We start from the raw sequence: 72,089 nt of genomic DNA on the forward strand, positions 1-72,089 counted from the left end.
TCTCCCCAATAATTCTCTCCAGTATACCTTCTACTCCCCTCTCTCTTTCTTCTTCTTCTGGAATCCCAATTATTCTAATGTTGTTTCGTCTTATGGTGTCACTTATCTCTCGTATTCTCCCCTCGTGGTCCAGTAGCTGTTTGTCCCTCTTTTGCTCGGCTTCTTTATTCTCTGTGTCATTTGGTCTTCTATATCGCTAATTCTTTCTTCTGCCTCATTTATCGTAGCAGTGAGAGCCTCCATTTTTGATTGCACCTCATTAATAGCTTTTTTGATTTCAACTTGGTTAGATTTTAGTTTGTTTATTTCTCCAGAAAGGCCTTTTATATCTCCCGAGAGGGTTTCTCTAATATCTTCCATGCCTTTTTCGAGCCCAGCTAGAACCTTGAGAATTGTCATTCTGAACTCTAGATCTGACATATTACCAATGTCTGTATTGATTAGGTCCCTAGCCTTTGGTACTGCCTCTTGTTCTTTTTTTTTTTTTGTGGTGAATTCTTCCACCTTGTCATTTTGTCCAGATAAGAGTATATGAAGGAGCAAGTAAAATACTAAAAGGGTGGCAACAACCCCAGGAAAATATGCTTTAACCAAATCAGAGGAGATCCCAAATCGTGAGGGGGGAGAAAGGGAATAAAAAGAGGTTCAAAAATAAATAAAGAAAAAAAAAGAAAAGAACTTAAAAGAGAAAATGAATAAAGAAAAGTATAAAAATAAAAATATATATATTAGATAAACTAGTTAAAAAACGTTAAAAAAGAAAAGGGTAAAAGTTAAAAAAATTTCAGCAGCAGAAGAAAAAAAAATGAAAAAGAAAAAAATTAAATTAACTGCAAGACTAAAAAATCACATGGAGAAAGCCATGAGTTCCGTGCTTTGCTTTCTCCTCCTCTGGAATTCTGCTGCTCTCCTTGGTATTGAAACGGCACTCCTTGGTAGATGAACTTGGTCTTGGCTGGATTTCTTTTTGATCTTCTGGGGGAGGGGCCTGGTGTAGTGATTCTTCAAGTGTCTTTGCCCCAGGCGGAATTGCACCGCCCTTACCAGGGGCCGGGCTGAGTAATCTGCTCGGGTTTGCTTTCAGGAGCTTTTGTTCCCTGAGTGCTTTCCGTAGAGTTAGAGTTCCGGAGGACTTGAATACAAATGGCGGCCTCCTGGTCTCCGGCCCGGAGGAGCTGAGAACCCAGGGCCCCACTCCTCAGTGCGCCCTCAGAGAACAGTGCCCAGTAACTCCCGTCTGCCTGACCTCTGGCTGCACTCCGAGCTCACCAAGCCTGCGGCTGGTTCAAGGTAACCCCGAGCTGTGATCTTACTATTAGCTCTGTCTCTGTAGCCGGCTTTCCCTTTCTAATTCCCGCAAGCTCTGCGACACTCAGACACCCCTGATCCTTCTGTGACCCTGCAGGACCTAAGGCCACGCTGCCCCCGTGTGGGCTTTGCCCCGCTTTAGCCTCTGGAGTGATGTCCCTCAGCGGAACAGACTTTTAAAAGTCCTGATTTTGTGCTCCGTTGCTCCGACACTTGCCGGGAGCTGGCCCCTCCCCCCGGGGTCTATCTTCCCGTCGCTTTGGATTCACTTCTCTGCCAGTCCTACCTTTCAGAAAGTGGTTGTTTTTCTGTTTCTAGAATTGCTGTTCTTCTTCTTTTTGATCTGCCGATGGATTTGCAGGTGTTTGCAATGTTTAGATAATCTATCTAGCTGATCTCCTGCTAGCTGAAGTAGTCTCAGTCTGCTACTTCTCCGCCATCTTGACTCCTCCTCAACCAAACATTTAAAGAAGAGTTAATACCCATTCTTCTCAAAGTATTCCAAAAAATAGAAAAGGAAGAAAAACTTCCATATTCATTCTATGAGGCTTGTATACCAAAGCCAGATAAAGACACCAGAAAAAAAGAAAACTACAGGCTCGTATCTCTGATGAATATAGATGTAAAAATCCCCAACAAAATAGTAACAAATTGAATCCAACGATACATTTTAAAAAAATCATTTACCACAATCAAGTGGAATTTATTCCTAGGATGCATGGGTGGTTCAGTATTCATACATCAATCAACATGATACATCATATCAATAAGAGAAAGGATAAAAACCATATGATAATTTCAATCAATTTGGAAAAAAACAATTTTTAAAACGATTTTATTTATTTATTTGACAGACAGAGATCACAAGTAGGCAGAGGCAGGCAGAGAGAGAGAGAGGGAAGTAGGCTTCCTGCCGAGCAGAGACCCCAATGTGGGGTTTGAACCCAGGACCCTGGGATCATGACCTGAACTGAAGGCAGAGGCTCTAACCCACTGAGCCACCCAGGTGCCCCTGAAAAAATCATTTGACAAAGTACAATATTCTTTCATGATAAAAACCCCAACAAATAGGTTTAGAGGGAATATACTTTGATATAATAAAGGCCTTTATATGAAAAATCACAGCTAACATTATACTCGATGGGAAAAAAACCTGAGAGCTTTTCTTTGAGGTCAGGAACAAGACAAAGATGTCCACTTTCACCACTGTTATTCAACATAGTACTGGAAATCCTAGCCATGGCAATCAGACAAGAAAAAGGAATAAAAAGCATCCAAATTGGTAAGGTAGAATTGAAACTTTCACTATTTGCAGATGACATGATACAACATGTAGAAAACCTTAATGACTCCACCAAAAACCTATTAGAACTAATAAATAAATTAGTGTTGGTGAGGACATGGAGAAAAAGGAACTCTTTTGCACTTTTAGTAAGAATGCAAACTCGTACAGAAGGGAGATTTCTTAAAAAATTAAAAAATAGAAATACTCTGTCATCCAGTAATCATGGTACAGGGTATTTCCCCAAAGAACACAGATACACTAATTTGAAAGGATTGATGAACCCCTATGTTTATTGCAGCATTATTTACCATGGAAGCAGCCTAAGTGTCCATCAATAGATGAATGGATAAAGAAGAAGTGGCATATTATTCAGCCATAAAAAGAATGAAATCTTGCCATTTGCAACAACATAAAAGGAGGTAGAGAGTATAATGCTAAGAGAAATCAGTCAGAGAAAGACAAATACCATACGACTTCACTCGTATGTGGAATTCAAGAAAAAACAAAGGGAAAAAAGGAGACAAACCAAAAACCAGACTCTTAACTATAGAGAAACAGAAGGTTAATAGTGGGGAGGTGGGAGAGAGGATGGATGAAAGAAGTGATGAGGATTAAGATAAACTCATCTCGATGAACACTGAATCATGTATAGAATTGTTGAATCCCTATATTGTATACCTGACACTAATATGACACTGTATGTTAACTATACTGGAATTAAAATAAAACAAAAAGTGACACAAAAATGCTAGAATACAACACAGAAGATATGATTTAAAATATTTCAATTTGGTCATATTAAGATTAAAAACAGATTTGACAATTATATAGTTTACAAAATGTTTAACAGGGTAAGTATAGTTACCATCTGTCATTGTATAAAATTGTTAAAGTATTATTGATGATATTCTCTATACTGTACTTTTCATCCCCACTACTTACTTATTTTATATTATAACTGGAAGTTTGTAGCTCTTAATCCCCTTTGCCTATTTTGCCCATCCCCTCTGGCAACCATTTGAATTTTCTCTGTATTTATCAGTCTGTTTCTCTTTTTTGTTGTTGCTGTTTTTTGTTAGTTTTATTTCTTAGAGTTCACTATAAGTAAAGTCATATATATTTGTCTTTCTTTGTCTGACTAATTTGACTTAGCATAATACCCTCTAGGTATTTTAGATTTTATTCTTTATTTAGGGTGGAGTAATATTCCATTGTGCATATACACCGCATCTTTTTTTATCCATTCATCTAGTGGTGGATATTTAGGTTGCTTCTATATATTAGCAATTTTAATAATGCTGCAATAAACATAGGAGTGTATATATCTTTGAATTAGTGTTTTAGTTTTCTTTAGGTAAACACACAGAGGTGGAATTCCTGAATCGTGTGGTAATTCTATATTGTATGACTGAAAATACTATATTATTATATGTTACCTATACTTCAATTAAAAGTACAAAATAATAAACATTAAAAAATGCAAAGAATTAACTGCTCATAAAAAATGATAACATAAAGAGAATGAAAAGGCAAGATGTGATTTGGAAAAAAAGATATTTTCAAAACACCTAACTGATAGAGGTTAGTATCTAGAACGCAAAAGAGTTAATTAGAAGACAACCCAATAAAAAAAATCCTACAAAAGAGACAAATAGGTATTTCACAGAAAAATAAACATATATGAAAAGGGAAACAATTTAGGTCCACAATGTAATATCACTTTACTACCAACTGGCTGGTAATAATTAAAGCGCTAGACAATTACCCATAACCAATAAAGAGATTGAAACAGTCATCAAAAATCTCCAAACAAACAAAAGTCCAGGGCCAGACAGCTTCCCAGGGGAATTCTACCAAACTTTTAAAGAAGAACTAATTCCTCTTCTCCTGAAACTGTTCCAAAAAAATAGAAATGGAAGGAAAACTTCCAAACTCATTTTCTGAGGCCAGTATCACCTTGATCCCAAAACCAGACAAGGATCCCATCAAAAAAGAGAATTACAGACCAATATCCTTGATGAACACAGATGCAAAAATTCTCATCAAAATACTAGCCAATAGGATTCAACAGTACATTAAAAGGATTATTCACCACGACTAAGTGGGATTTATTCCAGGGTTGCAAGGTTTGTTTAACATCCACAAATCAATCAATGTGTACAACACATTAATAAAAGAAAGAGCAAGAACCATATGATACTCTCATTAGATGCTGAAAAGCATTTGACAAAGTACAGCATCCCTTCCTGATCAAAACTCTTCAAAGTATAGGGATAGAGGGCACATACCTCAATATCATCAAAGCCATCTATGAAAAACCCACCGCAAATATCATTCTCAATGGAGAAAAACTGAAAGCTTTTCTGCTAAGGTCAGGATCACGGCAGGGATGCCCATTATCACCACTGCTATTCAACATAGTACTAGAAGTCTTATCCTCAGCAATCAGCTAACAAAAAGAAATTAAAGGCATCCAAATCAGCAAAGAAGAAGTCAAACTATCACTCTTTGCAGAGTGATGATATGATACTATATGTGATATGTGATACTATATGTGATATATGATGATATGATACTATATGTGGAAAACCCAAAAGATTTCACTCCAAAAACTGCTAGAACGTGTACAGGAATCTAGTAGAGTGTCAGGATATAAAATCAATGCACAGAAATCAATTGCATTAACAACAAGACAGAAGAAAGAGAAATTAAGGAGTCAATCCCATTTACAATTGCACCCAAAACTATAAGATACCTAGTAATAAACCTAACCAAAGAGGCTAAGAATCTATACTCAGAAAACTATAAAGTACTCATGAAAGAAATTGAGGAAGACACAAAGAAATGGAAAAATGTTCCATGCTCCTGGATTGGAGGAATAAATATTGTAAAAATATCTATGCTACCTAAAGCATTTAATGCAATCCCTATCAAAATACCATCCATTTTTTTTCAAAGAAATGGAAAAAATAATCCTAAAATTTATATGGAACCAGAAAAGACCTCGAATAGCCAAAGGGATATTGAAAAAGAAAGCCAAAGTTGGTGGCATCACAATTCCAACTTCAAGCTCTATTACAAAGCTGTCATCATCAAGACAGCATGGTACTGGCACAAAAACAGACACATAGATCAATGGAACAGAATAGAGAGCCCAGAAATAGACCCTCAACTCTATGGTCAACTAATCTTTAACAAAGCAGGAAAGAATGTCCAATGGAAAAAAGACAGCCTCTTCAATAAATGGTGTTGGGAAAATTGGACGGCCACATGCAGAAAAATGAAATTGGACCATTTCCTTACACCACACATGAAAATAGACTCAAAATGGATGAAGGACCTCAATATGAGAAAGGAATCCATCAAAATCCTTGAGGAGAACACAGGCAGCAACCTCTTCGACCTCAGCCACAGCAACATCTTCCTAGGAACATCGCCAAAGGCAAGGGAAGCAAGGGCAAAAATTAACTATTGGGACTTCATCAAGATCAAAAGCTTTTGCACAGCAAAGGAACAGTTAACAAAACCAAAAGACAACTGACAGAATGGGAGAAGATATTTGCAAATGACATATCAGATAAAGGACTAGTGTCCAAAATTTATAAAGAACTTAGCAAACTCAACACCCAAAGAACAAATAATCCAATTGAGAAATGGGCAGAAGACATGAACAGACATTTCTGCAAAGAAGACATCCAGATGGCCAACAGACACATGAAAAAGTGCTCAGCATCACGGAAATACAAATCAAAACCACAATGAGATATCCCCTCACACCAGTCAGAATGGCTAAAATTAACAAGTCAAGAAATGACAGATGCTGGCAAGGATGCAGAGAAAGGGGAAACCTCCTACACTGTTGGTGGGAATGCAAGCTGGTGCAGTCACTCTGGAAAACAGCATGGAGGTTCCTCAAAATGTTGAAAATAGAACTACCCTATGACCCAGCAATTGCACTACTGGGTATTTACCCTAAAGATACAAACGTAGTGATCCGAAGGGGCACGTGCATCTGAATGTTTATAGCAGCAGTGTCTAAAATAGCCAAAGTATGGAAAGAACCTAGATGTTCATCAGCAGATGAATGGATAAAGAAGAGGTGGTATATATACACAATGGAATACTATGCAGCCATCAAAAGAAATGAAATCTTACCATTTGTGATGATATGGATGGAACTAGAGGGTATCATGCTTAGTGAAATAAGTCAAGCAGAGAAAGACAACTATCACATGATCTCCCTGATATGAGGAAATGGAGATGCAACTTGGGGGGCTTGGGGGGTAGGAGAAGAATAAATGAAACAAGATGGGATTGGGAGGGAGACAGAGGATTGGAATGGAAGCAGAAACATACAGATAGATGTAGCAATTTTATTGATGTTGTAGTATAGTTCTTGGTGGAATGAATTGCTCTCCCCCTCCCAAAAGATATATTGATGTCCTAACCCCCAATATCTCAGAATGTGATCTTATTTGGAAATAGGGTTGTTGCAGATGTAATTGATGATGATCAAGTCATACTGGAGTAGGGTGGACCCCTAACTCAATGTGATTAGTATCCTTAAAAGACCTCATGTGAGATCAGAGACACAGGGAGGATGGCATATGATGATGACGGCAGAGACTGGAGTAATGCATCCCCAATCCAAAAAACATTAAAGAATACCAGAAAATCCCCAGAAGGTAGGCATGGGACATGGAACAGATTCTCCCTCACAGTCCTCAGAAGGAACTAAGCTGCCAACACCTTGATTTGGAGCTTCTAGCCTCCAGACTGAGCGGAGATGTTTCTGTTGTTTAAGCCACCCACTTTGTGGTACTTTGTTAGAGGGGCCCTCAGAAACTAATGCTGTCCTTATATTAGGTAGTAGGTGCAGAGGTGTTTTTTTTTTTTTAATAATTCACAATTTTCAAATGTGTGACATCTGCTACTTTTCATGCATCCAATAGTTATAGAATAAAAATAAAAAGACAAAAGATGTTATTATTTTCATCACTACCAAATCAGGGCATGTTTCTACTATTAATCTCAATGGCAAATTCCAGAAAAGCTTTTCTAGACAGTTTTATTAAAACCATAAAATTCAACTTCCAACACTCCCTTTAATTTTAATGGAATTTTTATTGCAACCTCAGTGTCACTGAGTCCTGTTTCTCTGACTTTAATTACAGTGCGCACATCTTCTGAGCAAAGTGAGGACACTTTGTCTAATTCTGAGCGAAGGTGATTGCCAAGCACACACCTGTCATGGTATGTTTGCTTCTTGTAGACTGGCTGACATCAGCTTTACCTCCATTGAACACAAAGGGAATCCTGGACATCTAAAATCACTGCAAGGTTTCCAGCACACATGCCCCCACAGTACCTTCCCTTACCCTAGAAGTCACACCAGACCAGGGGCTTTGTATACTTTGTTCACACAGCTGTGTCGCTGCCACTGAGAAACTGCCTTACACGATGTAGGTGCTCAAAAAAATTTGATGAATGAATATATCAATGAATAGTTTTATGACAGTGTCCACTTCTCAGGAGAAGTACTAATAGCAACTACCACTTTTCAGAAGAGTTTATGAGCCGTGCCCCAGGTTCCAGGAATTTTTTTTTTTTATCAGTTTTTTTTCCCTTATCTGTGGAATCACCAGGTCTTCTTCTTCTGTATATAAGCAGTCAAAGCTGCCTTTGGGAACTTTGAAGAAACAGATTATGATCAGATTGATCATTGATCAAAATGATCAGATTTGGGTCCCTTAAGGCCAGACCCATGCACACAAACACACACACGTGTGTGTGTAATTTTTTTCTTTTATGAGTTAGTTGTCTAATCTTTCATATCTATTAGTAACTTGCTCTGCTAATAGTAACATATTCTTTCTATCTTGAGGAGAAGAGAGCTTTAGAATCTTTTATTGATCTTCAAGTGGAATACCTCTTGATTGAGGAGTGGATTCCAAAAAAGAAACTCGAGGAATACAAACAAAGTAGATAATTTTTTAAAATGGGATTTACGGGGCACCTGGGTGGCTCAGTCGGTTAAGCATCTTCCTTTGGCTCAGGTCATGATCTCAGGGTCATGGGACTGAGCCCTGCATTGGACTCCCTGCTCAGCAGGGAGTCTGCTTGTTTCTCTCCTTCTGCCCCTCCCCCTGCTTGTGCTCTCCATGTCTATCTCTTAAAAAAAAAAAAAGAAAAAAATGGGATTTATGTAGTATTTTGAAACATAAATTACTGTTGTTTTGAATGTATTACAAATGCATGTTATGATTTAACATTACATTAATGAGGTTTCTTTCTTTTTCCTTCCTTCCTTCCTTCCTTCCTTCCTTCCTTCCTTCCTTTCTCCCAGTAGATAGAGAAGCTGATGTTAGGTGCTCAAGTGAGAGATGGAGAATTTTCAAAATCTCAAACTATAAAACTGGCAATGTTGATGTTACCATTGATGAATTCAAACAACATTTGATAAGTGACCAGGCACAGTCCTAGGTGAGGGTGGAGAAAGGAACAAGACCTCTGCAGTAATTCATTTCAGTGAGAGACATAAATAAGCAGGTAATTACAATGTAATGTGACTAAGTCTTCTTAATTGTTGAGGGAAAGGATAGTACTTTATGGCGTTCACATTTTCTGTGTAGTTTATTATACAGTTGTTCTTTGGATACTGGCTCCTCCAGATATAATATTCCTTTACTAACCAGAATATTTGATTAATCAAATTGTTCAATTCCCTGACCATACCTCCTGAGTAACAGTTTATTTTATAGGTCACGATCATATCATTAAAAAAAAAAAAAAACCCTCAATATTTACCACAGGGAAAAACTGTGCAATCATTCTTGTCTATAGTTAATGGCTAATTTATTTTATCTCACTTTAGCATTTTACGATCCTTTTCAATTTCCAGGAATTTAGAGGCCCCTTCTGACTTTAGAACAGAGTAAAGAGGGTTTATTTCTATGGGGTACTGATTTTTTCACATAGGTGGTGGCAAAACTTTACTAAAATAAAAAGAACAAAGGTCACCAATAGATTCTTGTAAGTATTTAGCTGGAAGAATGAGTAGGTATGGATTAAAACACAGTAGGTATGGATTAAAACAATATCAGCAAAAATCAGTTACGGTAATAAAATGACCCAAATCACAATTCCTAATGAAGTAGTGGGTATTTCTTCACCTGATAATGAATGATCTCCCCCAAATTTAAGATTCACAACTCTGAGTAAACACACCATTAGGAATGCTGTCAACATTGGGCTTTTAAAAAAATCATTAAAATGTTACTAACATCTTATTTGCAGGTGTCCTTCAAGAATACTTCTCGTCCCTCTGCCTTCTCATTCCTCAGAAAGTTAGAAACATAGTCCCGTCCTCTGATAGTGTACCCCCAGGCAGTGACTCTGATTTACAATATGCGGCTTAAATGCTTGTTTTTAACTCCCTGGGGATATTGGCCGCTAAGCCCTTTCCTCAAATACACTGTCTCTTTCTTTTTGCCTGATTACTTTCTCCTTCTCAAGCTGGATTTGGGGCGGATTCCGTCTGCAGACTACAATGGGACAGTCCAGCACGTCGCCCCGACAGCTGTCTGTCTTTCCTCAGCTCCGCGGATTCCTATTTTGCAGCTCTAGGGATGGCGCACTAAACTTGAGTTTGAAACAAAACTTTTCCCCAGATGGTGGGGCCCCCGCTCCGGTGCTGATGCAGATGCCGCAGCATCCGAGAGCGCGGAGCCTGGTCTCTCCTGGTCCGGCTCTGGGCTCCTGGCAAAGGGGGCGGAGAAGAGAGAGGAGAGGGCGGGGGTTGGGGGCGGAGGTCACCCGCGCTCTCCATCCCGCCCAGGGGTGCTGGGCGACTGGAGGAGCCCAGCGCGCCCGCAGGTTCGAGCTGGGAGAGCGCGCGGAGGGACGCGCGGCTGGGCCCAGCGGAGCCCGAGCAGGAGCGGGGGCGCGGCGCTGAGCTGCGCGGGAGGAGCCCGCGTTGGCGGCGGAGCGGAGCCCCGAGCACGATGGCACTCGGAACGGGGCGCCCTTCTCCCCGGACAGCCCTGCAGGCGGCCGGGGATGCCAAGGTAACCAGCCCTCCAGCGGCTGCTTTCCCACGGGTCGGTCTGGGGATGCTCCACCCCACCGAGGTGGAATCTCCCCGGCCGCACTGGAGGGCACCTTAGTCTGAGCTTGGCAAGTTTGGACCAGATGCCGGAGCGGGGGAGCTAGTTCTGCTGACCCGAAGGGATTCTGAGCTGCGCGCGTAGGGAGCGTGTAGAAAGGCTCCCCGGGGAGGGAATCGGACCGCGCAGAGATCTTTGCCGGTCCGGTGGTTTCCGGCGGGCGACTCTGGGAGTCCCGCACCCGGGCCAGTGCAGGCCTTTGGCGCCCCCCAGAGAAGGGGGGAAATCGGCCCCGGGGCCTTTGAGCAATAGCAGAAAGTTTCAGCAAGTTAGGTTTGGGAAGGATGTTGCAAGCAGAGGCTTAGAGGGGCCATGGGACAGTAAGGGCGAACTCTGCGCTCTAAGACCCGGAGCAGGAGCCGTCCTCGGGCAGCCCGGACGGCTCCACTCCGGCCCGGCCCAGGAAAGGCTGGCTCGGTAATTCCCAGCCTCCTGGAAAGCTGCTCCGGGGAAACCTCAATCGAATTAGCTCGAGGCGTGTGGCAGTGATCGTGGGTATGGAGGGTCTGTGACTCAGGCCTCAACACACCCCGGAGAGAACGATAAACGAACACAAGTGAATACTTCGTGTGAGACGTTGCTACCCTGCAGCTGTGACTTGGTCAACAGCGTATAGGCAGATGTCGCGGGGAGGGCGACGAACTGCCTCCTTATTATCGCGAGCCGGGATTTCTGCACCGGGGCTCGTGCTCGCTGGACCGGAGACGCTTCTTAGAGACTCACCCCTCCACCTTCCGTGGGTCCCACAGGCGTGTGGTTTGCTGAAATTTGATCTAAATCGAACGGTTTTAGAACGTATTGAGAGAAGCCCCATTTAACATCAGTGAGCTTGCTGGTCCACTCTTGTCCTCTTGAAGAAGATTGTCTCATCTTCCTGACAAACAGGTGGCTCACTTAAAGAACAATCCGCAGTTTGGGGACAAAGCCCATCCAAGAAAAAAGTGGAAACTCCAAATGTCACCTCGTTATTTAAATAGACGAGTATGCTTTAAAAAAAAAAAAAAACTTTATGGGGTTTAAATCGAATCTTAGTAGGGATTTTGTCAACTTTACAAGTTTTAAGGTGCCTGTGAGGCGTCAGGGGGAGATTTTGCGGGTACCCATTTGCAGAGGAGCCACAGAGTGAACCGAAGGGGTCTCAATTTTGGCAGCTTCTTTACCTTGGAAGTGAAATGTGGAAAGGCAGGCAGATGTGTGCTGCTGTGGTATGATGCAACCTTGCTTACGATAGGCCAGATGTATCTGAGTCCCACCACGGGGTGCTGGGGCGCGTCAGTCTTAAAAGCCAGATGAGCCGTTTATGCTGTGCTCACACTTCCTCTGTCTTTATGCTACAGATGTCCGGACTGCAAGCCTGCACCGTGCTGAGAGAGAGATGACTTGAGTGGCCCGCATTTTTTTTTTTAATCTCCACAACAATGTCTATGAACAATTCCAAACAGCCAGTATCTCCTGCAGCGGGGCTCCTTTCCAATACAACTTGCCAGACGGACAACCGGTTTTCGGTATTTTTTTCAATCATCTTCATGACAGTGGGAATTTTATCAAACAGCCTTGCCATTGCTATTCTCATGAAGGCCTATCAAAGATTTAGACAGAAGTCCAAGGCATCATTTCTACTTTTGGCCAGTGCCCTGGTAATCACAGACTTCTTTGGCCACCTCATCAATGGAGCTATAGCAGTCTTTGTGTATGCTTCTGATAAAGACTGGATCCGCTTTGACCAGTCGAACATCCTTTGCAGTATTTTTGGTATCTGCATGGTATTCTCTGGTCTATGTCCGCTTTTACTAGGCAGTGTGATGGCCATTGAGCGATGTATTGGAGTCACCAAGCCAATATTTCATTCAACGAAAATCACATCCAAACATGTGAAAATGATGTTGAGTGGAGTGTGCTTGTTTGCTGTTTTCATAGCTTTGCTACCCATCCTTGGGCATCGAAACTATAAAATTCAAGCTTCGAGGACCTGGTGTTTCTACAAAACAGAGCACATCAAAGACTGGGAAGATAGGTTTTACCTTCTACTTTTTTCTTTTCTGGGGCTCTTAGCCCTTGGCGTTTCATTCTTGTGCAATGCCATCACAGGAATTACACTTTTAAGAGTTAAATTTAAAAGTCAGCAGCACAGACAAGGCAGGTCTCATCATTTTGAAATGGTCATCCAGCTCCTGGCTATTATGTGTGTCTCCTGCATTTGCTGGAGTCCATTTCTGGTAAGAGCCTGACATTTTGACAATTTCTGCTTTCTTTTGTTTTTCCCTGTTGAATATGAGGTTTGTCGTTTTTCTCAAAGTTGTGGTATTGAGGCAGCACTGTTCAGTCTTTTAAATGCTGGAGTTTACTCCTACTCAAAACTTACTTTAACACCCAGCTCTGGTTTAGGATTAAGCTATTTATGGTACACATGGTTATTTTCCTACAAGTCCTGAGTTGAAAGAAATGTCTTGCTAAACAGTTCTAACTATAGTGTAACCTGCTTGCAGAAGAAGATAAAGTAATTTTAACAGAGCAACATAGTTTTAATATACTTAATAGGATTAGTGTCAAAATGTGAAAAAAACCGATCAACTATAATACAGTATTGTAATGGACTCAACATAAGTCTTAGTAGAAAGTCACACAGACTTTTAATTTATCTAAAAGGCATATTAGCTCCTGCTTTCTTCTAAACACACAGGACTAGGTCTTGGCTTACAAAGGGAGGTGATGAGTTGAGATAGTTGGATAGTTGAGGTGATCTCTATGGGTAGGTTAGGTGAAGAAATCACTAGTTCACCAACCCAAGAACAATGCTCACAGTTCAGGGAGAGGTGTGACTGGTAGGAAAACCAGGGATCATTCCATTCCTTTAAGAAAAAAAAATTTAAATGTAGCCATTTAAATGTAGCCATTTAAATTTTAAATGTTTGATTTTTATTTGGAAATGAAAACTGAGGTTAAGGAATTAACAACAAACATCAGTCATTTATAGTATCTTCCAGATAGAAGAAAAAAATACTTATGATTTTTAAGTATGGCCATAACTCCCTTCATCATTTTACTTTATGATGGAAAGAGTAACAACATGCCATGAATTAGAAAAAAATCCTCCGTACACAGCTAGTGATGGCCGTAAAGATGATTTTCATTCCTTTTTCGGCACTGGTGAACAAATGGGCTAGAGATAGTAATACAGGGGAGCCACAGGTAGGGGAGATGAAGGTAGATGGAATGCAAACGTGATTATCCCTTACCTGGTCCTATAAAGGTGCTTGTTACTGATGCAGTTTTCCTAACCCCTAGCAGGCCCATGTCTAAACATTGTTGCCAGTGGAGTTTTATTTTTTTTTTTTTTTATTTTTTTTTTTTTTTTAAAGATTTTATTTATTTATTTGACAGAGAGAGATCACAAGCAGGCAGAGAGAGAGGAGGAAGCAGGCTCCCCGCTTAGCAGAGAGCCCGATGCGGGGCTCGATCCCAGTACCCTGGGATCATGACCTGAGCCGAAGGCAGCGGCTTAACCCACTGAGCCACCCAGGCGCCCGCCAGTGGAGTTTTAATAAACAATCTTGATGATCCTGATGCACAAGAAAGTTTGTGAGACCTGCTGTTGCAGACAGATCCCCTGACAGCTGATTTTATTTTACAAAGGATTTCTACTTTTTGAAGATTTCTTTATTTATATTATGTCCTCACAGTTTCAGTTTAGCTTTCTTGAATTATCTTGAATTGGTCCTCAGAGCCCAAGCCCAGGGAGGCTAGGTTGGGTCTGTCAGTGGTAAGTCAACTTTTTGAGACCTGCCTGTTATCATTTTAGTAGGCCTGAGGTGAAACCAAGCCAGGATTTGATCTGTGCTCATAGTCTAGTTATTGAACCTGAAGCAGTTCTGTTAATACTTGGAATCACTTCAGCGTTCATTCTTGAAGTTTAATTTATGCCACTTGACAAAGGGGATTCCCTTCAAAGGAGACTCCTTTTTTCCCCTTAAACTTCGAAATAGAGCAGCTTTTTCAAAATCAGAAGTGAGTGTGAGTAGCACTGAAATTAATTGAGGGTTGGAAAGAGAATATGAGGAAGGTGAGAAAAGAGGTACCTGAAAATAGTTAAAGAAACATTTTAAATGAAGTCGTAGCTCTGGAGACAACCTGTAAACAATGGGATACGGTGTGCAAGGAGAGACAGGTGGTCAGGGCAACCAAGGTGATCACTGGTGCCTTCGTTTCTGTTTGTTCTCAGTCACCTTTAAAATTCTGCTTAGTTATGGCTTTTGACTGAGAGAGTGGAGTGACAGATAGGTTGACTGCTGTGAGACTGTGGAAGATAGCAAGATTTCATGCTCATCGTGGATATTTTGAATTTATGCTTTTCTCTAATTTCTCTTCCTGAATTTTTGGTTTCCTTCACTGTTGAAAATAGATATGACAATTTAGTTCCTATTTTGAACATATTTCTACTGGGAGCACAGTTTTATTTTTGTGCAACATTTTCCAGGTCTATGTTCTGTTTATGAATTATCAACACACCTATGACACCAGTGGATCAATATTTCTAAAATGCCTCTTAGCGTAAGAATTATTTCTCTGTTAGATGCATAATGGATATGCCACCGACACTTGCTGATGGATTGATATTTTATTTGAAGCATTCTTTGCATTCTTGGTTTCACTTGTGAAGACTTAGGTCTTTAAAGCAAATTCTGACTAAAAGATTTATGACTTCTGTGGTCTGGACACACGTGCCTTTGTCATTAGGGTAAGGCCACCAGTTAGCTCTAAATTGAACCCTAGTTAAAAAAAAAAAAAAAAAAAAACTCGGGTTTGGGAATGCCAAATAACACCCAGTGCTAGCATCTCATTTGAAACATTTCTCCATTTTTTCCTTAAATGCTTAGGAAAAATTGCATGGGTGTTAATGACTGAGCCATCACTCTCCACCCTGTATTTTTAAAAACTAAGAAGTTTTAAAAATATCTCTAAAATCAAGCTTCTGGATTCCCATAATTGTCCTATAATATTGATAGCTTTCCCCCACTTTACATCATGTGCCCTCTTTCTTTGACTGATGAATATAAATTGTTGGATTTATAATCTGGTTGAACATTTGTGCCCAATTTTTGACCTGTTTTCACTGTCAGTTTCAAGCCTCAAACTGGAACAAAGTTACAGGTGAACACACGAAATGGAGCAGACAAATAATGCAGATGACAGTGGTTGTGCTTCTTAAGATTCATTGTGTTGAAACTTGGCAATAGAGGCATAATTTCTAAAACTATTTAAATTTGTAACCGATGACAAAGGGAATGCTTTATTAGTTTCAATGATCTAGTTCAACCAATACACAGGTGAGATGATCATGTTGTTTGAGTTTTCTCCTCTATTTAGTAGACTTTATTTTTTCTTGAGTAGTTTTAGGTTTACAGAGAAATGAGTGACAAGCACAGATTTTACATTTACATTCTCTCATGTTCCCCCAACCTCTTTGTTACCCTTCCTTATTAGTAAGTCCTGCTTTGGTGTGGTACATTTATCACAATTCATGCCCCATTCTTACTGACTGAAGTCTGTAGTGCTTTTCCATAATGTTGTACATTGTGTGAGCTTGGATAAATGAATATGGACATGTGTCCATCATTGGAGTATCATACAGAATAATTTCATTGCCCTAAAACCCCCCTGTGGTGTTCTTAAAAAATTTTTAAAATATAATGTGTTACTTTTCCAAAGGAGGAAATCTGTGTTTTCAGGAATTAAGATTTAGAAATGTAGTACAAATGTAATATTAATTTAAACTATAGCTCAATAAAATTTAAACTTTTACAATATCTGGATTTTATAGTTTTAAACCTGGGGACTCATATAAATTCATCCAATTATAATCCCAACTGAAAAATACAGGAAACTACAAGGGTCACTGACTAGTTTACAATTTCATTTAGCAACAAATTAATACAATAATCTTTAAGAGACAAATGGCAATTATACAATTGTCTTCTCTGTATCCTAGGTGAGTCACCATTCCTTAATAAGTAAATCTTGAAGACATTCTTTTGATGTTTCTATGGTGAGGGGAAAAAAGTCCATTTACCAGCTTTTCAAGTAACATTTGCTTGATATTATTTTTGTTTTTATACAAGTAATTATTCTTTTTAATGTTCCGTTCTAGAATACGTAACCCTGAAAGAAACTTATTATTATTGCTATGCTTATTTCATCAGTTTAGCAGAGCGATAAATAGTTGTTGACTGGTTGACTGTAACTTACGTAGTATGAATGTCCAGAGATTGCAAATGATTGACCAGAATGTGGATTCTCGGTTTTGTAAGTAAGAGTTAATTAGGCAAATGCTGAAACCAAATGGTAATTTTTAATCTGTTCCCTAAGTCAGCACCTGTAGACACTATTAAACTTCAGCAATCTTTTACTAGAAGGACATACATTTGTTCGCTTTTACTTCAGGGGCAGAGGATAATTTTGATTTGGGAAAAGAAGAGTAAATCCTATGAAAAGTAAATAGATTTCTTATGTAAATGAGTTTATCCAAGAAATGTGTTCCTTTGCATATATAAAATTTGAACTTGATTTTTTAAAAAGATTATTTACTCCTAATGCTAGTGTTTCTAGCCAGTGTAGTTAAACATTTAGTCACTAAGATGTTTGTCAGCGATAATTTAAAAAGTTGGGTAGCCGATTGAAGTTTGACTGAATTACTACAGGTATTGGCATCAAAATGAACAGGTCTTAAAGGGCTTTGGCAAATGATGAGAGCCTTGCTCTTGGGGAATTTACTCTCCTAAAGGAAACTGCCTTGACCATGGCTCCCCGCTTTTGGTCACTCTGTGTGCAGTGATGGGTAGATGTGGAGATACAAATCTCTTTCCTACAGCTTAGAACAGTCTCTCAGAAGTCCAGTCATTTATACATTATCAAAATATAAACTATATTACAGATAGATGTGATTTGATGAACATATTGAGCTACATACAGACCTTTGGAGTTGAATTCCTTTGCGTTTATTATGTCACTCCATGAAAGTGTATGGTGTAAGATTGGTCTAGCAAACGCCAATTAAAAGAGACATTGCTAAGCTGAGAATTTTCGTAAAATTCTGTTGCTTTAGATGTGTATAGTGGTGTGGAATACTTTTGGTATTTTAAGTTAATTTACTCTTGGCAAAACAAGATTTCCTGTTTTTAAGGCAAAAGAGTTATAAAAATGCCCAAAGATACCATAGACATTGGGAGGGCACTTAAAAACATTGCTTGAATGATTCAAAAGTAAATGAATCAGAAACATGTGGATTAGATTTATACCCTCTTGGATATAAAAATCTTCTGGCTTAATGTGTCTTGAGGTTTTTATTAAGCTCCAAAATATTTAAAGAACAATTCAAGATGTTAATGTGCCCAGAATCTCTCAAGGTTGCCAGTTTTAACTTTGTTTAGTTTTTCTTACTTATTTGACAGACACAGAGAGAGAGAGAGAGAGAGAGAGAGAGAGAGCGCGCGCACAGGGGGAGCAGCACAGGGAGAGGGAGAAGCAGGCTTCTCACTGAGCAGGGAGTCCAACTCGGGGTTTGATCCCAGGATCCCAGGATTATGACCCGAGCCGAAGGCAGATACAGATGGCCTGACTGAGCCATCCAGGCACTCCAACTTTGTTTAGCCTTATTCTTAAAGGAGGTATATAAATTAACTTCCATTGTACTTGCTTTGGAAGGCATTTCTAGCCACACCAAATTTTACCTGGTACATCAATGCCATTTTTCTACATTTAGAGAAGACTTCACCCAATAGGGAAAATGCTCTTTTCACATTTGCAAGTATTACTTTTCAAAGCTTGTGTAAACCTGTCTTTCTGTCCATCCTCCCCTGAGTGTAAGGGTGGTAATGCCGCAGAAGAGTGGGTACAATTGTGGTTTCATACAGACAGGGAGGCTGTTTTTTCTCACTCCTCCTGATGGTAGAACACCAACATGGAATGGCTGTAGTGTGATGATGAGGAGACAGTCAATTGAGTAACATAAAAGGATTTATTTTAGATTTTGGGCACAGTTCCAAATCTAGCCTTCTCTTGAAGATGCTATAATTATTCAAGTACAGGCAGGGAGATAGGGTCCCAGCCCAACCACCTCTTGGCTGTAACAGGGAGTGACTCTAAGCCAATTTTTTACATTTGTGAACGGATTATAATACTACGACTTACCTAAAAGTACTATCAGAAAAAATGATCTGACCTCCTTACATCTCATAATACAGTGGGTGGCCGGTAGTAAATCTAAAATCCAACATCCTCAAAAAGTCTATTGCTTTTACCACTACCCACCATCTCAATTAGAAAATCAGTCATCTGTGTTTAGTCAGGTGTTTAACGTGTCCTTCTCTATTAAGAAGGTTTGGTTGCTGTGGAAAGGAGCAGAGGGAGCTTGAAGCTTCAGAAAACTTTTCTTGGACATTTCCACCCGAAGTTTCGGGTTACCCTTCCTTATTTCGCTGTCACTCGCCAGTAATAAAGATGTTGTCTGCTGATCTGCATAATTTGAATTCAAATACTCCAAATTTTATAATGATAATCATTCATAAGGTATTAATCTATAAATTACAGGATCAGGTTAAAATTAGCTCCCAGTTATTGAGACTGTTACATACACTGCGCTATGCTTGGGTTGTGAGAAGTTCCCAGGGAGTGAGATAAAGCTCTTCCCTCAAAGAGCTTGTAACTTAGTGGAAGTGAAAGGCATACCCTGCCTGAGAGCTAAAAAGAATCCCATTTATTCCACCTCCCGGCTCTGTGACCATAACCACTCTGTGCCTGTCTCTTCTTATGTAAGATAAGTATTGTAATGCTTCATTGGGTTGTTGGGAGGACTGAATAAATTCATATATGTAAGTTAAAATAGTGCCTGATGTAGTATCGTATGCGTCAGTGATTATACATTATCATCTTTGTCACTGTTACTATTAAATATTACTCCTGCCAGACAATACCTTTGTCAATGAGACAATTGAACGCACTTTTTAATTAGTTATTAAAGGAGTAATGGATGCTCTAGTAGATGGCAGTCCCTTCTGATTTGGTGGCCCACAATTATTACTTGTCTATAGGTTTGACAAATATTTATTGAGCATCCTACTATTGTGCAAGGCAGAGTTTTAGATACTACAGTAACAATCACTGATTTAAGTGTTCACAATATCTATGCTGTAAGAAACGATACTCATAGAAGACAAGGGAAGGCATGTGTAGGAAATTGAAATACGAAGATATTTGATTACATTTATGTTATAAGAGAATAACAGGTATTCTTTTGTGAATATATGTGGATGAGATGACTTTTGATAACATAAAAGTGAAAAATTTCTATAGTACCTTATTTAGGAGGAAAAATTACTGGAAATAAATGGGATCCTAAGTGAAGTAATATAAAAACCAAGAGTAAAGAGATAATAATGTATATAATTTCTAGAGATACAAAAATGTACGAATAAGAGACTTAGCATTTAGAACAGACTTTTTAACCATATCAGAACACAGCAGGTTGTGATAAATTAATATTAAAAGCTAGGAGAATTTTCAAATAATGACACATGAGTAGCAGAAAAATTAAATCATAAGATAATTTAATAATTCAAATCAGTATTTTGTCTGTCTGTTGGTAAGAAAAGTGACTCAGGATATAGAAGAGAAATAAATGTGGGTGAAATGAAGAATTACAAGAACCACCAAGTCTTTCCAAGAATTTATTTAAGAAAGTGTTGGAAAGGACTGAAAATAGAGAAAAACAGATTACCATGAACATTGATAATAGAAATGAAGAAAATAAAATCACTTATGCTTAGATGTACTTGCTAATTTACTCATTGATTTAGTTATTTGGCAGATTTCTGCTGGATAGAACATTTGGTGTTTCTCTAGGTGGACAGTGAAGCAGAGATAGAGTCTTGACCTGGGAAAATATTCCTGAGGCACCTTCTAGCAATCATCGTTTTTAGCTTCTTCATTTTATCCATGGATAAAATGAGTGGATGCTTAACCAACTCAGCCATCCAGGCACCCCTCTCTTTCCACTTTTAATGTGGAATAAATATAACTGTTTGCATATTTTGGCCTTGTCTGGGAGCAGGGCAAAGTGTTAACTGCTGTATGAATTTCTTTGGTAAATAGTGGGGGAAAACAAGGAAAATAAAACCCACAGAAATGCCCAGGAAGGACTGGGAGACATCCAGGAGTGGAGAGCAGGGAGGAGCGGGAACAAGGCAAGGGCGGAAGTGGAAAGCAGGAAGCCAGGTGTAGGAGTAACACGTGAGGAGAGAGACACTTCTGTGTCCTAGGAACTCCACTGGAAAGGAGGGCCTCTCTTTATTTCCACAGGTATCTTTTCCTTATGAAGGAACATTAAATTTTGTGTATCCTGTCCTCTCGAGCTACTTTACAAAATGCAATGTTTTCTCTAAGTAGAAAATTGTATTGTAAAAAAGATACAGTAAACTACACATTCAAATTGGGAAAAATATCTTCCAAATCCCACTCTCTGGAGATAACCACTATTAGCATTCTGAGTGCATACTTTTACTCATCTGATAGGGAAAATATATTGGTTTAATTTCTTTGATTAATAGAATAAACTTTTTTTTCTTATATAATTAGGCATTATCTTATTTTTTTGTGAATATGTAGGTTTTTTGTAAATGATTTTCAAGAACTCTTTGGATAACAAAGAACAGATAATGCTAATATATAAAAACAGCTATAAAATCAGTTGTTATAAAAGCAATTATTTTTCCATGTTCATCATTAGCCTTTTTATTTAGTATTTTAATTTATAAAAGTAGTGAATGAATCAATAAGTTTTTTTGTGGTTACTGCTTTCATGTACAGAAATACTTTTCTCAGGCTGAGATGATATTGGTATTCCTCTCTTTTTGCCTAGCACTTTTGCTTTTTCATTTTTTGTATTTATGTTTTTAATACATTTATAGTTTATTTTGTTTGCAAGTTAATAATACGAATTTTCTTTTGAATGGTTAGCTAGCTGGCCCAAAATAGTTTATCGAATGATCTTTCTGTAACTTTGTATGTATGAAATTGTTAAGTGTGTTTGGCTCCTTCTGGACCTTTTTTTTTCTTTTTTAAAGATTTTATTTATTTATTTGACAGACAGAGATCACAAGTAGGCAGAGAGGCGAGGAAGCAGGCTCCCGCTGGCAGAGAGCCCGATGCAGGGCTCAATCCCAGGACTCTTGAAATCATGACCTGAGCCAAAGGCAGAGGCTTTAACCCACTGAGCCACCCAGGCACCTCTCTTTCTGGACCTTTTATTTCACCCTACTGATCTGTCTTTAACTTTATGTACAACTACCATCTTCTTCACATTTTATTTAGACGTGCATCAGTCTATCAGTTACAATGTAGAGCATTCCCTTTCATGCCTATCATGCTTTCCCATAATTTAAATCATTTTTTTTGAGTAATAATTTATTTTTATTGTGACAAAATTCACACAACATAAAATTTGTGATTTAACCATTTTAAAGGGTACAATTCCATGACGCTTTTTACATTCAAAATGTTGTGTAACCATCACCACTATCTTGTCTAGAACATTTTCATCATCCTAAAAGGAAACCCCACACCCATTAAGCAATCATCCCCCATTCCCTGCTTCCCACTCCCTGAGGTCCCTGGCAACCACTAGTCTCTTGTCTTTATGGATTTGCTTATGTTGGGTATTTCATATAAATGGAATCTTAAAATATGTGGCCTTTTGTGTTTGGCTTCTTTCACTTAGCATAATGTTTTCAGGGTTCATGTATGTAGTGGTATGTATCCGTACATCATTCTTTTTTTTTGTAGTTGAATAATATTCATTTCTATGGATACAGCTCCTTTTGTTTATATACTCATTAGTTGTTGGATATTTGGGTTGTTTCCACCTTTGGCTATTGTGAAAAGTGCTGCTATGAACATTTGTATACAAAGTTTTGTTCTAACACTGTTTTCAATTCTTGTGGGTGTATAACTAGGAGTGAAGTTTGCTGGGTCACATAGTAATATTATGTCTAGCTTTTTGTGGTAACACCAATCTGCTTTCCATAATGGCTGCACCATTATACCTTCCGATCAGCAATGTATGAAGGTTCCAATATCTCTTTATTTTTGCCAACACTTGTTATTTTCTTCTGGAACATTTTTTTTGTATTATGACTGTTTCAGTGGATATCCAGTGGTAGTTCATTATAGTTTTGATTTGCATTTCCTTTCTGATTAATGATATTGAGCGTTTGTGTATTTTGCAGGGAAGTCTTTTGTGTGTATTTTTATATCTAAAAAAGTTATATGGGTCTATAATTTCCTTCTTTTATTGTATTCTGCTTTTAATATTAGAATTGTGCTACTTTAAAAAAAAAACAGGGAAATTCTATCTCTATGTACTTCAGTAATTTAAATAATATGGATGTGAACTGTTTTGTGATGATTTGGCATCATTTCAGTGTTTTTTGATAGAGCTTCAGAGGTTTATTTTTTCTTTCTTTCAAGATTTTATTTATATTCAAGTTAGTTCACATATTGTGCAGTATTAGTTTCAGGAGTAGAATTTAGTGATTCATCAGTTGCCTTTAACACCCAGTGCTCATTCCATCTAGTGCCCTCCTTAATGCCCATCACCCAACTACCCCATCCCCCTTACACCTCCCCTCCAGCAACCCCCAGTTTGTTCCTTATATTTAAGAGTCTCTTATGGTTTGCCTCTTTCCCTGTCTTTATCTTATTTGATTTTTCCTTTCTTTACGCTATGTTCCTCTGTTTTGTTTCTTTTTTTTTTTTTCTTTTTTTTTTTTAAAGATTTTATTTATTTATTTGACAGAGAGAAATTACAAGTAAGCAGAGAGGCAGGCAGAGAGAGGAGGAAGCAGGCTCCCTGCTGAGCAGAGAGCCCGATGCGGGACTCGATCCCAGGACCCTGAGATCACGACCTGAGCCGAAGGCAGCGGCTTAACCCACTGAGCCACCCAGGCGCCCCTCTGTTTTGTTTCTTAAATTTCACAAATGAGTGAAATCATATGGTGTCTGTCTTTCTCCGACATATTTTGCTTAGTGATATACTCTGGTTGCTTAGTTGATATACTCTAGTTCCATCCATGTCATTGCAAATGGCAAGATTTCATTCTTTTTGATTGTTGTATAATATTCCCCCACATATTCCATTATATATATATACACACCACATCTTCTTTATCCGTTCATCAGTTGAGGAGTATTTGGGCTCTTTCCATGTTTTGGCTATTGTGGATAGTGCTGCTACAAACATTGGGGTACATGTGCCTCAGGGTTTTATTTTCTGATTTTTGGTTTGAGTTTTCTACTTTGTCTTGAGCCAACATTGATATTTTAGTATAATTTAACCAATTTCATTGAGAGTATGAATTTAGTAGCACATTTTTGTACTGGGAATTTATAATTAAAGATATTATTACTTATTTATATTTATCATGCATATAAAATAAGTATACATTTATATCTGTTTATTTTATCAATATTTTTATAATATTTGCATTTTTTCTTTTTAAATTAGCATTTTTAGAGGGCTGTCTAGTTTAACCCACCAAGCCACCCAGGTGCCCCAAGAGCTGTCTTGTTTAATAGTTTAAAAATTTCTTATACCAACTTGTAAATCTTAATGTTTTCAAATTAGTTAACTTCTTACTATAAGATTCTTTAAATGCTTCTTGGGCATTTGAAAACAATCTATGTTCTTTTTCTTTAAGTGATAAAGTTCAATACATAGGCATTGAATCAAGATTATTGTTTATACAATTCTATTTTCTTAAGATAAGCAATTATTATTACAGTAAGAGCAATAGACTTTTTGAATATTCTGGATTTCATTGTGCGTTTACTATTATTGATGCAGTCTAAGGAACTTTTAGTGCCATCTTATGATTAGAATACAGCATCATCATAACAGTCAAACAAAATGGATAGAATTTTTTTTCCCTTCTCTGTCATACCCCCATACCTCTTGGTTGGGCTCCAGAATTCTGATATTGAAAAAAAAATGTGAGAAGTACATTTTCTTCTTATATTTGGCTACTAGTATTTTGATAGCAGCTTTAGTTTTGCTGATACAGGAAGTATGAAGTTAAACCAGAAGGGAGGCAAGGAATGGAAGAACATGGTTAAATTTGCAGCTTAGAAAGCAGATTGATTCTGATTAGTTCAGGGAATTTGCTCCTGACAATCCTGGTCACCAGCATCTGTAATGGGGCTATCCTTCATCCAGTTCTGCTTGAGGTTTCCATTTAGAATTGGCCAACACCGTGCACCATGAAGAAACTTCGGAGAATGATCCTGCAACCTAGCATGCTCTCTGGGTCTGTTGACACTACAGATGCATTCTTTGGAGAAAAGCTGGACTAGAACTGCATATAGAAAGAAAGAACTGTGTGAATGCCTTCTTACTCCTTATTTCCTAACATAAAAGTTTGTTTCCAAATTGTAACACAAAAGTAGCAGCAGATATGTTTATCATTATGCTTTGTTCATTGGGTGCATGGAGAATTAGTTTCTGATATAGTTTAATCTTTATGTGCTTTTATAACTACATATTTTTGCCACAGACACTTGCAGTATTTCTCTTGTATACTATTTCTGAATTGAAAAACTACCTGAAATACTGAAAAATTTTTTAAAGTTCCAGAGTCGTTTTTTTTTTTTTTTTTTTAAAGATTTTATTTTTATTTATTTGACAGACAGAGATCACAAGTAGGCAGAGAGGCAGGCAGAGAGAGAGGAGGAAGCAGGCTCCCCACTGAACAGAGAGCCTGATGCGGGTCTGGATCCCAGGACCCTGGGATCATGACCTGAGCTGAAGGCAGAGGCTTTAACCCACTGAGCCACCCAGGCGCCCCAGTTCCAGAGTGTGAGGGTTTTTTTGATAGTGTGAGGGGGTTTTGAAATAATTCTAAGTGTGTGATGATTCTTTTCTCTCCTGAAAAGACCAAAGATAGCTAAGGCAGACTGTTTCTCATTTCAAAGGAGTATGAAGAATTGCTGAGACAAAAGAAGAAACATACCAAGCAGTTCTAAATGTATGGCAGTTGGAAGATATCTTAGTTATTTTAGTTCATCCCTCAAAGCTTATAGCAGGCTGATTTGTGGATACAGGTGCTGAAGCCAGTTTGCTAAATGTTTCCTGAATGTTGGCAAATCCAGTAGTCTCTCTAGGAATAATTTCCTCTGTGTGCTATTGACCTTCTCCTAATTGCATTCTTTAGCTTTATATGTATAAGCTAAATGATAGTAATACAAAGCCATTCTGCTTATTTAGATAGTTTCAGATTGATGTGGATTTCCACACGGTCCATTTAGCACACCATTTATATTTGGCCAGAAAGATGAATGGATAAACTCTTTTACCTATATTGGCGCCCTTGCCTCCAACACTTTCCCGCCCCCCGCAGTGTATGAATTAACTTTAGGATGTAAGCCATAGTGTTGGTGCTATCCTTCTTTTGAATTTCTTAGTTTGTTTTATATGGTTGCCAAAATCTCAAGTTCAAACCTGCCTGACTTGAGCAAGGATTATTTATCTGCAAAAGAGTATAAAAGGGCAACCAAGCAGTCAATTAAAAATCATGCCTCACAGTGAATGTGGGAGGGATGCCCTGTGTATTCAGGTACTGAGCAAAATAATAGAACCCAAAGAGTCCTGAGGAGTTTCTGCTCGCCTCCCTTCCCTACCCCCTTCCCTGGTCAGGCCAAAACACTAAAAAACATTTTAGCTTGGAAGAGGGAGATCTCTACTTTGGAACGACCTTCATTTTTCCTGTCTACTGAAGGCCCCTCTTTGTGGTGGATGGAGGAACAAATGCAGCCTTAGGCCTTCCTGCTCAGTGACAGACCTACTATCCCACCCAGCCTGAGGAGGGGAGGGAGGGATGAATGTGCTGTGGCTTTAGTAATAGGTACACACTGTTCATTGAATAATGTTTTATAATTAAAGTCAGAATGTTCATATAGAAAGGCTAATTGAGTAACTGAGTATTTTTCCTTCCAAACTGGCTTGAAAAAGGCTATTTCATAAAAAAACTGCCAAAGTTACATAGTTTAGCATAAAGTGTAGTCAAATGTGTGTGTGCCTGGTGGCTAAAATGATCTCTGTAGGAATATGTTACTGTAGCACATTACACTGATTCAAATCTGATTTTCTTTTTATTAGAGGAATTATAATTCTGAAATTCATTGTTTTGTTTACATTTGTAATAATTGTCCCCAGGAGATCCATTCTGATTATTCTAGTCCACATTTGTCTCTCTTTCTATGGATAAAATACAGCATCTAATTCTATATAATCATAAAATTCCCACTGTTTGTTTTGTGATTGTCTAATCTCTTAACTGGATAGGGAGCTCATTAGTGACAGAGTCAATGTCATGTGTTTCTGCTCTGTTTCCTGTGATGTCTGGTATACTTCTTGGAAAGGCTCAAGGAAAATGCAACTCATCTTTAGAATTCTTTAATCACAAATGAAATTAGTGATGAAACAACATCTTTATAGCTATGGTTATTAAATACATATCAATGTCACAGAAGGATTTCATTTTTTAAATAACATTTAAATAACATTTAAAAAATGAGTTAAGTTTTGGAAATATAACTATACAACTCTAATTGTGATGATCATTTTATTTTATTTCATTTTATTTTTAAAATATTTTATTTATTTATCTGGCACAAAGATAGAGAGAGAGCTCAAGTAAGCAGAGAGGCAGGCAGAGCGAGAGAGAGAAGCAGGCTCCCTGCTGAACAGGGAGCCCATGCAGGGCTTGATCCCAGGCCCCGGGAATCATGATCTGAGCCTAAGGCAGCCACTTAGCCAACTGAGCCACCCATGATGATCATTTTATTTTATTTTATTTTATTTTATTTTATTTTTTTTTTGTGACTACAGCTTTTATTTTATTTTATTTTTTTTTTTAATTTTTTATTTTTTATAAACATATATTTTTTATATACATATATTTTTATCCCCAGGTCTGTGAATCACCAGGTTTACACACTTCACAGCACTCACCAAATCACATACCCTCCCCAATGTCCATAATCCCACCCCCTTCTCCCCAACCCCCTCCCCCCGGCATCCCTCAGTTTGTTTTGTGAGATTAAGAGTCACTTATGGTTTGTCTCCCTCCCAATCCCATCTTGTTTCATTTATTCTTCTTCTACCCACTTAAGCCTCCATGTTGCAGCCACTCTGGAAAACAGCATGGAGGTTCCTCAAAATGTTGAAAATAGAACTGCCCTATGACCCAGCAATTGCACTATTGGGTATTTACCCTAAAGATACAAATGTAGTGATCCAAAGGGACACATGCACCCGAATGTTTATAGCAGCAATGTCCACAATAGCCAAACTATGGAAAGAACCTAGATGTCCATCAACAGATGAATGATGATCATTTTAAATGTAAAGTTCATTCTTGCTTAGAAATTTTGTTTTGTAGTATAAGGATTAATTAATTTAAAAATTTCATCGGTAATTCCTACCATATGCCAGATGCAATGCTCTCAGTATTCTACCAATCTTAACCCATTGAAACCTTATTAAATTTTCGCTTGCATATTTTCTCAGACATAACTCTGCATGTGCAGTGGGTTCACCCAAAGGATGCAATCATAGAAGGCTTGATGTTACTTGCATTTAGGATCCAAAGCAGTTACACAACTGCCTTGGTTGTGCATGATAACCGAAATTTTAGTTAAAATCAAAATGTCTTCAGATTTAAGTCAAGATTCATGGGAAGGAGCTCTGATAGGAAGATCATTCAAAGACATTAAGGTGATGTCCTTAATGTCTTAATGTCTCTACTTGATTTGTGGAGAAAACATAAACATGATTAAAAGGAGGATTATTTTTGTACTCTTATTTTTGTACTGACATAGACCTAATTGAAAGTAAATCTTTGAACAAATTTGCTAAAAAGACTGCCTTCAAAAAATTGAAAAAACTTTTTTTTTGCTTCTCTTCTCCTTTCTAGAGCATTGACAATGTCCTTAATCTCCTACCTGTCCCTGTCCCTAACCTAAAGGCATCCTAATTTAATCTGTGTAAATTAAAAATTCCGAATGAAAACAAATATGGCAGCTTTGTTAGTTGATACTGAGTATTAAAAATAACCTGGATTTTGGCAGAAATTTTTTTACCCTTTGAGAAGTGTTCTTTTTCTTCTCTTCTGTCATTGAAAGGGTAAAGCCCCTTCCAGGATAAAGAAATCTTTGCTGAATGTTTGAGGGACCAGTGAGGCTTTGATTAAAACCAGAGGGTGACATGAGGATTACAACAAAACAAACTTTTATGTTGAAAATATGTTCGTCTTTCACTGAACAGCCTGTTTATTCCAAATGTCTTGCAAAATCTGATGGTTTTGGTATCAGGACACTACTGTTTGCAGTCATACCCAGGCATGTTTGTAGCCGGAGAATGCCATAGTCCTTGATTTTTGAAGAGAGCCAAAGATACAGCCTTCGTGAGAATTTGCTATAAAAGAGCAATCAAAACACATCTATAAATATAATATGTTTAGAAATGCTCATTCATTTATTCAATAAATATTTTTCTTAGTGCCTTTCAAGTGTCACATACTGCTCCGGATAGTAGACTATGGTGTTGGACATGACAAGCAATATTCCCTCTCTCATGAAGGTTATATTCTTTTGCAGTGGTGGTTGCCAAAGGTTAGGGGCTGTTTGGAGAGAGAGAGAAAGAGGGAGAGATAATAAGTATATAAATTAATGCGATGATTTCAAATAGTGGTAAGTCCTGTCACTGACGTGGAGGCTAGGACTCTTAGGTTGGATGGTTAAGGAAGGCCTTGCTCTGAGGATAGCCCTGAGTGAAAAAAAGGAGCCAGGAACGGGGAGCTATGTGAGCACGGTGGTCAGGCAGAGGGAACAGTCAGCACAAAAACCCAGTGGTGGGGTTGAGCTGTGGTAATGAGGGACAAAACAAAGGTCATTCCCTGGACCAAGGGAGCGCTGGTGAAGGTGGTAGGATTTGAGGATGGAGAGGAAGGCAGGGGTCAGATTGTCTTATGGACCACGTTGGCTTTAGATTGAAATTCAGTGGGAAACCTTTGGAGAGTTTTTTTTTGTTTTTTCCTTAAGATTTTATTTATTTATTTGACAGAGACAGTGAGGGAGGAATACAAGGGTGGGGGCGGGCAGCAGAGGGACAGGAAGAAGCAGACTCCCTGCTGAGCAGGAAGCCCAATGTGTGGCTGGATTCCAAGACCTGAGATCATGACCTGAGCCGAAGGCAGATGCTTAAGACTAAGCCACCCGGATACCCCCTTTGGAGAGTTTTTTAACAAGAGAAAGGTATGATCTGACACATGGTTTAAAAAGACGACTTCGGCTGCCAGATGAAAAATAGATCGCAATAGAGAAGAACTATAGCAGAAAGTTGTTGGCTTGAAATTTCATTTGACACATAAGTAATAGATAAATTACTTTTCTAGAATTTATATGGGGAAGTAAAGCAAATAATAAATCACTATTAAATAAAATTAACTTGTGAGCAACAAAGGAAACACTTTCAAAGTAATTCTCCTTAAGGCTTAAAGTATAAAGGAAACATTTAATTATACCATATCTATTATGCTTGATTAATAACTTCAATATATCTTCTCTGCTGGTTTAGCAAAGAGCACTTTGATGGGCATTAATTTGGCTGAGAATATGTAGTTATCCATCTGCATTTTGTTCTTGAGATGAAGTTATTTGGCTCCCTTTTAATTCTTTTTATTATTATTAATTTTTGGTTCTGGTTTTGCATAGCATCACACACACATGCACACAAGATTAGGTAGCTTCAGGTTTTAGTTACAAATGGTTTTCTGTTTCTTGACTCACTGCATATGTGATTATAATAGGAACACACACACACATAAATTTATAGGAAAGTGTATATTACGTGTATTACGTGCCACATGGACCATGTACCAAGAGTTTATATATCCCATTTTTGGGGTTTATTTAGGGTTTAGGGTTTGATTTTGGAATAAAAGCCTTTTTTTTTTTTTTTTTTTTTTTTTTGCTATTGATTTTAATACGATGGTTCCCACCATTTAAACTGTATCAAGTATGAAAAAGGCCTATGATTTTATTCTACAGAGTTTTTCTGTAGGGTCCTAAAATATTTTAAACCTTGAGTACCCTGCAGAAGTGAATCTTGCTGGGAAGAGAAAGACAGCTGGCCCCAAATAACAAACTTTAGCAAATCCTGACTTGAGAAGAGGCTGTGCTTTCTGAGTCAAGGTGCTTAACTACTATTCTCTACCTTCTGTTACTTGGAAGGAAGAATCAGCCTTCGTTTCCAGCTGAATGGCATAATTAGGATCTCAGTAGGATTCCCTAACTTGGAAAACTGGTGGAGTTTCCAACTTCAGGGCTGCACTCACGGATCCGTTTTTTTGTTTTTTTTGTTTTTTGTTTTTTAAGATTTTATTTATTTATTTGACAGAGAGAGAGATAACAAGTAGGCAGAGAGGCAGGCAGAGGGGTGGGGGGAGCAGGCTCCGTGATGAGCAGAGAGCCTGATGTGAGGCTCGATCCCAGGACCCTGAGATCATTACCTAAGCCAAAGGCAGAGGCTTAACCCACTGAGCCACCCAGGCACCCCTGCCGACCAGATATTTAGCAAGTACCCATTACATGCAAAAATCTATCAGTTTACGTTGTCTGTACCAATGAGTATCTTCATCAGCATTGTCTCCACAGCATATGACTCTACTGAAGTTCCTTAGCCTCTCCTTGAGTCTCTACTTCTAATTAGGGGAGCTCCTGTAGCCCGGTGTGGTGCAGGCATTTCTCACTGAGTTTGGACAGACCAGCCACATGTCCTTTATAAAATTACTAAGAATCTTTGTGTGCCTCCTTTCAACTTCTGTAAAATATGAATAATAATACTGACTACATCACTGATTGAATCAAGTAACATGAATTTTCGCATGATACCTGGTAAGCATCTAGTAAAACGCTGTGATGGTTATAATTACGGTTATGACCATTGTTCTATTTGGTACCATAGTAAAGCCCAGTGGCAATTTGAAAAACGTTTATTGAGTGCCTAGCATGGGCATTTGTGCATGTGCTACATGGGTATATAAACATGACTAAAATGGGATCTTAACTTCCAAGGAATTTGTAGTTTATTTGGGGAGGCATGAGTAGAACCAGCTCTATTACAAAAGAACTAGTGCGAGCAAGTGCCCATGGCCTTCCAAGGAGCAGCTTTGCTGAGAAGCTTTGTCTGTGTTTAGTCTCCACCAGGAGACGAAAGGCAGTGAGTTCTTGACCAAAGCCCCCTTGAGTTGAGGTTCATTGTGGTCTCTGATGGTCTTTGGGTTTAGTGAAATAGGCTCTTAACCATAAGTCATGAGACTGAGTTCTCGCCTAGGAATGCATTTCTTGTCTTTTGATTTAATTGTTGGTTTATAAACTTTATGTTTTCTTTTCTTCCTTGGATTAAATGGCGCCATCTTTTTCCTCACTAATTTCTTTTCCATAGACTTGTAATAAATGCCCTTTTAGGTTTATACCTCTGCCTTTCTTTTCATGATATGCCTCTTCATATGAATGTGTTTAATAAGGGCAGTTCTTCTTTAAGAAGAACTTAAAGCCAGACACTTTTTTACCTTTGGGGATTTTGATCCTTTACCTTCAGGGCTAGAGAGGTCTTGGCTCTTCTATCTTTCACTGGTTAATCCAACCGGGGAAATCTGAAGGCTAGTAAGCCCATTTCCTTTATCAAGTCACTCACCTGAATGCAAAACTTAATTTCTTGTTGATTACCTATTTTGTTACTTCTTATTTATTTCTGGGAAAAATCATGTTCTTTTCAGTGAGGCCATTTTTGTAGTATTATGTGTGAAACCTTTTAAGAATACAATGTCTTCTGTAACAACCATGGAGGAAGACTTGGCTTTCTGGTATTGCAAACAATAGCACAGGACTTGATGGTTTGATGGAAAAATAACATGATTTATACTGGAAAAAGGAAGTGGAATTGGAGCCACAGTTTTATCGTATGCAAGGAAGAAATTTCCTGGGCTTTTGCTGATGGTCTCCTAGGGGAAGGAGAATAGTCTTGGTGCTTTTGGTGATTATTTTCAGACCAACTCACTTACTTAGACCTTTCTTAGTGATGTGCGTGAATCATTCGTGCAATTTGTGATGATTTGCCTCCAATGTGGGATTGATCATGGTTAAAGTATACAGATGGTGTCTCCATTGCTTACATTGATTATGTTTACAAAGTGGAAATAATTTAACCTCTTGAGCTGTTTTTTTAAATATTAAATTTACACAGTGCTCTGGTGGATTTTATAAAGGTACTTATTAAGTATGTTGTGCATTAATCATTATCTTTGAATTATCCGTGGTATCTGAGAATCCAACTCCATGAGGGATTTTTAAACTTGCCATGTCATAACCTTGACATTTAACCTCCTCATTTCATAATTTGAAAGCAGGTGATGGCTGGGTGCCCAGCATTCTCATTCTTGGAAGAACAGAGATCATGCAGAGATATGTAGTCTGAGCTACATGTACTTTTTTGTTCTGTCTCCTCAGGCAGGCTGGAATGGTCAGGTGCAGATCACATGGGCTAATTCCCTTTGCTTTTCTATCCTCCAGCCTAAGAGACAAGCCCTCCTTTCTATGCCAGCTGTTTTTTGCTGCTTGCAATCTTTTCAGTAAACTATCTTGCCTTCTTGATCTAATTGTGCTCTGTTCCCTTTTCCTGATTATAGGAGAAATAATTGAGAGAAAAAACCTTGGAGAAGGTAGAAGCCTGTATTCTGTCTTCCCAGCTAATTCAGAGAGAGAAATATAATAATCACTTAATTAACAATTATAAGGTACAAAGCTGAACTGCTTATTTATTGACAGTGCCATTCTGATTTATAGGTTCCAATGGTTTACCTATTTTGAATATCATCATTGATATGGTATATTTTTATTAGCAAAGTAATATATGTTTATTATATTAAATTGGAAAAATACAGAAAAAGACAAATTAAAAATAGCTTCTAGAAGGTCTTGTTTATTTCTTAAGTAAATTCCTCGACCCTTTGTAATTTCTATGCGATTTTTTTTTTTTTAAGATTTTATTTATTTATTTGACAGAGAGAAATCACAAGTAGATGGAGAGGCAGGCAGAGAGAGAGAGAGGAGGAAGCAGGCTCCCTGCTGAGCAGAGAGCCTGATGCGGGACTCGATCCCAGGACCCTGAGATCATGACCTGAGCCGAAGGCAGCGGCCCAACCCACTGAGCCACCCAGGCGCCCTCTATGCGATTTTTTAAAAAGATTTTATTTATTTATTTGACAGAGAAAGATCAAAAGTAGGCAGAGAGGCAGGTAGAGAGAGAGAGATAGAGGAGGAAGCAGGCTGCCTGCTGAGCAGAGAGCCCGATGCGGGACTTGATCCCAGGACCCTGAGATCATGACCCGAGCCGAAGGCGCCCCATATGCTGTTTTGAATGGTATGTTTATTATGTTCTATGGTTGGTAATGTTAGTTAGAGAAGTGTCTGATTTGTCTAAGTTGGTCATATATTCAGTAACTTGTTGAACTCTTCGATTGGTTTTAATCATTTATTGATTCTAACCATTTCTAGATAACAAAAGTTTATCTCTTTTCTTCTGATTCTTATATGCCTCATTTTCTCCTCAAAGCATTTGCCAGGAATTGCCATGTTATGTTAGGCAGTAGTAGTATTAATGGGTATCCGTGTCTTGTTCCAGATCTTAAAATGTATCTATATTTTCTCCATTACGTGTAATGGCTGTTGTAGACTTCTGAAATCGGATAAAGAACTTTTCTTAATTTTAAGCCCTTCATAAATACTGTTAGCTTTTTATTACACATAACAAATTCTAATATTTTAAAGTGGGTGAAACAGCACCCACTTTAAAATATCATCGATCTGGGGTACCTGATTGGCTTAGTCAGTTAAGTGTCTGCCTTCAGCTCAGGTCATAAACCTGGAATCCCAGGATCAAGGCTGATGGGGGAGTTGGGCTCCCTGCTCAGCAGGGGAGTCTGCTTCTCCCTCTGTCCCTCACCTTGTTGGTGTTCTCTTTCTCTCAAATAAATAAAATCTTAAAAAAATAATAAAATATCATAGTTTTGTAGGTCAGAAGTCCGGGTGTGTTCAGCTGGGTTCTCTGCTCAGGTAAATGAAAACAAAGTATGAGCAGGCGGGGGCCCTAACCTAGAGGTTTGGGGGAAGAATCCTTTCAACATTTACTAAGGTTGTTGGCAGAATCCTGAGGATCTGAGGTCCCCTATTCTGTTGTGTAAGTATACTATAACCAATATTGTTAGGGGTTGCTTCTACTTCCTGTTTTATAAACAACACTGAGATGAACGTCCTGTGGATTTTTGCCCACTATTTCTGTTTACTTGATGAGAATCGATTCATAGACATGGAATTGGTACTTTGAAGAGCAACTACCTGATGCAAGCTTGAGATATATTTTACCACATTGCCCTGCAAAAAGATTGAACTCTCTCCCAGAAATTTCACTTTTTAAATTATGCAATAATGCTATTTGAGGGTGAGTCCTAGGGGTAAGTCTGTTAGAGCAGCGGAAGGAGGAGAAATAGTTCGATTCAAAACTCATGGGGAGTGGTCATGATTAGAAGTCTGATTTGGAGAACAGGTTTTGGGGTAAAGGAGAATGTGAAAGAGAAGTGTGAGTACCTTTGGACTAACAAGGAAATAGGTATTCCAGAAATTGGAACTCTACATAGCATTCAGATGTGATATAAAGTTCAATTTAGAAAACAACTTTTTTTTTTTTGTGAGGTTTACTAATATTGCAACAGAATTATTTCACTTCAGTTAACTTTTTTATGTCAGTGGTACAATATTTTAAATTAGTTTACACCATAAGTAGATGCTACATTATGGTGAGCTTTATTCTGCACTCTAGACGGTAACTTATAAATGAGTGATATTTCAAAAGTTTGTATATCGGGGACTGTCTGTTATTGTTTAAAAAAGAGACCTAGAGGGTTTTCATTGATTCATTTCATTTATTTAATTCATGGTAATTCATTAGTTCACATATTGTCCTGATACATTCCTAACTCTTGGGAACTGTATAGTTAAGTTTACCTAAGATATCTAAAAGTGGCATACAATCCAGAAAAAGTATCAGTACCAGATTTCTGAAGAGCAAATCTCTGGCACACAGAGATCTGGTTCTAACTGACAGTAAATCAGCAGTGTATGCGTTGCTTGATGTTGGTGATGTCTTGCTGCTGCTGGTATATAATTGTCTACTCATTAAGAGAGAATGATATAACTTGATGAGGATACTTGTTCAAGGCTAATAAAAATTCTCCATCTCTGTACTTGTCCCTTTTGGTTTCCACCCCACTCACCCCACACTCAGCAAACTGTACACACCCAAGACTGGTTGATTTAGTTAGTCCCAAAATGTACTGGAGCAGGGTTACTCCATCTGTCTCTAACGAAACGAAGAAAAGGATAAATGCATACTATCTACAGTAGTGTTGAGCTATTATTAGTTCTTGAAGTGACTGCAGAATCAGAAAATCCTAATAATAATAATAATAGCTATAGTAATGACAACTATAATAATTACAGTAATGTTCATAAGCAAATACTAGATATAATTTTTTAGGGACTTATTATGTGTCTGACACAATACTGAGGATTTAGAGACAATATTTTCCTCTATCTTACTCATTTATAAAATTGTTTTAAATTCTCATTTTACTGGCAGAAAGTAAGGCACAGAGAGATTAAGGAATTTGCCAAGGTTATATGGCTAGAAACTGATAGAACCATGTTTTAAACCCAGGATTCTGACTCTAAAATCTGTATTTCTTTAAAAAAAACAGTATGTTTTAAATTTTTTAAAAAGCAATTTTAGATGTACCAAAGAGTTTGCAGAATTACTGTGGAGAGTTCCCAGATATCCTTCACTCACTTTCCTCTCATACTAACATTTTAATGTCTTACCGTAGTACGAAGATCAAAATGAAAAGATCACGTTAGAACAAGGTAATTAACCTAGGTAAAGACTTTATTTAGATCACCAGCTTCTCTACTTATGTCTTTTTTCCTGTTCCAGTGTCCAGTTCAAGATCCGGCTTTATATGGTCATGACAGCAGTCATTGTCATGTCTCCTTGGTCTTTCCTTGTCTGTCATGACCTTGACGCTTCTTGCTTTATTTTGTAGGATGCCCCTCAGTCTGGCTTTGTCTGAAAATAAAACTGATATTTTAACTGCCAGACCTCTCAACAAAGATTTTGTTGTATCTTCTAGATGAAGATATTATTTTTGTATGATTAGTTTACATTTGCATGTTTTGATGGAGTATATCAGTTTGAGTCCCTGGAATCCTGAGAAGCAGAAGTTTGTACAAGCAACAGCATCACCCTCTGCTGTTCCTTATAGAATCAGAGAGCCTCGTGTTGGAAAGACTTCTGCAGCCAGGGTCTCTTACTTGCTTTTCCTTCCAGACAGTGCCTTGGCCACTCAAGGGGCTGGAGGTGTGAGGCGTTGTCCTTGAATGTGCTTACATCTCAGCTGTGGGTGCCCGATTCTTTCTCTGTGGTTCAAGTTTCTTCATGCTCATCACTTGAGCCAGGAATGACAGAACTGAGTTTTCATTGTTCAGATGAAGAATCAATTCTACATTCTTTATCACAAGACTTCTATCATAAAGGCTGAAGAATACAAAGTTAGGGGTATACCTTCTTCATAGCTTTGGAAAAGTCACTATTGGCATGGAGCCACATAGAGAGAAAAGCAACAGGATAAACTTTCCTTTCAAGAGCTTCAAGCAAGTTGGCAAGGTCATGTCCCATGTATGTAACAGGGAAGTTTGGTTTCCTTTCATTACCTAAAAACTTTTAATGACTTGACATGTCTGCAGAATAAGGTCCAGATTCCTTAGTTAGGCAGAGAAGTCCCTTCCACAATACTCACAGCTTTCTTCACAGTGCTCCCTGGTGGCCTTGATCATAGAACTCAAACAGCTGCATTTATGTTTTTATGAAGGATGAAGATCCTTCCACTAGAAAAGGGGGGCCTAATAGTTCATCTTGACATCTCTCAATGCCCTGTACTGATTTATAATAGATGCTTTATAAATGCTTCTAGAATGATGAATATCTGCATTGGCTACCTCTTTTATTATGTTTTGTCAGCAGAAATGTAAGAAGACATTGAAAGTGTTACTGTAATGATCAATAGAAGACAAGACATTTGATCATATCCTGAATGCCATTTTTTTTCAAGATTTTATTTATTTATTTGATAGAGAAAGATCACAAGTAGGCAGAGAGGCAGACAGAGAGAGAGGAGGAAGCAGGCCATTTTTTGCTGTCTCTGTCAGTGGCAAGACAGCCTGACTGGAATTTATCTGCTTTAGTTCCTGAGCAGTTCTTACCACAAGGAGCATGAGAATCACAGTATGATTTTAGATATTACAGATCTTCTCTTGTCCCAGCTCAGATGTTAAGTAGCTATTGGGCAAATCACTGTTCTTCCTGGCCTTGGTTGTTTTCTTCCCTGTGATAGGAACAAATTAGGCGTCATGATTTTTAAGGTCGTTTCAAGTTCCAACATTTAATCTTTTCTATAATAGAATATATATGTTTATAAAAAATATATGTTTATAAAAAATAAAAAATTAAAAAAAAAAGATAAATAGAATATTTGTTTTCAATGTCAATAGGCGGAATTGTGTTATAACTCCATTCAAAACTCTACACTTAGAACAAAACGCTGAAAATTCTCTACTGCTCATTATACCTGGGATAATCATCACGCTTAATTGAAAAGTTCATGTCTATCCTCCCAACTGCTTCTTAGTGGTATGAAAATAGCATCCAGTCCCACCATGCAAGATCAGTATCAGGATGCCTAAACTGAAGCTATCCAGGGCTACGGCAGTACTTCCAGCCTTATGTTACCTCTATCACTCTGACATGTTCAAAGATGTAGCAAGCCACCTGCAATGCAATTCCGATGCTACATGCCTGGAGTTATTTCACATTTCACAGATTAGGGGCACCGTCTCAAGACTGCCCTCACTCCAGACTCTAACTGCAAGCCTGAGGATTCCCAGGATCCTTGCTTTTCTGATCAACTGGCTACAAAATCAGGAGTTCCTGCTACTTCTTCATGTTTGTTAATTCTCTAGAATGACTCTCAGGATGCAGGAAAATGCTGTCCTTATGCTTACAGCTTTATTATAAAAGATACCCATCAGGCTAGCCAAAAGAAGAGACCCTTGGGGTGAGACCTGGCAGGGTCCCCAATACTAAGCTTCCATGTCTTCAAGATGTTTTCACCCTCCCAGTTCATCCGTCTGTAGCAGCATCCAGGAAAGCTCACCTGAGCTTTGAGTAGCTTTGAGTGTCCCAGAGTTTTTATTGGGTTTCATTACCTACGTTCAATTGATTGAATTGTTGACCGTGTCAGTCTCCAGGAGTTCATGCCAACACCTCCTGGCTCAAAACCCCAACCCATCACACATCTTCCTGACTTCATGATGGGATTAGGTCCTGATAAACCCACTGTTAAGTTGAGACTATCACAAGTCAATGATGCTTTTAATACATCTAACCTACTGACCTAACTGGCCCAACCTACCTTAAACATGCTCAGAATACTTACATTAGCCTACAGTTGGGTAGAATCATCTAATACATAGCCTATTTTATAATCAAGTGTTCAATGTCTCATGTAGTTTATTGACTACCATATTGAAAGTGAAAAGCAGAACAGTTGTATGGGTAGTTATAAATGTATCATTTGTTTACCTTGGTGATTGACCAGTTGCCTGGGAACTTCGTCTCATTGCCACTTGCTGCCCAGCAACATGGGACAGGATCCTACTGCATATGGCTGGCCTGGGAAAAGATTAGCATTCGAAATTTGAAGTATGGTTTCCGCTGAATGTACAGCTTTTATATTATCATAAAGTTGAAGAATCCCAAGTTGAACCATTGTAAGTTAGGGACCATCTGTAATTATATGACTGGTTTTTCCACCTTGGCCTGCCCCCATCCTGAAATTACCTAGGGGTTTACCAGAAATCACCTCATTAGCACAAATGCCCGTGATTCCAGGGGCCCACCATGAGTAATAAAGACATATCTATCATTTAAGAAATTCCAAGGGTTTACAATTTCCCTCCCAGGAATCAGGGACAAGGGCCAGCCAAATTCCTTATTCTATCACAATATAAAAAGTCATATAACAATATTTTGTGTGTTGCTTTGAAATCTTAGAAACTGTTCCAATTCAATTGTTAAAAATTGGAAGCAGTCTTCTGGAATTGGTAATATGCTTATATAATAGTTTGTCACATAATTATTATATGAAGAGAACTGTAGTTGATGTTGGTTTGTTACTGAGACTATTATTATTATTATTAGTTTTAAAGAGAGGGGTGGGTGGATAGCACAGAACTTAATATGGGGCTCAATCTCACAACCCTGAGATCATGACCTGAGTCACAATCAAGAGTCCAATGCTTGACAGACTGAGCCACCCAAGTGCCCTGATAATAAAACTTGTTTATACCAGATGGATAATTTGCCTTTAAAAAACAAAAATTAAAACAAAACAAAACAAAACAAAACCCACCGAGGTCCTCCACTGTACTGCAAGAACTAGCAAGAACTATACACAATTTAAGTTACTCATTGGAGCTAAAAAGTTATTTCTAGACCTTTATTTCACAGTGATATCCTATTCAGTGACAGAAAATGGAAGGCTTTTTTTTCTGAGAGCCTACTGAAGTATAGGGTTAATGTAGCATCAAATTCAACACCTTACTGAAGTCCCAGGGGGCAGGAGCATTCCTGAACCTCCTCTATAGGTATAAATCTTTCTAAAGATGGTCGGCAGGAGATGATTGAAGCTCATTAAGCATGTGCTGGTGTTTTTGCCTTTTGTTTTATTTGATGTCATTTGTCAGCAGGAGTGATTGACATGTGTGGTGTCAATTGACATGTATAACTTATATAGCCCGAACACTCCCTTTGCCCCAGATATCCAGGGTCCCAAACAGTTTCACCTGCAGATCTTCCAGAACATCAAGGTGCAGAACAAGAACACCAGTGATTACTTGGAAGGAAGCCAGGCCACTGGTTTTTGTAATAGAGCTCCTCAAGATTGGACAAAAAAAAAAAAAAAAGAATGGGATCACCACATATTGTTCAGCAAGCTTCGCGTGAGGCAATGAGCAATAGCTCAGTCAGGAGCATGACAAGGAAGTACTCATGATTGGCATCATGACCTGTGAGAGGAATGGGAATGAGGTGCCTTCTGTGAAGCAAAAGTATGGGGTCAGTAGTGAGTCAGAGGACATTTCATAGATGGGTTGCAGTAACTCATTAAAAGGGATGGAGTGAACTTGTGTTCTTTGTAGAAATAACCACGACTTATCCATAAAATACATGGAGGACTCAGTCTGCTTCATAAAAGCCAGATCTGGCAGGACCATGAACCCTTTGTTAAGGATAAGTGACAGCATGGCTGATGTATCCTTTCTAGTGGACCATTTGAAACATTCTCAGAAGTTTTCTTATGCTGTACTCTAAGCCTAGGCTTCAGCTACATTGACAGCAGATATAATTCATATTAGCAACTGTCAGTTCTTAGGTGAAAGAAATCTGACAATTAGTACTTTCTACATAAAGAACATCAGCTCTACCTAATAACTATATATTCGCATTATAGAAATTCTCTTTTTATTTTAAAATTGGATTTTTATCATTTTATTTATTTATTTAAAGATTTTATTTATTTTATTTGACAGACAGAGATCACAAGTAGGCAGAGAGGCAGGCAGAGAGAGAGAGAGGAGGAAGCAGGCTCCCTGCTGAGCAGAGAGTCTGATGTGGGGCTTGATCCCAGGACCCTGGGATCATGACCTGAGCCGATGGCAGAGGCTTTAACCCACTGAGCCACCCAGGTACTCTGATTTTTATCATTTTATAAAAAGATATGGGGATCTTTATTTAGAAATTTGGATGGCATAAAGTTGTAAGTTTTTATATTCTAATAAAATTGATTTTTAGGCAATGATTGCTGGTCTTTCAGTCTTAACTCTAATTAACAAAAGAATTTAGTGCAACTTATTATTATTATTATTTTAAAATTATTGGGGCACCTGGGTGACTCAGTGGGTTAAAGCCTCTGCCTTCGGCTCGGGTCATGATCCCAGGGTCCTGGGATTGAACCCTGCATCGGGATCTTTGCTCAGCGGGGAGCCTGTTTCCCTTCCTCTCTCTCTGCCTGCCTCTCTGCCTGCTTGTGATCTCTTTCCGCCAAATGAATAAATAAAAAAATCCTTAAAATTATTATTATTATGCTGATATGACAGTATCTGATTGACTTTTTGAAGCCTGAGGGAAGTGATGATTAAAGGAATGCAAAAATGCCATCATAATTGCATCCCTAAAATCATACCAGAAACATACACTGGTGGCATGCCTATGCTAAACTTTCAAGGTCCGAGTTCACCACTTTAAATAACTTAGTCTCTTACCGAAAATAAAGAAGTAAATAATTAAAGTAAAATAAATTTAAAAAGATGTCCTTACTCCCACCTAAGATCCCACAACCCACTTAATCTGTCTTCTATTGGATGTTGAACATAATGGTATCATGAACTTGATGAAAGCTATTCATTTATGATGACTATTGGCCACTGAAGTAAATTGGGATAGTTTTATGCATTATAGAGAAGGTTGTATGCCGATTAATACTTAGGCACCCACCATGTGCCCTGCACAGTATAAAACAATAGCCATGGCTTGTGGCCTCCATGGACCCTAAAACTCCTTCTTACTGATTTATTTCTTCACTTGGTATTTATTGAGTGTCTATTATGTCCCAAGTATGAAGCGCGGCACTGAGGATAAAGGAGGCCATAAGACAAAGTCTTGATGGGGTTGATGGAGTGTGGTATCAGCTGCTGAGACTGTTGAAGAATGGATCATGGTTATCTTTTTATTTTTAAAGGGACACTCATTTCATTGAAGATTCTCATTAACTAATGAATTATTGTCCTAGAATGGAGAGAATACTTGAGAAATTCTTTCTGAACTTTTGTAATAATAAATGAACTTTGCCAGTTAAAGAAGTTTCTCTTTGGAAAAACATAGTATGTTTCAGAGCAGATGTTTTACTGAAACACCTTCCCCAGTCTCCTTTTGCTGTTGAAACAGTGTCATCAACAAAGTAGTCTTTTGTTCCTGAAGCAGGGTGACCCAAATACCATAACTAATTTCCAACTAACTCTTTTCTCTCTAACTCCTAGAGTTGCAAATAATTACTTTAGATATGACATGTTAGTTAAAATTCTTGATTAGGATGAAAATGTCTTCTGCATCTATCATTGCCAATGCTTAAGGCATAATCCGTGTTTTGTTAGCTTAACTATGGGTTTGTGATAGATAATCACAACTAGAAAGAACTAGAGGTTATAGTACTGTTAAAAGCATAGTTCAAAGTAAAATGCCTCAAACTATTTTGTAACAAGGCAGGACATATAAACAAACACATATATTCTCATACACGTGTTTTCTTGTAAAATCTAACAATTCTGCCTATTGATTTTTTATTTTCATCAGAACAGAAAGGACGGAATAAGGGTAACAATTACAAGTGGGGGTTAAAAGAATTAAACAGGATCCAATAGGACATCTAAAGACCAGTCAAATGATAAAAGTGGATACTAAAAGGAAAATTATGCCATTCCTCATGGGATAGATATGAAGAAAGAAATAGGATTCTGAGTTTTGTCTTATTGTCTGCATCACTTTTTATCTTTTAGTAAATATAAAGAAATCCTTCCCTTCCAGGACAGGTAGGTTTCCTTTACCCTTGTGTCTTTGTGACAGCCATGCTTCTGAAGGACCCCTCAGCTGGGCGGTACTTGACCCAACTGACTCACCGGTCACTTAAGTCTGTTGTTATGGACACGAGAGATTTGGAGCAACATTAATAGCATACATTCCTGATTTTAACAAAAGATTTTAGTGAAAGTGCATTAATAGAAATACTGGGTGAAAAAGTGCTAGAATCAGCTAGAAAGAACACCAGATATAGGCAGAAAGAAACAAAAACCTAGTGAGTTGGGGTGCCTGGGTGGCTCAGTGGGATAAGCCTCTGCTTTCAGCTCAGGTCCATGATCTCGGGGTCCTGGGATCAAGCCCCGCTTTGGGCTCTCTGCTCCGCAGGGAGCCTGCTTCCCCTCTCTCTCTGCCTGCCTCTCTGCCTACTTGTGATCTCTCTCTCTCTGTGTGTCAAAAAAATAAATACTTCTCGTACCCACTTAAGCCCCCATGTTGCAACACCACTTCCTCATATCAGGGAGATCATATGATAGTTGTCTTTCTCCGCCTGACTTATTTCGCTAAGCATGATACGCTCTAGTTCCATCCATGTTGTCGCAAATGGCAAGATTTCATTTCTTTTGATGGCTGCATAGTATTCCATTATGGACATTGGGGAGGGTATGTGCTTTGGTGAGTGCTGTGAAGTGTGTAAACCTGGTGATTCACAGACCTGTACCACTGGGGATAAAAATACATGTTTATAAAAAATAAAAAATTATATTAAAAAAATAAATAAATACAATCTAAAACAAACAAACAAACAAACAAGCAATAAAAAACCGAGAACAAAAAACAAAACCTAGTGAGTTAAAAATGAGATCTACTAATGCCAAAGAGGCCAATACATGCACCCTCACTCACCGTCTCCAGCTCTTCAACTCCTGACCCCACCACTTTTTGTTCCATGACCTCGGGAAAATTACTTAACTTCTTTCTCCATGCTTCAGCTCCTTCTTTTTGACAGAAGCAAAGTACTGCTTTCCTCGAAGAGTTAACAGAATTAAATATGATAATAGATGTAAAATATTAAAATAGTGTCTGGGGGCACCTGGGTGGCTCCGTCTGTTAAGTGTTTGCCTTTGGCTCAGGTCATGATCCCAGGGTCCTGGGGTTGAGTCTTGCATGGGGCTCCCTGCTCAGAGGGAAGCTTGCTTCTGCCTCTCCCTTTGTCTCTCCCCCTGCTTGTGCTTGCTCTTTCTGTCTGTCAAATAAATAAATAAAATCTTTAAAAAATAAATAAAACAGCCTCTGGAACATACGAAGTACTCATAAATGCTTGTTATTATTTTCTGCTTGTTATCTTGTTCATAAATCTAACATAAGATTATTGGTCTCATTACTGGGAATGGTTTAGTAAACCATTAAGATCAGAAGCTCTGAAGCCAGATAGATGGGTTTAAATCCTACCGTTGCCACTTACCAGCAGTGGGAACTTGGGCAAGTTAATGTCTTTGTGATTGTGTTTTCTTATCTGCAGTATCAGAAAAATAGTAACTCCCCCTGGGAGTTTTGTGAGGATGAAATAGTTAAAGGATATGAAATTCTCCCTCCCTTTCTCCTTTCTTAAAGACTCATTGGGGCAAAGGAATTCCATTGTTCCTCCGGGGCCTAAGTCGCCCCAGTGGACTGGTCTGGTCTTCCTGCCTCTCTTCTGTGGCTGAACCTGTCACACACTAACAGGAATAGTCAATGGCCAACTGTAGCTAGGCCAAAACTCTTCTAGAGTCAAATCGAACACATTGACTAATCAGTGTTACCTGTTGAGTCTAACAACTTCTTACGCAAAAGGTCCAGGGATGACAGAAACTCTTTAGCTGAGATTAGGACCGCTAAGGCAGAGAAATCTCTGTTGTAGCATTTTGACTTATTCTTCCCTGCCCCCTGCCCTTTCCAGGCCCCCAAGCCCTGCTGGGATCTGGCCAGGTAAGAATCTCTGCCTCTGTGCCTTTGTTCTTTATCATTCACAAGGATTCTCAGTTTTGACCAGAGACTAGGGACCCTTTTCTGTAAAGAGTAAAAATACATGTTTCTCACCTTAAAAAACTAAAAATTTTAAACTAATTTTAATTGCAGCAGGCTCCTTTAATCTTAAGTACTTAGGCTCTCTGGGAAGGCTAGAGATGAATGGTCTCAGAGTCAGAGGCTGTTTTTGAAACAGGAGTTCACATAAACTTTCATTTACTTCTCTTGTTTTTCACCTTGAATTCCTGACTTCTTGAATCTGGGGCTGTCTGTCCTACTTTCTGCTTAACCCTCCAAAATTCTGTGCTTGAAAGTAAATGTTAGTTCTTGTCTTTCTCATGTCAGCTGTGGGAGTCTTTTCCCAATTATCCTGTCAAAAGTAGAGGAGAAAGATCTGAAGAAGGTAAAGACAGAAGGCATAATATAATTGAAGAACTATTATGCTGACATTTTTCTTATAATGTATTTTGCACATGGTACTGATATGGTGTCTATCAATGCTAGTGGAGTGGTGGCAAGTGTGGTGGAAGTGTAGAATGAGAGATTATGAACTACAGAGAGGTTAGGGAAGGCCTCCTGAGGAAGAAAGGGTGGGAACGGTAGAGGATTTAGACAGGTCCTTCCTGGAGAGGAAAGGACAGGGAAAATGACATGTTGTGGCACCTATGAAATGTTTGACAAATACAATGAACAAGTTGAAATAAGATAAGTGAATAAGTGAATCGTGTCTGGAGGACAATTAGGAGCCCATAATAGAATGATCTGGTTTTTAAGTGATAAGACAGCAAACTTGGGTGGACAGGGTGTGGGTTTAAGAGACATCCTGCGAGTGGATCCAGTGTACAAGGTCCTGCCCTTGGTTCCATATCTGAGGCTCCAGAATTGGATATTTATTTATTTATTTAAGAGATTTTATTTATTTATTTGACAGATAGAGAGAGAGAGAGAGATCACCGTAGGCAGAGAGGCAGGCAGGCAGGGAGCAATGGGGAAGCAGGCTCCCCACTGAGCAGAGAGGCCGCCGTGAGGCTTGATCCCAGTACCCTGAGATCACGACCTGAGCTGAAGGCAGAGGCTTAGCCCACTAAGCCACCCAGGCGCCCCCAGAATTGGATATTTATACCACAATGCAAATCCATTAAGATCGATTCACAGATATGGGACTTTAACCATGCATAGTTATGTCTAAATATTTATATATCCATACATATAATTCTGAATAATTTGGAAATTATTTGGAAGTAAATAATTTGGAAAAAAAATTTTGGAAAAAAGCAGGGAAATGTGAAGGCTGTCTCGCTTCACTAGAAGTACATCTCATAAGTGAGAAGCTTATTTCCTATAATGTCTTAGGAGTTAGGATTTATTCAAAGGAGAAACTACCTGAGGTAATCCTGGAGGCACAGATAGAAGTGGTTTGAATGGGTTTTAAGCAATGATTTATACACTGAGCTCTGTCCTTAATTGACTATATAGAGAGTGTAAATTTTATTTCCGACAAGTGCATTTTTTAAAGGAAGATCAAGAAACCAGTGGACAGCCAGGCATTTGCAAGCCATGTTTTATGACAAGCAGTAGAAGAAATGGAGAAATAGATAGAAGTTAGTGTTATTTTTAAAGTATGTGAAAAGCTTACAGCACTTAATCCAGGATGCTCTGGAGGCCAAAACTAGAATATGTAAATTTCAGCTCATGATACAAGAGAATGTTCAACCACTCACACAGTTTTAAAGTTATTTTTAGAGAGAGAGAGTGCGTTTGCAGACATGGGGAGGGGAGGGGCAGCGAAGAGGAAGAGGGATAATATTAAGCAGGCTCCATGATCAGCATGAAGTCTACTCAGGGCTTGATCTCATGACCCTGAGATCATGACTGGACCTGAAATCAAGAGTTGGATGCTTAACTGGTGGGGCCATCCAGGAGCCCCAATAACTCACACAGTTTAAATGGAAGAGATTGTCCCATGGATCGTGCTGAATCTTTTCCATCAGATACACAAAGACAGCTGTAAGGAATTCTGTTTTATAAAGAGGACTGGACTGGGTAATGGAAACTTCCTTGCTTTCTCTAAGATATATGGTGATCCTGTCTTCTCATGTGAGGCGATGTGGACTTCTGTGTGTTTATGATCAGTGAATCATATTTTGTCTCTCTTTGCTCTTAGAATCTGTTTAGTTACATTCCTGCTTCACTTTCTGAGGTATGAACTTGTATCTTGGTAGTAGTGATCACATGAACACATAATTGTTTACTTGATATCATCTCTAGCTTTGGGCTAAGAAACTTGAACAGAATTCCCTGGGTCCCCCTGACTAGGAGACATCAGTCCTAAATCCTGGTTAGTTGCCCCTGTCTTGTCATCCTTGGCCTGTCTTAGAGGTGAGGGGTGTGTATCTGTGTTAATCTAAAGGGAGAAAGAGAAAGGCTTCTTCAGGCATTTTTATGGTAGGAACAGGGCCTCCATTCTGCATTGTTTTCACTTTCCATCCCAGCATTGCCTCAGGGTGGGTGGGGATGTTGGCAGGAGAAGTGGCAAGAACACAGGGCCAGGAAATGCCCATTTCTTGTGCTGAAACAGATTCTAAAGGTGTCCTTCCCTCAGTGTGGTTGCTGTTGAAGTCTCTGTTTCTTCAGGCAACTGCTTCCCATCGTATCTCCCACTCCTCAGAAGGCTTTCTCTACTCTTTCTGGGTGTCATTTGGTAGGAAGTTTGAGCACCTCAGGGCCTAGAGGCAGTAGAGAGGTCATTAGAAGGACAGACCCTGGACAGGCTCTGATGTTTCCTATGGACTGGTCCCTTATCTTGCTGAACCAGACTTTGCTTATCTGTAAGATGCAGATAACAAGGCAAATGTCCCAGAGTTGCTAGGATGATTATTTGACCTACAGGTAGGAAGGGGCTTCCTAGCACAGGGAATACTCAGCTCTATTTTCTGTTGTTAGTATTATTGGCTGTGTCTCACTCCCATGTGACACAATGTAACTAAACAAGATTCTGGTTTACAGGAGACTTTCTGCCTTTCACATGACTCAGGATCCCATAACTACGGGAATGACCAGTTCTCTGGACTCATGCTGGCCTGTGTTTTCATAGAGATCAAGTTCTTTGAGGGGTCTGTGGTTTGTCATAAGGATGTTTTCTTAATTGTGTAGTTGCTCATTCAGTTAGGAATAATTTATCTTTATTGTGACTTAGTACTTTCTCTACTTGGTCTCTAGTGTATATCTTTTGATTGTATTTATTTTACATTTTCTGTAGTTTTTCTTAAAGAAGTGATCACATGTGACATAACATATATACATTTTATTTATTTTACATTTTGTTATATTTGGTATCTCAGAATAAATGGCTATATTTTATTGCCTTAAAAAGTGTCAGAAAAGGAAGTTATGCCATTATTTGGTAAGTCTAGTAGCTGAGAACCATATGAACGGTTATTCCTACGAGTTCTGGCATAAATCTTCTCACTAAAAAGACTAAAAAAAAAAAAAAAAAAAAAAAAACCAAACCCAAAAACAAAAACAATGCCAGCCTGGGGGGAAGAGACTGGATTAGCAAATGAAAATACATGGATTCTACGAATGAACCTTCTTGATCCTGGTGAACTTTTTGATTTTTCAGGTATAATACATTTTTTCTTCTCTATGTGCTATTTAGTTTAAAATTTTCCCCACTGCTTGTTTTACACATCATTTCTTCAGCTGGTGTGAAGGAGCAAAGATGCACATATGGTTGGTATTGTCCCATTCCAAAGGGGAAGGAATCTACCCAGCATGTCCCATTTTCTCATTTCTTTCAACTTTTCTCATTTCTTTGCAACTCAGAGTCTTTCAGCAGAGGCAGGAATGTGCTGTCAATTGGGTCATTGGTTAGTCTTCTATCAATATACCCAGTAGAAAATAAAAAGTTACTCTGTACAAATGTTTGTATTTTGTGGCAATATTTTGCAGCTTTTCTACAGCTGGGGTATAAGAAATACCATACAAAAAAAAAAAAGAAAAAAGAAATACCATACGCTCTTGTCTTCCTCCCATTGTAGTATTTTTGTCTTACTTATCTCTAAATCATCTACCATGCTCAAAATGCTGTTTTAAAAATCTTAATGAGTAGTCAGTAAGTGGAAAATGACTGAAATATTGTTACCGCTTATATTTAATGGATTAGACATTTATATAATTTAAATATGGAAAAATAGTTATAAAGAAGTATCCTCTTAGAGCCTCTATATTTCAATTTTTACATTTTTTTTAAACCTATATTTTTGGATTTGCATAAGAGTAATTTTTTCCTCCTGAAGTTTTTTTGCAGTCACTATTGCAGAGATAAAATATTCTATTTCACAAATGCTGTACGGTTCAATCACCACAAATATATTTGACTCTAAAAGTCACCTGTTTATTGGGGATGGATTCAGTAACTTACATAAGATTCCTTTTCTAAAACTGCCATTGCAATTCAATTAAAATGGAATTTCTCAGGGCTCCTGGGTGGCTCAGTTGGTTAAGCATCTGCCTTTGGCTCAGGTCATCATCTCAGGGTCCTGGGACTGAGTCCCAGATTATGCTCCCTGCTCAGCGGGGAGTCTGCCTCTCCTTCTGCCTCTTCTGCCCCCACCTCCTTGCTCATGTGCTCTCTCTCTCTCAAATGAATACATAAGTTCCTTAAAAAAACAAAATGACTACATTGAGATATCACCTTACACCAGTTAGAATGGCCAAAATTAGCAAGACAAGAAACAACATGTGTTGGAGGGGATGTGGAGAAAGGGGAACCCTCTTCCACTGTTGGTGGGAATGCAAGTTGGTGCAGCCTCTTTGGAGAACAGTGTGGAGATTCCTCAAGAAATTAAAAATAGAACTTCCCTATGACCCTGCCATTGCACTCCTGGATATTTACCCCAAAGATACAGATGTAGTGAAAAGAAGGGCTATCTGTACCCCAATGTTTATAGCAGCAATGGCCACAGTCGCCAAACTGTGGAAAGAACCAAGATGCCCTTCAACGGACGAATGGATAAGGATGATGTGGTCCATATACACTATGGAGTATTATGCCTCCATCAGAAAGGATGAATACCCAACTTTTGTAGCAACATGGACGGGACTGGAAGAGATTATGCTGAGTGAAATAAGTCAACCAGAGAGAGTCAATTATCATATGGTTTCACTTATTTGTGGAGCATAACAAATAGCATGGAGGACAAGGGGAGTTAGAGAGGAGAAGGGAATTGGGGGAAATTGGAAGGGGAGGTGAATCATGAGAGACTATGGACTCTGAAAAACAATCTGAGGGGTTTGAAGTGGCGGGGGTGGGGGGTGGGAGATTGGGGAACCAGGTGGTAGGTATTAGAGAGGGCATCAATTGCATGGAGCACTGGGTGTGGTGAAAAAATAATGATACTGTTATGCTGAAAATAAATAAATAAATAAAGAATACTCCATCCAGCAAGACAATCATTCAGAATAAAAGAATAGATAATATATATTTGATGAGTAAATTTGATGAGTAAAGAAAAATATAAAATGAAAATATCTCATTGGGTGCTTTCTTCTAAGAGAAACTGGGCTATATAGGTTTATTTATTCTATCCTAATGGTTAACTTGGGGAACAGGGACATAGTGTCTATACCTGACCCAGGTACTATTGGGTGAGGACTGCGTTTTTTGTTTGTTTGTTTGTTTGTTTGTTTTTTTCTGTGTTGAAACTTGGTTGGTTTTACTGAGCTCAGAATGTTTAGACTTGCAGTTTGATACATTATTTCCCTAGGAAATGAACCCTGAAGCAAAGAACCATTTCCCAACCATTTCTTGCATGGATTGCAAGATCCTTTGTTTTGTTTTGTTTTGTTTTTTTGAGTGATAATAAACAACTTTGGAATCCTTTACTAGTGGGTGGCATTGTATTAAAGCTTTCAGAAACATTTTAAGCCTCAAAATATTAGACAGTTATGGTGGATGATCAGATGTTCCTCTGATGACTAGTTCCTATGCTTCTAGAAATGGTCTCAATGAATAGAAAATAATATAGTTTTATTCATTCCAACACTTATTGAGTACATCTTAGGTGTCAACTTTTGTACTGGATGTTAAAAAAAAAAAGAGATGCGTATAGATATAGAGACAAATGCATAATTATCATACAGTGTGGGATGTGATGTAACTGGCTGTGGACAGGGGGCTGTGGTGACACAGAGGAGAGAGCAACTTGCTAATCCCTGTTGGTAAAGCTGGGGAAACTTTCATGGTGATGAGCCCATTTTTACATGGGGCTTGAGGTGTGGACAGGCATTTACCAGGCAGAGGAAGGGGGAATAGGCATTCAAAATAAAGCCGAAGCTGAGAAGGGCACAGTGCATCTGGGACAGGTGAGGGCCTTCAGGGCAGGCTGGAGCATCGGGTATGTGCAGGGGAGATGAGATTGTGGCAGACCTCAGATGTATCATCCAGGAACCAGCTAAGGAGCTGGTACTTTGTTCTGTAGATAATGAAGGTTTTGATAAGGGACCTTCATCCTTCAGCCACTAATATCAACAGGCCAAATTAAGACATTTCCTTCTCATAATGGTCCATTAAGAAGACAAGAAAGACTTGATTTTCTTTTCATTTGTATTTTAGGCTTCGTTATATCCTCTCTTAAGGCTGGTGGTGTAATGGTCCAAACCTCCCTTAATTTTTCAGTTTCACCTTTTGTTCATTTATTCTTACTTTTTATTTATTTATTTATTTATAGCCAAGGTGTTTTCAAAGCCTTCTTGTATGTCTGTTCTGCAACTGTTTGTTTTCACAAAGCTAGGCTCAGTGATTAGGCCAGTTTTAAGTTGTAGCTGGGACCTCTTACGGAACTTATTCCACAAAATTATTCCTTTTTAACATCATGAGTGATCAGGAAATGGATACATGGGACCAAAATATGCATTGTTATTGTTAACTCCAGGGTACTGTAAAGGGGAATCATTTCCTCAAAACCCTTAGAAAATTCCATTGCATTTTTGGAATATTCTAGGCAAGTTGAGGCAAGGGTGAGGGATGCTGAGAAGGGACTATGAAATAAGAAGAAATTGGTATTGTAGTTACCAAGCAGAAAACTCTAAAAGTGACATTCTGGAACAATACCATTTCTATGTGCAAGTTGTATCAGATGCTCTGAATTCATTCTAAAAACCTCTTATCTATAGTTTATCTGTACTTTTATTTACAAATAAACTTAAGTGTTTTTTTCATGGAAACACACACATGTGTTGGCTTTCAATTTACCATTCCCAAAAGTAAGAAAAAGTCAGTTACTTATATCAGTGTTTGTCCTCTCTTGGGTCATTCTATTTGTGCACATTTGACTTGCCATGTAAGTTATAATTTTTGTAGTTTTAATGTCAATATAAACTCAAAGGAATCAGATATCTACGTCATTGTTGCTGCTACTGTTCATTTCTTTATGTCAGTGTTTTGCAAAATAACATCACTTTGTGGAAAGTGAAATGGATACCTTGTAGCCTAGCTAGTTAAGTTAAACAACTCTGGCACTGAGAAATTATCTGTATCAATGGATTTTGTTATTTTGCTTGTTCTGCAGGTGACAATGGCCAACATTGGAATAAACGGAGATCATTCTCGGGAGACCTGTGAAACAACAATTTTCGCTCTCCGAATGGCAACGTGGAATCAAATCTTAGATCCCTGGGTGTATATTCTGCTGCGGAAGGCGGTCTTGAAGAATCTCTACAAACTCTCCCGGCGCTGCTGTGGGGTCCATGTCATTAGCTTGCACATGTGGGAGCTTAGCTCCATTAAAAATTCCTTAAAGGTTGCTGCTATTTCTGAGTCCCCAGTTGCAGAGAAAATAAATCAGCCAGCACCTGGTTTAATAGGACAGTAAGGCAGTGTAGGTCTAGGGCAACATTTAGGAAAGTTTTGTCAATATTTCAGTTAATTGGATGGAGACAGAAAGCCTAACTGGAAAATTCAGACCTCAGCAGTTAGTTTGGAGGCACTTTTGTCGGATTCAGCTGTTGATATTTGTGAAATTCGCTGTGCAATTCTATTTTCCCTTATTATTATTATTATTTCAACTGGAGGTAAACATAGTATGATAATGCCATGGGAGTCACACTGAAAAAGTGTTTTGGGCTTCTTTGTGTTATTCACGCTTTTGCAATGAGTGACTCTGTTGAGGCCTAAAGCCTTTGTGTGTCTTATTTGTCCAACAGCATCTTAATACTTAACCTGCACATGAAATAGCTGTTTGGGGGTCATTGCCCTGCAACTGTTCCTGATAAACGAGGCTCAGTGAAGGGGAGCGGCCTCACTGTTGGGTCTGGTCTATTACACCGCTCAGTATGTGCCTTCAATCAATGTATGAATGGTCCTGTCTCATGGGGTTCACTGTGGCTTGTTACAATGACCTCCATGACACCAGATGTGGACATCAGGTTGCCTGACCTCACGAGCCTCCTTAGAATGAGCCTATTCTTGTCATTTTGACAAATATGACTTCTTGCTTGTATTATTGTGATGGCAGATTGTTTGAAGGTTTCCTTGTGTGAGTCATAGATTTACCGTTCTCACATAATATCTTCCTCTGAAAATTCAGTAAACGATTTTTAGAGAAACCAAGACTCTACTACATAGGGGAATTTGCCTGGTAGCAGTTCCTGTGAAGCATGCCAAGGATAATGCGAACAGACAGAGCTTAAACCCCCGTGATAGGTACAAAGCATGTTGGCAAAGGAGCTCTACTCTGAACTGCCATTGCTGTATTAGAGAACAAAAGAAACACAGTCTATATATAATATTCCAAGACTATCTGTAGCTAGTGTGTTTGTGCTTTCTTCACACATGCATACACACACATGCATAGACACATACACATATCAAAAATTTCTATTGAAAGCTAGTTCATTAAATCTGTATGATATCTTCTAGAGCCTATGCTACCTGTGTCAAGGGGAAAATTGGCAATTAGTCAGGCACTTGGCGATCATTATTATGGGTACAAGAGATCAGGGGATAATGATCTCTCCCCAAATTTCCAGTAATACTTTAGACTTCTTTGCTTCTTTGTATAATCCAACCGCCCAATTTTCATGATCATTGAAAATGTTCCGGGGCCATCAGAACATAGGGTAGGTAGTTCTGCCTCTGTCAAAGAATTTTTGCTTTCATTACCTGTGGTCCATTTAAAAAAAATTAACCTTCTCTGTGAGACTGATTTCACATTCTTCAGGAAATCTCTGTGTTTCAGCTAGACTTAAATTATTACATTCACAAATTTTTGCTTTTGACTGGTAATACACATTGGAAGTTGTCCACTTTTGTGAATTTTGGTAAATTCTTATGAACAAATAAAAAGAAGTTAAGCAAATAACCTCATTGAAGATTTTAAAGGAAACACTTTTCCCAGTGAATTTAAAGAGCAGACACACACAGGGACACATGATATTCTTAATTTAAGAACAGTAAATGATGAGTCACACAAAGTTAGGCTATTCTCATATATAGAACACATAGTGGATGCTCATGATATACTTGCCAAATTGAGTTACAGACAAGATTTTTTTTTTTTTTTTTTGGTGCAAAATGAGCATGGAATTGCAAAGTCTTTTGCATTTTTATTTAAAATGGCAATTACATATTGGTTATTTTGATATGTATATGTGTGTATATGTATATTTAAATATCCAATGTATATACTTTTAAAAAAAGCCATTGCAATTTCTGATTGCTGTTACATTACATGAATGCTCTCATGTGTTTCAAGGGCACTTAAAACCCAGAACATTTAGTTGGCTTAGAGGAGACATTTATTTCCCACAGCTACTTAAGGGAGTGTTGGTGTCCTGGGAGCTGAGGCACAAGGAACCATACCTTCATCCTTTCTCCTTAGACTGGATAGGATATTGCAGCAAAATTTCCATGTACTGTGACGTGGGAGAGGTGTGCAGAGAAACTCTCATTCAGGGCTCCAGACCTCTTCTCCTTGAGGCTTTTAGGTAAATAGCATCATGGTTTTTCTGATGTCATGGTTTTTAAGACGTCACTCTGGCCATGAGCATCTATATCGAGGAGATACTGTGACCTTACCGTATGTGGGAATGCATGGGCATGTGAGGTATTAGGGAACGACAGGACAGTCAGTCTCTGCATGTCCTGGAGGGATTCACTTCATTATCTGAGCACAGGTTTAGGGCAACTAAGGTGGTTTTATAATGAGGTTAAACCCAAGAAGTAGACACCAAAAATTGAAAAAAAAAAATGTAATAGAAGAATATGTGTTTACATTGTGTTAGACCTTTTGTCCAAGGAAAATAAAGTGAACACAATATACATACATCTGACTTCAGAATTTTATTTCTGTTATTATATATATCTCAGCGTAGTTTGGCATCTTGTATGTTGAATAATAGAGTGTAGCTGCCAGCAACATATTTCACAGAAATGTTTAAAGTGAAAATTACTTTGTTCCGATTATTAGAAATGAGTAGCACAAATAGTGTTCACCAGGTTAACCAATTTTGGAATTTTAAGGTCTGTTTTAAAATTTATAATTAGACCATCAGAGCAACTGAATTATCCTTCTCATTGAGTAAAGTAGTATCTGAGCAACTTCACATACTATCTGATCATATTACTTCTGGGGAAATTGATTATTCTAAGCAAATGACTTGTAAATGCAGGTTTTTTTTCTTTTGTTGGTGAATTTAAAAACTGAGACAAAAGCTAACAGCAAATGGGTTTTTTCGAATTATAAACAAAGACAGGAAATGCTGACTCATAATTAGTTGTAGGTACTTCCTACTGTTTCACACTTTTTCCTGAGGATTTAACTAAGTGACACAAATATTCTAAATTTTTTCCTAAAGGCTGAAAGTTCCGTGTAATTATTTGCATTGCTGAAGTACAAAATACCTAAAAGTTAACTCACACATACACACACACACGCACACACACACACACACATACGCATCTGTCTTATGAAATAAATAGTCTTGTTTGCTCATTTTCAGTCTTTAAAAGAAAAACCTGCTTTAGTTTTGTGTCTAATCTGAATTTAGACCCCAGGTAAGAGCACTTGCTAAACACATAGATGAACTTTTTGAAACTTGCTGCTAGCTTTGCCTGTATCACCACCATTGCTACAAATTAATAAACAAAGGTCAGAATATGAAACATGGGATGGGTATACACATTTTCTCACTTCTTCGTCTGGGTGTCAAATATTTTACCACGTGGTAAATAATGTTGGACTTCAGCTTATTACTGAGGTATTTTAATGGTAGATACAATGTGTTATGTGAATAAATATATTTTGTGTTCTTCATACTTGCTGGACTGTATGAAATTAAACAGTGATATGTATATTTTGTGGCTTGTATCAATGTGCAACTCATGGAATTTTAGTGTTTTGACTAGTTTAAAACTTCCAACAAATGATTTACAATAAACTTGGACTAGTGTTAACCAAGAGTGGCTGTTTTTAGGAAGGTCGTATAAAGCTTGGAACTTGAACCTAAACTTCCATTTTTATATCTTCGGTGGGAAAAATTTCCACTTGTTTTCTTTTATTACCTTTGGTATCTGTTTCCTGATTCTTTTTCTTGTTGTTGTGGGTCACCTAGGCAGGTCATAAATTTTAATGGGAATCTGATAATTTCCAAAACACACTGGCCTAGATGTGTCAGGATAGCAGAGACATATCTGTGATAACAAATGGCCGCCCAAGTCTTCATGCCGTGAACCCTCAAAGGGCTTACATCTCACCCATGGCTCATGTCCACTCAGAAGGGGAGCTCTGCCCCTTGTAATCACTCAGACTTTAGGTGACAAAGCCCCCACCGTCTTCTATGTTGCTTTTTGCCTTGCTACAGGGAAAAAAGCATGGTAAATCATGAACTGGCTCTTAGAGCTTCCACCTGGAGTTAAGACATATTCTTTTTGCTCACACATCTCTGGCCAAAGCAATCGAATGGCCTACTACCTTCAAGGAAGCAGGCTAGTATAATACTATGATATGCCTTTGAGGAGAACTGAAAATAATTGGACAGCATGAAAGATTTCCCTATTAGGTCAAATATTTTTGTGCTTGCCTTTCTAACATAATTCAAACTAGAACTCTTTCTTTTAAAGTTTTTATTTATTTAAGAAAATCATGGAATGAAAGCATTTAGAATTCATTCTTCTAACTAGCCTATAATCAGTAAGATTATAAGACAGAATAAATGCCACATACGCTGTTTGCAATTAATAGGAATTTTGGAAGATTAAAAAGTCAATATAGAATAAGAAGTGAAAAAACTTGTTCTCTTTTTTCTTTCTTTTTTTTTTTTAATTTGAGAGAGGGAGGGGGAGAGAGCACGTGCACACATGAGCAGGGGAAGGGGCAGAGGGGGAGGATCCCAAGCCGCCTCTGCTCCCATACCGAGCCCGACATGGGGCTCAATCTCACAACCCTGAGATCACGACTTGAGCTGAAGCTAAGAGTTGGATGCTTAAACTATGCCACCCAGGTGTCCCGAAAATACCATTTTATATATATCCTTATTCATAGCAAAGTAGAGGCAGAATGGCCGAAATATAAAGAAACTGTGTTTTGGCTTTAAAGTGTGCTTTACTGGCTCCTGGGTGGCTCAGTTGGTTAAGCAACTGCCTTCAACTCAGCTCATGATCCTGGAGTCTGGGAATCGAGTCCCTCATTGGGCTCCCAGCTCCGTGGGGAGTCTGCTTCTCTCTCTGACCTTCTTCCTTTTCATACTCTTTCTCACTCTCTTTCTCTCTCAAATAAATAAATAAAATCTTTTAAAAAAATAAAGTGTGCTTTACATTTTCACTTATACAAGCATATGAACTCTTAGAGTTTTGTATTTATTTATTTAAAAGATTTTATTTATTTATTGGACAGACAGAGATCACAAGTAGGCAGAGAGGCAGGCAGAGAGAGGAGGAAGCAGGCTCCCTGCTGAGCAGAGAGTCTGATGTGGGGCTTGATCCCAGGACCCTGGGATCATGACCTGAGCCGAAGGCAGAGGCCCCAAACCACTGAGCCACGCAGGTGCTCCTAGAGTTTTGTATTTAATACTATTTGAGTTCTTTACATATCCAATTGGTAAAACCCCAAATTAACAAAATGCTTTCTGTTGGCGTAGTGCTAACTTTCCCGTGTTAAATAAGGCGATCCTATACCAGTATACACAGAAATAATTTTAGTTTAAGAAAAGGAGATTCTACTAGACATACTGTTGTGTTGTAAAACTTTCGTTCTTCAATAACCCATGTTGGTACATGCAGAGCATTCCTTTTAACAACTAAATACTCTTACATATAAGAAGTATACTATAATTTAAATAATAATTTTCTTACTGAAACAGAGCTGGTTTTGTTTTTGGTCATTTCTCTCTTTCCAATTATGTTATTTCAATATACACATCCTTATCCCTTCTTGTGTTCTGTGGGATTGTTGGGTTAAGGGCACGCACATTTTCAATATCCATAGAAACTGCCCCACTGTTACATGTGTACTTGGCTTCTCTTCTTAAGAAAAGGCCCTATTCCTATGTTTATTTCAGCAATCTTTTTATTGTGAGCCACATGATTGGCAAAATAAATTGTATTTAATATTAGCTTTGTTATGTTACTTGTATTTCCCATCAGTAATGAGGCCAAGCAACTTTTTATACCTTTATTAGTCATTTCCACTTCCTTTGTAAATTTTCTGTTCCTGACCTTTATCTATTTTTAATGTTAATTTTTTCTTACTGACTTTCAGGAGGACTGTGTATATTAAGGATATTGTCTTAGTTAGCTTGGGCAGCTATCAAAAAATACCACAGACTGGGTGCTTAAACAAGAGAAATTGATGCTTCAAAGTTCTGGAGGTTCGAAGTCCAAGATCAAGGTGTCAGCCAATTAGGGACCTGGTGGGAGCTCTCTTCATAGCCCTCTTCTAGATGTTTCCTCACATGGTGGAGAAAGAGATGGGGGATGGGGGGTGGAGAAGGGGGAAAAGATAGAAGGGAAAGGAGAAAGAATGGGAGAGAGAACTCTCTTTCATCCCAAAGGCACAAATCCCATCACGAAGATCTCAGCCCTCAAGACATCATCTAAATCTAGTTACTTCCCAAAGATCCCATCTTCAAATACCATCACACTGAGGAATAGGGCTTAAACACATGAATTTTGAGGAGGGACACAATTTAGTCCATACCAGACTTTATTTTTTATGAATGTTACAAATAATTTTCTTCCAAGGCTGCCATTTTCTTCTATGCTGAAGGTGTCTTTCACCATATTAGATGAGTTCTACTTTTTTACTTAGGCAGAAATAACTTTGAATGGGTTCTTTATTTTGTTTCTTGTTTAGAAAGACTTTCTGTCTTCAAAGATTACAAATATATCCCCCTATGTCATTTTCTACACTTAGAGTTTTGTTTTTTAACTTTAGATGTTGTAGCTGTCATAGAGTTTATTTATTTTTTGGTACCATGTAAGATAAGGACCTAACATTTTTTTTTTTTTTTTAAATATTGAATGTGTAACAAATAGACCCAACATCATGACAGCAGTTTTACAAAAAAGTTTTTTTCATTATATTCTTGGAACCTTATCTGGGGTACCTCTATATTAGGCTTTTTGAAATATTGAGCTTAGCTCACCTGGCCTGTTACTAATTCAGTTTGGTAATACTAATCTACACCACACAATTATAAAAGTAATACTACTCCTGGGATCACCAATGACCCTAAGACCTATCACCAGTAGGACATTGGATTTGAAATGCTTTTTTTTAGTAAAGAAATTTTATGTGTATGCCACATAATTTTATGGAATGCTATTTCCCTTTTTGCCTGCTGATGTCTGCTTGATGTCTGCTGTGACCAACAGTTTCCAGATGGTTAAATGGGTTAATTACGAGTTGTATTAATCTGCTAGGGCTGCTGTAACAAAGTACCACAGACTAGGTGGCTTAAAAAACAGATTTATTTCCTCACGATTTTGGAGGCTGGAAGTCTGAAATCAAGATGGTGGTAAGGTTGATTTCTTCTGAGGCCCTTCTCCCTGTCTGTAGGCGACTGTCTTCTCCCTTTGTCTTCAATTGGCCTTTCATCAATATCTAATCTCATCTTCTTATAAGGACACCAGTTACACTGGACGAAGGCCCAAGAGTTGTGATAACAAGAGTTAAAGGGGTGACCTCCTTTAACGCTAATTGCCCCTTGAAGACCCTATCTCTAATCCAGTGGCCTTCAGTGGAACTGGGGGATTAGGACTTGAACATATTAATTTTGGAGAGACATGATTCAGCCCTAACAAGAGTGTAGTCTGCAATACTGAGATAAATACTGAGATACAGTTAAAGTAACTGACCCACTTGGGGATTGAGCTTATTATCACAGGTTTATTATTATCCAGCGGTTCTCAAATATTACCATGCAGGGGCGCCTGGGTGGCTCAGTGGGTTAAAGCCTCTGCCTTTGGCTCAGGTCATGATCCCAGGGTCCTGGGATCAGCTCCGCATCGGGCTCTCTGCTCAGCAGGGAGCCTGCTTCCTCTCTCTCTGCCTGCCTCTCTGCCTACTTGTGATCTCTATCTGTCAAATAAAAAAAAAAAATATTACCATGCATCTGTTTTACATGAAAGACTTACTAAATGAGATTGCTGCTGGGCCCCACCGCAGGGAGTGAGTCAGTCAGTCCTTAGTAGGGTTGGAAAATTCGTATTTCTAACAAGGTCCCAGGGAAGGTCCCAGGCACTGCCAATCTGAGGAACACACTTTGAGAACCATTAATCAACCATGTTAACCAGCTACAGATGGCATGATATGAAACATACAAAGAAAAGTGCAACTTTTAGACTACGCAAAATTGTACCACTATTTTGGTATTGGCAATTTAATTCCTTCCCTAAGGACTGTTTTTGCTCTGACCTGAAACAAATTGGACCTGAAAAATGTCAGAGCTGTGCAGGAAGACACTAGAATGCAGGATGTTATAGAATGACAGTAAGAGTCACATACAAAAAGACAAAACAGATGTAAGTGAAATTCGAGTTTAGCTGGTCACATACCTCTTACTGATGTCTAAAAGACTTTTGTTGTCATATAGACCGACAACATTCCTATGGTCATCTGGAAATACTGCTGATGTCTTACCATTAACCAACCCCCCTCTTTTTTTTTTTCTAGAAAAAGAACAAGGCTATTTGGATTAACTTTACATTTTCCTCCCTTATATTTCCAATATTTGTAATCTTCTTTGATTATGTTTTCCATTCTTATTTGAGCCTACTTTGTCTTAAAATAATTTCCTACTTCAGTAAAATAAATCTTGAGTCGGTTGTTGGCTTCCAAGGGGAGGAGGGAATAATGCAACTTTTTCAGTTTCCAAATAAAATGTAATACTAATACTTTTGGGAAAAGTAAATTATTATAGTGGATTTTATTCAAAACAATTAGAATGACAGTAGAGAATAAAAGGACCCAAACTAAATAAAAATACTTGAACTCAAAATTTCATTCTTAAAGACATTAAAAATACAGCATCATTTGTATAAATCCAAGTAAGTGGCATTTCTAAGTTCGGGGGGGGGGGGGGAATTACAGAAGAAAAAGCCCAGGCTGAGGTTTTTAAAGACATGGTTCCACTCAGGAAAATTATTTTCCCTTTTATGAAGAGTGTGTTGTTGTTCTCTGGGAAGCTTACAAAGGATATCAAACATAAACACAGATAAAAATGTTGTAAGTAGTTGATCATTTTTTTAATCAAAGATTTTATTTATTTGAGAGAGAATGAGTGAGAGAGAGCATGAGAGGGGGTTGGGTCAGAGGGAGAAGCAGACTCCCCGCTAAGCAGGGGGCACAATGCAGGGCTCCTTCTTGGATCTTGAACTGAGCTGAAGACAGGCACTTAACCAACTGAGCCACCCAGCACCCAAGTAGTCAATTACTTAAATATATCGTTCCAAAATCTCAGAGTAAAATATATCAGTTTGTAAAATTTCAACTATTAGAAGAGTTGAAAACAGAAACAGGATATAGTTTCCTGATGATTGTCATATTTGTCATCACTTATGATTATGGTTTTATAAGATTAGTGATTTCCTCAAAGCAATACTCACAAGAAAATGCAAAACAGAGAGCTCAAAAATGTTCTGAGAATTAAAGAAGCTAAAATTAGAAGTACTACATAGCTATTTGCTTTCTAATTGTGGTTAGGCTGATATTAAAATTGTCCTGTAGTGATGTTTCTAGTGATGCCTTGGAAAATAATGGCATTTTCCATGAAGTAGAATTCTCCAGAAGATTTAGGTATAGCTCTTTGGATTTTACCCTTTTTCTGATTTGTGGTACATACCCCCTAAGCCTTTATTAATTGCACTAATCATCAACTTATAATCACTGGGAAGAATTTTCTAAAAGAACCCCATGTGCCAAGGTTTTGAGGTAAAAAGGAGCTTAATTTTTGTGGTGGTTGTGGTTTTGTGCTAAATAATAAACAGGTATCAGCTGATTACTGTCTCCTACATTCCATCAACACACTAGCCCATCCTTCAGGCCTGTGAAGATAGGTTGTTGGTCCCCTATAAGCCCATTATTGCTTATGTCCAACAAAAATATAAATGTATTTTAGACCAGTTCGCCTTTATGTGTGAAAAGAACCCATTGTGGATCATGATTCAGTCCAGAATGGAGGCAGCAGTTAATATTGACCTAATGAAGCATTATCAAGAGTAGCCTATGGGCTGGCACTTCTGTCATTCACTTGTACATGTATTTAAGAACTTTCCACATTCCTGATTTGTGAGGAGTAATCATGGAGTGGTATTAAGAGGGAATGATTTTAGCATCTCTAGCCTCAGAAGAAAAATCTCTGCAGATTTCAAGGATGGAAGATGATGTACCATCACACTACAGTATTGCTCTTGGAAATACTTCAACTCTTATAAGAATTACCAGTAATTCCTTACAAGATTATAACCACACTCTGAAATTCCACATTTCAGTTGGATTTCTGAGTAAGTTTTGCAAGTAGGTAAGAGTGTCATTATTAAATTTGTAACTCTTACTACCATCTGAGCAAAAGCTTGTGGTTTGACCTTCAGTTGCCTAATGACACATTTTTTTTTTTTAATGGAATAGAAGTCATTTCTTGCTCTGATGATTAAGAGATGGCACATGGCTGTTGAGTCCCAGTGTGTAAACTTAATGATTTTGCTTTCTTTGTAATTGCCACTGCAGGTCAAGCACCATCAGCTTTTCCTGATGTGTACCTGCTTAAGTGTTTTTCTTTTTCATCACTTTGTTTAGCAAAGGGTCACATTTTGCCTCTTCATAATGAATTTGTAATTTTCTTCCTAAAAAATAATTATGATGAATTTATGTAACTGCTTTCAAATTATTCCTTTCCAAAATCAGTTCTATGTTGAACAATAGTGGTGAGGGGATCATCTTTGTCATGTTCCTGATCTTAAGGGAAAGGCTCTCACCTTTCCTCATTGAGAATGATATTCACTGTGGGTTTTTCATAGATGGATTTTATGATATTGAGGACTGTTCCCTCTATCCCTATACTCTGAAGAGTTTTAATCAGGAAAAGATGCTATATTTTGTCAAATGATTTTTCTGCATCAGTTGAAAGGACCATGTGGTTCTTGTCTCTTCTCTTATTTATGTCTTCTATCACACAGATTGATTTGTGAATGTTGAACCACTCTTGCAATCCCAGGGATAAATCCCACCTGGTCGTTGTGAATAATCCTTTTAATTTACTGTTAGATCCTATTAGCCAAGATCTTGTTGAGAATTTTGGCATCCACATTCATCATGGATATTGGTATGAAGTGCTCCTTTTTGATGGGGTCTTTGCCTGGTTTTGGGATCAAGATAATGCTGGCCTCATAGAAAGAGTCTGGAAGTTTCCTTCCTATTTCTATTTTTTGAAACAGTTTCAGAAGAATAGGTATTATTTCTTCTTTGAATGTTTGGTAGAATTCTTCAGGGAATCCATCAGGCCCTGGACTCTAGTTTTTTGGGAGGTTTTTGATCACTGCTTCAATCTCATTACTGGCTATTGGTCTATTCAGGTTGTCAATTTTTTCCTGTTTCAGACTTGGTAGTTTATAGGTTTCCAGGAATGCATCCATTTCTTCCAGGTTGCTAAATTTATTGTTGTATAGCTGTCAATAATAACATATGAGAAAAAAGTTTATTATCATTAGCATTAAGGGAAATTCAAATCAAACCACATTGAGATACTATCTTACACCAGTTAGAAAAGCAAAAATTGACAAGGCAAGAAACAACAAGTGTTGAAGAAGTGGTGGCAAAAGGGGAACCCTCTTACACTGTTGGTGGGAATTCAGGTTGGTACAACTACTTTGGAAAATAGTGTGGATGTTCCTCAAAAAATTAAAAATTGAGTTACCCTATGACCCAGCAATTGCACTACTGGGTATTTACCCCAAAGATACAGATGTAGTGAAAAGAAGGGACATAGGCGCCCCAATGTTCATAGCAGCAATGTCCACAATAGCCAAACTATGGAAAGAGGCGAGATGCCTTTCATTGGATGAATGGATAAAGAAGATGTGGTCTGTATACACAATGGACTATTACTCAGCCATCAGAAAGGTGGAATACCCGGGACGCCTGGGTGGCTCAGTTGATTGAGGCCTCTGCCTTCAGCTCAGGTCATGATCCCAGGGTCCTGGGATTGAGCCCTGCATCGGGCTCTCTGCTCAGCAGGGAGCCTCCTCCCATCCCCGTCCAGCCTCTCTTGTCTACGTTTGATCTCTGTCTGTCAAATAAATAAATAAAATCTTAAAAAAAAAAAGATTGAATACCCAACTTTTGTATCAACATGTGTGGGACTGGAGGAGATAATGCTGAGTGAAATAAGTCAAACAGAGGAAGTAAATTATCACATGGTTTCACTTATTTGTGGAACATAAGGAATAACATGGAGGACATCAGGAGAAGGAAGGGAAAAATGTAGGGGGTGGAAAATGGAATGGGAGAGGAACCATGAGAGACTATGGACTGAGGGAAAACAAACTGAGAGTTTTAGAAGGGAAGGGGGGTGGGAGGAAGGGTGAGTCTGTTGATGGATATTAAGGAGGGCATATAGTGCTGTGAAGTGTGTAAACCTGGTGATTCACAGACCTGTACCCCTGGGGATAAAAATATATGTTTATAAAAAATAAAAAAATATAAAAAAAAACTAATGATGTACTGTATGGTGACTAACATAATACAAAAACAAAAACAAAAAAACAAAATCAGATCCAAACTATTCAGCATGACAAAGTTCTTCATTGTCTTGTCTGTGGTGGATCCTCTCTCGAAAGTCTGAGCAGCATTCTATCATCCCTTCTCGAAATTTCTAAATCTCTTTCTATCATTATCAAGGGCACTTATTTACCAATAACTATGTTTGTATCTTAAGAACTACTGTATTTCATCATGAGTAGTTCTCTTTATCAAGTTGTGAAAGTCAGATTCTTTTGAGTGGAATTTTTAGATTCATGGAGCTTATTAATTATATAATTTGATCCTTACTGTGATATTATTATTCCATTATATTATTATATTATTTTAAATAGACACAATCTATAGTTTGAAGAAGCTGTTTGCTTAAAAGCCCATAGACAGGGATTCCTGGGTGGCTCAGCTGGTTAAGTGTCCACTTTCGGCTCAGGTCATGATCCCAGGGTCCTGGGACTGAGTCCCCCATCAAGCTCCTTGTTTGGCAGGGAGCCTACTTCTCCCCTTGCCTGCCTCTGTCTCTCTCTCTCTGACAAATAAATAACTAAAATCTTAAATTAAAAAAAAAGCTCATAGAGAAGATTAAAACACCGGTCTCTTATAATCCAGGTTACATTGCTGCCATGAGAAAAATTTTAAATGCATTTGTATAATTACAATGCTACATAGATTACCTAATTTGAAAGACTGGACATAAGAATCGTTAGTGAGGATGCCATTTGTCTAATGTTATTTAACAATGGTTAAAGGAACATGAACAGATATTTCTCCAAAGAAGACATCCAGATGGCCAACAGACACATGAAAGATGCTCAAGATCACTCAACATCAGGGAAATGCAAATCAAATCACAATGGGATATCACTTCACCCCTGTTAGAATGGTTAAAATAAAAATGCAAGAAACAAGAAGTATTGGTGAGAATGTGGAGAAAAAGGAACCCTCTTACGTTGTTGGTGGTATACAAACTAGTGTAGTCACTGAGGAACTAGTATGGGGGTTCCTCAAAAAATTAAAAATAGACCTACTCTATGATCTGGCAATCACACTACTGGGTATTTACCCAAAAAATACAAAATCACTAATCCTAAGGGATGCATGCACCCTTATGTTTATAACAGCATTATTTACAGTAACCAAGATATGGAGGCAGCCGAAGTATTCACTGATTGATGAATGGATAAAGAAGATGTGTATATACATACACAATAGAATATTACCCAGCCATAGGAAGAATAAAATCTTGCTATTTGAGATGACACAGATGGAGCTAAAGAGTATAATGCTAAGTGAAATAAGTATGTGGAATTTAAGAAACAAAACAAATGAGCAAAGGGGTAAAACATGAGAGAGAAAGAGAGAGAGAGAGAAAACAAGAAACAGACTCTTAATTAGATGGTTTGGAGAGGGGAGGGGGGTGGGAGGATGTATGGAATAGGTGATGGGGATAAAGGAGGGCACTTGCTGCGATGAGCTCTGGATATTGTATGGAAGGGTTGAGTCGCCATATTGTACACCTGAAACTAATATAACACTGTATGTGAACTAACTGGAATTAAAATAAAAACTTAAAATAACAAAATTTTGAAAAACAGTAAAAAAAATTCTATGTTTTGTATATCTATCTCAAATACTACTCATTAAATTTTTGTTTTGGGAAACTTGGGTGGCTCAGTTGGTTGGGTGTCTGGACTCTTGGTTTTGGCTCAGGTCATGATCTGAGGGTCATGAGATCAAGCCCTATGTCAGGCTCCACACTCAGCAGGAAGTCTACTTGAAGATTCTCTCTTCCTCTTCCTCTGTCCCTTCCCCTGCTCACGCATGCATGCACAAGCTCTCTCCCCCTCTCTAAAATAAATAAATCTTAAAAAAATAATTTTTCTGTTTTTCCAGAACTATGCCTAACCATTTTTATTTTGATTTTGAGTATATTTAATAAATGAATACTCAGAATGAATGTAAATTTTTAAAAGAAATATTTATTTCCAATTGATAATTGGGTTTAAAAAATTAGGAGGCAATACAGTCACTTGGCATTCCTGATGCTCATGTATTTCTACACCAGTTGCAAAAGACCAGCTGGGAAAGGAGGAATATATGTGTCAATAGGGCAGAAAAGGAGAAATACATTTTTTGAGTGTACTCTATCCTAGTCATTGTACTTGATACACATTTCTGAATCTTCAAGAAACTCCATGAGGCATGTACTATTTTCATTATTTTACAATGAAACTGAAGTAAAGAAAAAGTACTTTGTAGGTTTCTAAAAGGCTTTGTTTATCATATCACAACCATACTGTTAAATATTAAATGTTGTAGAGGATTATGTCGGGGAAAAAAGTTCCACCCAAATCTAAAAAAAAAATCTGTTAGGACAATTGCTCTGATAGGGTTTTGGTTGGCAGGAGAAGAGAAAATCTAAGACAGTCCATCTCTCCGGTGAGATCTAAGTTTCATTTGGTCATGGGAATGTGAAATGACTTTACTCCGAGAATCGCCAATCTGTAGCAAGCAAATGTGATCCTAGAAATTGTTAAACCCTCAGTTTTACCAGTTATCTGTATCACTTTCTTTTTCTGGTGTAGATAAAGAAGGTCATCTAAGGAAAAATCAGGAAGAAGGGATTAGTTCTGTACTGGGGCAGGCAGCAGAAGATATAGCTGCAGGAAATCACTCCATGCTATACATTTGGGAAGTTTTTGGTACACTAGAATAGGGCTGTGGTGCAATGGTTATGTTTTCTCTTTGACTTTGGTATTTTGTACCTTCAGGATTTCCGTGTTTCTATACCAACTTCTTTCAAAACTGTAATGTATAACAGATCAACTGTTAATTGATGTTGCTTAAACAAAGTTTTCCTTGGTAGAATGCATTTGAGAAACCTACTCTAAATCTTTTCCAAGGCATGCCAAAATCTACAATAAGATTAAAAACCTATTTAATTAGTAGGCATGCCAAAATCTATAATAAGATTAAAAACCTATTTAATTAGTTTAATGGTTTTTAAAATGTATTAACTAGGACAAAAACTGCATGGAACCTTACAGGAACCCCTTGAAACCATTTTGAAAAGCACGGTTCTTGATAAGAAGAACACAGTTTCTTGCTATTCTTAGCTATACTTCGTGAACTTCCTCTGAGTACTATTAGCTTTATATGGAAAATTCTAGAGCAGAAAGCCATAAAATAAAAATTCCAAGAATCATCAATACTACTATGTATTCTCTCTTTAAAAAAAAAAAAAAAGATTTATTTATTTATTTTTAGAGAGAACATGATTGTGCATGCAGGAGGAGGGGCAGACATGAAGAGAGAGAGAGAGGAGGATTCTCAAGTAGAGAACACAGAGCCTGACCACTATGTATTCTTGATCTTTTGTATAATAAATCAGATGGCTTACTGCCTTCTGAACATTCATATTTATTGTAAAAGAAGATGACTAGAAAGGATCAAGTGTAGTCCCTTGGGACTAGATGAAGTAATGCTTACATTGTTGCCTTATTTTCCAGTGTTTACTTGCTTGTTCCAAGATAGAAATATTTCTGCTCTCACATTCCAAAGCAATGTTTGATGTGGTTTCATTCTTTAATGTCTCCGACAGTTATTAACTAAGTGAGAAGGTGTTAAATAGAAGTTAGCTGAGAAGGAAAAGTTTGACATGGATTTTAAGAAATTTCTTCTGGCCTGTAGCACACTTTCATCCAGTACCAAATCTGTACAATCCATGGTTGACTCTTAGCCATCCCTAATTCTTCCAGTGTTCTTCCTACAGCAAAGTAAATGCAAGCATTAGTTAGCAGTGAGAAATGTAGAATTAGTCCATGAAATTAGGTTCCTAAGATTAGTCATAATCAAGGATAGCCCAGCAGAAAGGTGCAGGGTATTCAATGTGCCTTTAACCAATAAAATAGCAAGTAGAACAAAGGGAATGGGAAGAGTATTTTGGGTGTAATATGTTTCTCTCAGGCTAACTGGTTTCTCTTATAAATCTATTTGATTTCTTTTAGGATATGAACCCCTGGAGATACTGCAGATTAAATTTTACAGGATGTTGGAAATGTGTGAAAATCATCTAGAGCAGACAAAATAAAATCTCCATCTTGATTGTAATTTGTCATGTTGCTATGTCAGTTACTTAGAGCCGTAGAATGGTGGATTGGAGCCTATTTTATCACTCGAGGTTTTTGAAGGAAGTTCTGTACTGTTTCCTAGAAATGGTTATTGCTGTTTCTGACTTAATCACTGACTCTGCTCTATGAGGCTGAAGCAGAAAGAGAAAATGGGAATGGATACAGTGTCGTCATCACATTGATGGGTAAACCCATGCGACTGAGAGTTTCAGAAGCGGGCCACTAGTCCAATGATGACTGAAGATGAGAAAATTTTTTCCCTGCCCAGTGGGAAATTTCAGTCAACTATCGGAGTAGGTTTCTTTGTGACTGAAAGACAAGGGCGTTTGTCTTTGTAGTTGTGGTGGTCTACCAGTAATTCCACAGTACCTCACCCTGCTGTCACTCAATACGAGTCACAGAGGAATTTTGAAGGAATAGTGACTTTATTGACTCATGACAGAACATTTTTAAACACAACTTAACCCATATTTCAAACAAAGATTCCAACTAGAGTCATGTCTGGTTAGTAGGGTGCAGGGTGACTATAGCCGCAATTTTGCGTTGTTGTATCGGTCATGGGAATTCGCAAAGGAGAAACTGCAGGTGCAGCATATCTTTGCTAAAACACAAGATAGTCCTCCATGGATTGAAAGATTCTGAGTTAGGGTTTCAGAATTGTCCTGGAAACACGATTAGGTATCATGTTGTTCCCATGCCTCCCGTGAAGTAGAAAACAAAACGTCTGCATGGACCTTCAAGGCACCAGGTGTCTGGGCAGAGATATTTACCAGAAGATTCAATAGTATCAACAAACTAGTAATTTTTTTCCTCTTTCTAGAAAGAATATGGATCAAATGCATTTGCCGAAAAATAAATTCACAGAAATCAAATATACCATTCAAAAGATTTTCATACAAACGTAGTGATCCAAAGGGGCACGTGCACCCAAATGTTTATAGCAGCAATGTCCATAATAGGCAAACTATGGAAAGAACCTAGATGTCCATCAACAGATGAATGGATAAAGAAGATGTGGTATATATACACAATGGAATACTATGCAGCCATCCAAAGAAATGAAATCTTGCCATTTGCGACAACATGGATGGAACTAGAGCGTATCATGCTTAGCGAAATAAGTCAAGCAGAGAAAGACAACTATCATGTGATCTCCCTGATATGAGGAAGTGGTGATGCAACATGGGGGCTTAAGTGGGTAGAAGAAGAATCAATGAAACAAGATGGGATTGGGAGGGAGACAAACTATAAGTGACTCTTAATCTCACAAAACAAACTGAGGGTTGCTGGGGGGAGGGGGGTTGGGAGAAGGGGGGGCTGGGTTATGGACATTGGGAAGGTTATGTGCTTTGGTGAGTGCTGTGAAGTGTGTAAACCTGGCGATTCACAGACCTGTACCCCTGGGGATAAAAATATATGTTTATAAAAAATAAAATATTAAATAAAAAATTAAAAAAAAAAAAGCTTGATCTCTCTCCAGAGATCTGCTTTTGTTCCAAAAGATATTCATAGTTTGAGGAAAAAAGCCTGGTACTTGTCAAAGATACTGGAAAAACCAGTGAAGTAAGAAGGTTGATAGAATATCAAGTGAAGTAAAAACAAAGGATGAAAAAAATTTCAGATTTACAAGATTCCAGGATTGAAGCTGGGCTGTAGTGAGAATGTTGCTTTAGGCCTGACCTTTTTGACTTGCATGGTGAGGGGCCCCGTTCTGACGACTTTGGTCTGCCCATTACCTATTTCCAACTTTTCAGCCTTTCTGCTCTCTTTACCCCCTCCAACTCTAGAAGAAAAACAAAAGTGCCTCCTTGTTCTCTTTTTGTATCTTTCTTTTTTATATCCTCGTTCTTCATTTTCCTTAAGATACCTTTTTTGGTCTTGGTTGAATCCTCAGATAATGTACACTGCTAGGAGAAAGAAAAAAACTGCATTGTGTGGTTAAACATGTTATTTCTTAAACTCTTACAGCCTGTTTATCCTGCAAGTAATATTTGAAGAAAATCTGCTTTAGTCTTACAGTTTTTATCATGAACTTCTAAGGCAATT

General features: G+C 38.2%; 1 protein-coding gene across 1 annotated transcript; it reads left to right on the plus strand.

Annotated features, from left to right (window-relative positions):
* Positions 1–10,418: 10,418 nt before the first annotated feature.
* Positions 10,419–57,119, plus strand: PTGFR (prostaglandin F receptor). The gene is made up of 3 exons (XM_059137221.1): positions 10,419–10,659; positions 12,096–12,974; positions 53,236–57,119. Exons 2-3 carry the CDS (start codon positions 12,177–12,179, stop codon positions 53,536–53,538), a joined length of 1,101 nt encoding a protein of 366 aa, XP_058993204.1. The 5' UTR covers positions 10,419–10,659; positions 12,096–12,176; the 3' UTR covers positions 53,539–57,119.
* Positions 57,120–72,089: the final 14,970 nt, after the last annotated feature.

Source organism: Mustela lutreola, chromosome 10 (assembly GCF_030435805.1).
Source record: "Mustela lutreola isolate mMusLut2 chromosome 10, mMusLut2.pri, whole genome shotgun sequence".
NCBI classification, from domain to species: domain Eukaryota; kingdom Metazoa; phylum Chordata; class Mammalia; order Carnivora; family Mustelidae; genus Mustela; species Mustela lutreola.

What these genes read in the sequence shown, in the direction of transcription:
- PTGFR (XM_059137221.1), top strand. Translation starts at nt 12,177, where the DNA reads ATGTCTATGAACAATTCCAAACAGCCAGTATCTCCTGCAGCGGGGCTC. An exon ending in TTTGCTGGAGTCCATTTCTG is followed by an intron (nt 12,975 to 53,235) that starts GTAAGAGCCTGA and finishes CTTGTTCTGCAG; the next exon opens with GTGACAATGGCCAACATTGG.